Source organism: Thamnophis elegans, chromosome 3 (assembly GCF_009769535.1).
Source record: "Thamnophis elegans isolate rThaEle1 chromosome 3, rThaEle1.pri, whole genome shotgun sequence".
NCBI classification, from domain to species: Eukaryota; Metazoa; Chordata; class Lepidosauria; order Squamata; family Colubridae; genus Thamnophis; species Thamnophis elegans.
The window spans coordinates 48,776,668-48,848,756 of record NC_045543.1 but is presented as its reverse complement, the minus strand read 5'-3'; the positions used below and the strand labels follow the sequence as shown (position 1 = coordinate 48,848,756).

The 72,089-nt window shown below is 39.8% G+C and overlaps 1 protein-coding gene across 3 annotated transcripts; it reads left to right on the top strand.

Annotated features, from left to right (window-relative positions):
* The first annotated feature begins 21,853 nt into the window (after window positions 1–21,853).
* On the top strand, window positions 21,854–50,890 carry PCGF3 (polycomb group ring finger 3). Of its 3 annotated transcripts, XM_032214295.1 has the most exons (10): window positions 21,854–21,918; window positions 27,072–27,189; window positions 35,924–36,020; window positions 36,580–36,635; window positions 37,854–37,964; window positions 39,722–39,810; window positions 43,267–43,404; window positions 48,082–48,162; window positions 48,602–48,645; window positions 49,852–50,890. In XM_032214295.1, exons 2-10 carry the CDS (start codon window positions 27,081–27,083, stop codon window positions 49,925–49,927), a joined length of 801 nt encoding a protein of 266 aa, XP_032070186.1. In that variant the 5' UTR covers window positions 21,854–21,918; window positions 27,072–27,080; the 3' UTR covers window positions 49,928–50,890. The 3 variants fall into 3 exon arrangements, with proteins under 3 accessions (XP_032070186.1, XP_032070189.1, XP_032070188.1); XM_032214298.1 differs by lacking the exon at window positions 43,267–43,404; XM_032214297.1 differs by lacking the exon at window positions 49,852–50,890 and having other exon boundaries at window positions 48,602–48,878.
* Window positions 50,891–72,089: the final 21,199 nt, after the last annotated feature.

Sequence of the window (72,089 nt, the reverse complement as noted above, 5' to 3'; positions counted from 1 at the left end):
CTAAGAGTCTATACAAGTTGTGTGAACTCCATCTGTCTAGACCAGGGCTAAGGGGGAGGAGGCTATGTGAGGCATCCCCTTGAAAGATGGCAGCAGTAGTTATGAAGCAGTTACACTAGGGCTGTACGTAGAACCAGGGTATGTAGTTCCAGATGGCTGGGGTGGGGGGTGGGCTGAGGATTGCTGTTAGACAAGGATACACAAGAGTTAAATATGCTTAAAATACTGCAACTGAATCTTGTCTGCTATAAGTATAACCAAGGCTGCCATCAGAGATTGGTGTCTGCCTGTTTGTCTGTCTGTCTGTCTATTAAACCTATATATCGTCCATTTCTCCAAAGGCGACTAGCCAGCTTACAATCAAGATGTTGGGATTGGAGCCCATTCCTGCTTGTTCGTACCAAATTTGCTGTTGTCTTTACAGCTCTCACCTTGTTGCAGCTTCCTGTTGCTCTGGTTCACGGATGCTTTACTGGTAGTCCTCGACTTACAACAATTCATTTAATGACCATTTGAAGTTACAACAGCACTGGATAAAGTGAGTTATGACCATTTTTCACACAACTGTTGCAGCATCCCCCATGGTCATGTGATTAAATTTCAGACACTTGGCAACCGACTCATATTTATGACAGTAGCAGTCATGGGATCACCTTTTGCAACCTTCTGACAAAGTCAAAGGGGAAGCCATATTCACTTAACAACTGTATTACTAATTTAACAGCCGCAGCGACTTGCTTAACAACTATGGCAAGAAAGGTTAAAAATGAGGCAAGACTCACTTAACTGTCTTAACTTAGCAACACAAATTTTGGGCTCAATTGTGGTCGTAAGCCAGGACTACCAATAGTGTGCATCCTCTCTGAAATTCCTTCCATATCATCAGTGATGTGGAATGAGAATTCCACTTCTGAATGAGAACCACACTAGTAATAAACTTCGCTCCATGTTTTTTCTCCATAGTGAGGGGGGAGGAGTATCCAGAATGGGTTGACCTTATCCTCTCGTGATTGGTTTGAGTCAGATAAGCTCTTTGGGCTCCGCCCCCTGGAAGTGAGCCTGCCCAGTTTTCTGACTCAAATCGATCGTGAGAAGTTGCTCATTCGAGAGCTCCAGGAATTTACTAGGATCTAAAGGAAAATTCATTTGGACCCGTCGAGTTTTGCCTCCCTGCTTCACTCCTCCTGCAGGATTGGGACTGCCACTAGCCCCCCTGGGGCGGCAGGCTGCCCTGGACACTGAGGACATCCGAAGACTCTCAGTGAGGAGCTTGGCCGGGCAGCAGAAGGAAGGGCAAAAGCCTCTAGCAGGCAGCCCTAACCAGGAGGTCGGGCAAAAGCCTCTAGCAGGCAGCCCTAACAGCTGAGGCTTGTAAGAGCTGGAGATTTGACTCACCCCAATCAAGGGAAAGGTTGCACCTCTCCAGACCTCCAGTAATTTACAAAGGATTAAAGAAAATAAACTTGGACCCGGCGAACCCTGCCTCCCTTCATCGCACACAGCCTCCTCCTGCAACGACCGGATTGCCACAAGCCCTCTGGGGCGGCACGCTGCCCTGGCCATTGAGTGAGGTGGAGTCACTCTGTGAGGACCGTTGCCGGGCAAGCAGGAGAACCGGGCACACATGCCTCCTAGAGGCAGCCCTTGATGAGAGGCTTCTCAGGAGCAGAAGCGCTCCTCCGCTCCCCTCAGCCACGAGGGTTTTTAAAAAGGAAAACCTGTGCTGGCAGCTATCACCAGTGGACAAGGTGAGAGCCGGAAAGGCTCTAAAACAGCTGCGGGAGATGAGCGGCAGCCGCATGGCAAGCCTGCAAAGGCAAAAGCCATTTCCATGTGCTCCAGCAAAGAGGAGCCTTTTGAATTTGGAGCCGGGGGCCATCTTGAAGCCACGTGGTCCAAGATGGCGGCCCCCAGCAGCTCAGGAGGCCGGCAGGACAACAACCACCACTTGAGGAGACCTACAAAGGTGAGAGACGATCGCAGAGGCATTAGCCAAGAGCGAGGGAGGCAGCAAAGGGCCAAAAGGAGGCCTATCAAGGAGTTAAAGAGGCAGGTGGTGGATCAACCCCCCCCAAGCCTACTTCCTTGTTGAATCACAAAGGCAGCTGCCACAAGGCTTGCAGGAAGAACCACCCCCCTACCTTTCTGGCTGCCAAGTAACAGGAGAAGGCTTCCTCCATAAGAACATTCTCCTTTAATTAGGAGACAGAGCGGGAGGGGCGAGAGGCTGACCGGCATCCGTAGCAAGCTGTGTTTGTCATGGCTAATTCTTGATTCCCCCTTAAGAAAGCTCTCCTTTAATTAGGAGACAGAGCGGGAGGGGCAAGAGACTGATGGGCATCAGTAGCAAGCTGTGTTGTCGTGGTTAATTCTTGATTCCCCCTTAAGAAAACTCTCCTTTAATTAGGAGACAGAACGGGAGAGGCGAGAGGCTTACTGGCCCCAGTAGCAAAAACTGTGTTTTGTTTTGTTAATCCCAAGCCGGCAGCCCCCTGCAGCCTGGAAAAACGCAGGGGGGGGGAGAATATTCAGCCCAGCTGCTAAAGTGCAGCTCCCAATGGAGCCCCCAATCAGGTTACTGAAGACCTTCCAAGGGTGGGGGTGACTAGGCAAACGGCTAATGCAATACAATACAATACTAGGCAATACAATAGCAGAATGGGAAGGAACCTGCAGGCTTTCTAGCTCAATCCCCTGCCCAGGCAGGATATCCTATACCATCTCAGACAAATGGCTTCCTATGGTTGATTAGGCTGACTCTGTAAACCACCTAGAGAGGGCTGAAAGCCCTATGAAGCGGTATATAAATCTAACTGCTATTGCTATTGTCATTGCCACCCAACAGCTTCTTAAAAACTGTTGGGGCTCTCACAATGTCTGGAGGCAGGCTGTTCCACTGATTAATTGTTCTAACTGTCATGAAATTTCTCCTCAGCTCTAAGTTGCTTCTCTCCTTGTTTAGTTTCCACCCATTGCTTCTTGTTCTGCACTCAAGTGCCTTAGAGGATAGTCAGGCAGCCTCTTCTCTGTGGCAACCCCAGAGATATTGGAACACTGCTATCACGTCTCCCCTAGTCCTTCCTTCCAGTAGACTAGACCTACCCAGTTCCTGCAACCGTTCTTCATAGGCTTTAGTCTCCAGTACCCTGATCCCCTGTTGCCTTCTCTGCACTCTCCTTAAGAGTCTCCACATCTCTTCTACATCATGGGGACCAAACTGAGTGCAGAATTCCAAGTGTGGCCTCCCAAGACCTTAAAAAGTGGGATTAACACTTCATGGGAGCTTGATTCTATTCCTCTGTTTATGATGCCAAAAACTGTGTTGCTCTTCTGGCAGCTGTTGCACACTGCTGACTCACATTAAAGGGGTTGTCCACTAGGACTCCCAAGATCCCCTTCACAGTTACTACTGTGGAGCAAGGTATCCTGTACCTGTGCACTTCACCTTCATTGCCTAAAGGTAGAACCTTACTTCCTTGAATCCCATTTTCCTAGGTAGTGCCCAATGTTCAAGGGTATCAAGATCCTTCTGTAGCTTTAGCCTGTATTCTGAAGTGTTGGCTATTCCGGCCAGCCGGGGGTCATCTGCTAACCTGATAAACCCCCCCCCCCATCAGCCGTTAACAAACAGGGAGCTAACAGTCATTCCGGCTCCTTCTTATGACCGCTTGAGATAACAGCAGTTCTTAAAGAAACAGTACTACTATCATGGCATATATTTTGCTATCCCAAATGTTAGCTTACACACCTAACACCCTCATTCAAATCACTGATGAAGATGTTGAAGAGTACTGGGCTCAACACTGAACCTTGGGAGACTCCCTCCACTCTTCCCTCCATGAAGAGGCAGTTCCATTGAGGAGTACAGGTGGGTGCACCAGTTACCAAGGCACCTGGGGTGACTAGGTCTAACCCACATTCTTCTACTTTATCTAATAGTAGGTTATGGTCTACCTTATCAGGACTTGCTGAAGTCCAAGTTAACTATATCAATGGCATTCCTATGGTCCACTAGGGTTGTCACCGTAATCTAATATGGCCAGTCTGGTATGATGTGTTTTTGACAAACCCATGTGGGCCTTGGGCTCTCGAGACGGTTTTTCTTCCTTTCTGAAGGGGGGGAATCACATCAGCAATTCTATAGTGGTTCTCCAGTACTCCAGGATCTCTGATAGATATAGTTTCAGTTGTTTGGAGAATTTGTCCGCCAGCTCCTTCAGACCCCTGGGTGTAACCCACCCGGTCCTGGGAATTGGACCTTGCCTAAGATAGACAGGCTACCATTTCTTCCCTATCTCATCTTGGGTTCCTAATCTGAATTTGGGATGCTGTTCTTGATAGGTTGGATTGTTTATCCCTTCGGGTAAAGACAGATGCCAAGCACGAGTTAATAGTTCGGCTTACCCCTGCTGCTTGTCACCTTCGGGCCACTTCTCCCAGCAAGGGACCAATCGTTTCCTTAATCTTTCTTGGTTTTATCAGGCGGGAAGATGCCCCCTTTTGTATTTTATTCTATTTCATTATTATTATTGTGGTTGTGGTTCTTGTTGTTATTATTATTAATTTACCTTTGTGGCAGGCCTTTATTGTGAGCCTTAGCTCCCCTCACTCCATCTTTACACACACTCTAGTGGCCGCCCATTAAACTCCGTCTGTGTTTACATTCTGAATATCTCTGCGCTAATCCTAGCCATAGAATCATAGCACCCTTATGGCCGGGGGAAAAAAAAAGAAAAAAAAAAAAAGGGTCAGACAGGCTGGTCCCCATGCCAGAACCCACCACAAACTCAGAATGGGATGCCCGACTATGAGAGATCGCAGAAGCACCTCAGATAGCCTATGAATTTAGACAACATTCGCTGAGGGCAGAACATACAGCAGGGGTGGGTTCATCAGAGCCGGCTGGCTCAACCAGACCAAGGGGCCAACTTGGAGCGGAAGCTGCAGCCAGTTGACCGCTTGGCGGTGGAGCGGAGCATCCTGAGGAAAGACCTCTTCTCCCCCAGGGTGATAAGGACTATCCAGGCCGCCCGCAGGCCCTCCACAGAGCGCATCTATGGCTCCACGTGGCGGGCCTTTGACTCAAGGTACAACTCCCGGGGGTTCAGCCCCATCCAGGCTACGGTGCCTCAGGTTCCGGACTTCCTCCAGGCGGGCCTGGATAGAGGGGTAGCTCCTAACACAATTAGGAGACAGGTCTCAGCCATCTCATCAGTTCTCCTGTGTGGCAGAAATCAGAGCCTGACACACCACCCCATGGTCAGGCAATTCCTTAAGGGGGCCTCCAACCTCAGACCACCTACGGTACACAGGTACCCTTCCTGGGATTTACACAGGGTATTGGACGCTCTAACGGGCGCCCCATTTGAGCCATTACAAACAGTTTCCCTTAAGTTCCTGACCCTGAAGGTGGCTTTCCACAGGATCTCTGTGTCTTCCACCAAGATAGGGTGGTGTTACGGCGGGATCCATCCTTCATTCCCAAGGTGTGCTCCTGCTTCCATCGAGCCCAGGAACTGATTTTGCCCAACTTCTGTCCAGACCCTTCTCACCCATTGGAGAGGAAGTGGCACACTCTGGACGTTAGGAGGGCTCTGAGGATTACCTCAGGAGAACCAGGCCAAACAGGAAATCCGAAGCCCTGTTTGTCTCCTTCCAACCAGGATCCCTGGGTAATAAGGTAACTTCCACCACTATCGGCAGGTGGCTGCGAACCTGCATTGCCACTGCTTACCAATCGCAGGGGTTACAGACACCAAATCATATCACAGCCCACTCCACATGGAGTGCAGCCACATCCACGGCCTGGGCCACACAAGCATCCCTGGCCGAAATCTGCAGGGCAGCCACGTGGGCTTCCCCCTCTCCCTTTGTTAGGAACTATAAGTTGGACTCCTTTGCCTCGGCAGAGGCCTCGTTCGGCCGCAGGGTGTTGCAGGTGGTTCACAGGGCAGGACCCGTGCCTCAACAGGCCTGAGTGGGGGACATATGGCCTCAGGGATCTCCCTCCCTAGGGACGTGCAGGCTTTGGTACGTCCCATTCTGGATACTCCTCCCCCCTCACTATGGAGAAAGGGCGTTGGTACTTACCTGATACGCCTCTTCTCATAGTGGGGGGAGGAGTATCCAGTCCCTCCCTGACTATGCTTGTACAACTAAGTGTTATGTTCATTGTTTATATTGTTATTTAATTATTGATGTTGAAGACAATAAAAGCAAAAAAACTGAATCAAGAGTCTGGAGCGAATGATGCAACGAGTCGGAGAGAGCTCTTCGTCATAAAACTGGGCAGGCTCACTTCCAGGGGGCGGAGCCCAAAGAGCTTATCTGACTCAAACCAATCACGAGAGGATAAGGTCAACCCATTCTGGATACTCCTCCCCCCACTATGAGAAGAGGCGTATCAGGTAAGTACCAACGCCCTTTATCTACTGCATAAGTTCATCTGAAAGGTAATATCTTGATATTGTTTGTGCTATATAGCAATCTTATAAAACTTAGAACTGTGTGCTAGTTTGGCAGTCCTTTAGAAATCCAACAGTCCATTCAGAAGACCTTTGCTCTTTTTTAACATCAGGAATGAGCATGTGAACGACAAGCTTAATGGAAGTAAGGGGAAAATATGGGCATTATTGAGAACCTAGTGCTGTGATGGCGAACCAATGGTACCAGGGGCGGGTTCTGGCAGGCACTACTGCCGGTTTGCTCATGGGCGTGCTGTGAGCACATGTGCAATGCAATAAAAATTGTTCAGCGCATGTGCAGAAGTGAAAAGTAAGATGGTGGTGCCTATGGCGCCGCCCGGAGAATCAGTTCAGAGTGTGGCAGGCCTGGGTCATTGCCGGGTCCGGCGAGCCAGGCCGCCAAACCACTACTTGTTTGGCTGAACCGGTCCGAACCATAGGAACCCACCACTGGATGGCACGCATGCCAGAGGTGGCACACAGAGGCCTCTCTATGGGCATGTGTGCCATCTCCAGCTGCTCTTCTGGTTTCCAGCACGCACATTACTAGCTGGTCTTTGCAGGCTCTAGAATGCTGAAAAATGGCGTGAAAACGCCCCCCAAAAACAGCAAAACGCCCCAAACAGCCTGAAAATGGGCATGCATGCGCCTGCCAGCTGGTTTTCAGGTTTCCAGTCTCAGGTGCACATGAAGACTAGCTGGCCAGTGTGCATGCATGTGCTGGAAACCCGAAGACTACTTGGTCGGTGTGCGCATGTGCATCGGCCAGCTGGTCTTCGGGTTTCTGGCGCTCCGGCACGTGTACATACACACATGTTCTGGTTTGGGCACTCGGTGCCAAAAAGGTTTGCCATCACTGACCTAGTGGAATTCGACATAGCTCCTGTAATGGAATCGAGCAATTTTTACCCACAACATCCATGAACTTAATATTTACTCTCTCTATTCCAGCCATAACTTTATCATTTGTAGAAATAATTGTGTTGACTGCCTGTATTCCATAACCACGTTTCACACGTTGTCCTCCACCACCGTTAGAATTGCAAATATAATTTAGAACCTCTTCAATTAAATGCACAAGTAAAAATATATTCCATATTCCCTTTTCAACACGAGTATGACGCTGCTGGGGGATATTACCTGGAGTCTTGCCTCAAAATGCTTGTACTGCTCATTTCAGCCTTCCTTCTCCATCTGGCCCAAGTCTGTCAGTCTTGGCTCTTTGAATGATGTGCTGAGCAATGGTTTGCTTAGTCATTGCTGAGTTTACAAAACATGCTAATATGTAAAGTATTATTTGTATAACTCAGTAGCCAAGTTCATGTATCCCATAGCATGCCAGAATCAAATAAATCAGTTTATGGCTTAATGAGTTCTGTGAATTCAGGCAGTTTTAGCCATACAGCGATGACAACATATTAATGTGAGTAATAAAATAAAAAGTATTTTGTTGCTGTAGCTCTTTATCGGTTTTCCATGTCTTGTTTGGACAAATACAACTGTAGAGTTATGTCATTCATTAACCACCCAGAAAAGTTTGCACTTGTGAGTACTGCCTGGCTTTGTGGTTTTGTGGGGTCAAGGCCTTTGTCACACTGAAAAAGCTTAACCCTCCTTGGTTACTACTGCCACATATTTGGAGTGTCTGGAATTCACTGCCTGGAATATACAGGTAGTCCTCTGGTTACGTTTTTTTGTTCAGTGACCTTTCAAAGTTATGGCACTGAATAAGGGGGACACGACCAGTCATCAAAGTTCCAGATATTTCAGTGCCTCCGTGGTCAGGAGACCATGATCCAGGCTGTTGGTGCTGGGGTTATGCTTACAATAGTTCAGTAAGCTGTGGTCACATGAGGGTGATTTCTGATGTTCTCTGCCAGGTTTTTACAAGCAAAATTAGTGGGAGGCTGGTAATAAATCAGAAGTTACTTCCACTTGCACTACATTTTTGCCTGCTCTGTAGTGCCTGCTTGTGATCTCTTCTGCCCCTGCAGCACCTGTATACCTGCCTGCAGTAGAGTGTCTGTCCATGCCCATTCTACTATGACACCTGGACACTCACCAATCTGCTTGCCTAGGACTCCTACCTCTCATTCAACTGCCTGCACAGTCCTGAAACTACAGCAGCAACCAGGCTAGGCAATGTGGTCATATGACATTGTGCTTCATGACTCTCAGCAACAGAGATTCCAGTCCCGATTGCTGTCTTAATTTGAAGATTTACCTGCATTTCTATCTTATCCTTTAGAGTGTTTTTTTCAGTGTCGTTTGTGACTTGGAAGCTTCCAGGTGGAACTCCTGTAGTGACACAAAACACAGCTTTATGTGAAAGAAGTGAGTCGTTCATATGTTTTCTCTCTGTATCTTCTTTTTGAGAATTTGAATTTGAACAAACTTATGTAGTTGCTTTTTAAAAGTTTTTTCATACATAGTTTTCAATCTGTTTGTATTTTTACTGTAAGCTGGCCAGAGCCATTTCAGAGCAAGTAGAATATAAATTTGTGAAGTAAAGGAAAAGACATTCCCCCCCCCCTTTTTCTGAAACGAATGTTACATTTCAGTAATTGGACCATGATGCAGCTGGTGGGATCCTGTACTGGCTCTACCATTTCTACATAGCAGAAATGATCTGAGAAGCAGTTTGATCTAGTGATGAAGATGTTGGAGTAGGAAAATTGGGTTTTTGCTTTAGGCCAGGAAACCAGGTTTGGGTGGCTTTGGGCTGGTCATTTTCTCATAGCCCTAAGAAGAAGGCAGTAGTAAACCAGTTCTGAAAACCTTGTCTAGAAAAGCATATAGGGTTGTTCAGGTTGTCACTAGGAATAAAGTCTGACTCAAAGGCAAAAAAAGAAGTCTGCTAATTATTAGTTTCTCAACTCTGTTCAGTTTTATGGAGAAAGTATTCAAATGGCTGCTTTGTGGTATGGAAACCCCTGGTAAACCTTCCTCACTAATTATTCCAGTTGATTTTGCATGATTCATTATAAAATTTTCAGACATTTACCTTTGTCCTTATGGGTTTCTCTGAGCCTTTTTTAATTCAAGGATTTTACCCAGTGAAGTCAAAATCCTATCTTGGTGGCATTGTTTCTATAGAAATCATGATGACATGTATTCAGTATTGTTCCTTGGTTAAAATTTGAAGCGGTACAGGAGAGGGGGAAAGGTTTTGAGCATTTACCATTATAATTTTAACTAAATTTTAAAGGGATTAAATGCTATTTCCAATGTCCTAGAAACTCTTTGGTGAGTTTTGATGGTTCTTTTTTTAAATGATTCAGTTAAGTTCACTTTAGGAAAAAAAAGGAAGAATTTTCTAAAAACCACTCATTTACATAGAAGTGCTGAATGAAAGAATGCTGTTGCACTAAAGATTTTTTTTAAACCCTCTTTACCTGTGATACTGAATGGTTTGGCTTTTACAAAAAGTCATCAAAGAAGAAATATTGCCCGCAGGCATACAGTATTTAGATTACAAAGAAGTGGCATATATCTTTCCTCACCCCTTTTAAATCCAGAAACATATTTGTGGGAGAAGTGACCTATTGGGAAGCTGCTGCTTTTTCTTATAAACACTATTCCCTTGTCTCATTCTACACTTCCTCTTTCTTATCTTGTTTTCATCTTTCACACTTCATTTCTTTCTATAGGCCCTGAACTGTCATTTCTTTCTCATTTTTTAAAAAGATTTCTACTATTCTGTAAATATAAATGTTGAATATTTATTTACTTCCTCAATTTATGTAGCTGTTCATTGTACATAGTTTTAAGTGACTCTAGATGACTTAGATAGTGGCTCAGTGGCTAAGACACTGAGCTTGTCGATCAGAAAGGTTGGCAGTTCGGTGGTTCGAATCCCTAGTGCCGCGTAACGGATTGAGCTCCCGTTACTTGTTTCATTTTCATTTTTTCATTTTCATTTTCATTTATTTGTATGCTGCCCTTTTCCCTGAAAGGGACTCAGGGCGGCTCACAACTCAAAGGGAGGGGAAAAACAAACAAAGTTACAAAAAACATTGTTCCAGCTTTTGCCAACCTAGCAGTTTGAAAGCATGTAAAAATGCAAGTAGAAAAATAGGAACCATCTTTGGTGGGAAGGTAACAGCGTTCCGTGCATCTTCGGGACACTTAAAATAAGCAAACAAAGGTGGATGGTTTGTTTATACTAATTTTTTGGTGCAAATAGTTTCATGAGTTAGTTTTCTGATAGCTGATGGGTTTACTGAGAAATACATAAAATAATATTAAAATGTTGATCCTGTTAGAAATCCTATAATATTCAAGTCTCTTCCTCTACAAGGGAGCTAAATGTTTATCTGTTTCACATTACTTTTGTAATCCACATTTACGACAGCACCTTTTTTAGACTTGCTCACTTCTATTCAGTGATTATGAGTTAGAGGAACAATAATAGAGTTATTCTAAGCTTTTGCAGTTCTTTGAAAATATATCTTTAACTCTGCACTTTCAAGTTTTGAATTGTAGAAATGTTGTGTTGATTATTTCCTAATTGTGGTTTGCAGCTTTCGAGTGTATGCAGGCTTTTCCTTTTCCTTCTTTATTGTGTGTATATGTATGTATGTATGTATGTATGTATGTATGTATATGTATATGTATATGTATATGTATATGTATATGTATATGTATATGTATATGTATATGTATATGTATATGTATATGTATATGTATATGTATATATATGTATGTATATATGTATATATGTATATATATGTATATGTATATATGTATGTATATATATGTGTGTATATATATGTGTGTGTGTATGTATATATATATATGTGTTTGTGTATTTGTATGTATATATATATGTGTGTGTGTGTGTATGTATGTGTGTGTGTGTGTGTGTGTGTGTGTGTATATGTTCTGACCCCCCCCCCTTTGACGGCTCGTTAACAAACGGAGGCAGACAAACTTAAAAGGACTTCTGTCTTTATCAGTTTTCAGTTCAAACTGGCTTCGAGCCCAGAAAGTAACATAAACACAAAACTCCGATAAGAATTCAAACAAAAGCTCTTACAAACGCTGCAGTCTTCCGCAGTCTTCACAGATCAGGTTTACATGAAACACCAAAGCACTTGTCCAAGTGTAACAGGCATAAATCACGATTAGTAATCAAACAATCTTTTACCAAACACGGAACACACAAAGGAACGTTGACTCCAGTGACTGGGGCATGGCAGCATATCTCCTTTTATCTCCAAACCTCCTTCTAACCACTCCCAGCTGCCTAATGAATCTTGATCCCGAAAAGACTCTCAGCAGAACTGCTGAGTCACAACATATATATATATATATATACATACATACATACATACATACATACATATATATATATATATATTAAACCAAACATAAACAAACAAAACATGTAACATAAAAACATCTTCCATTCCGTATAGTGTGTCGATTGATTACAAGGTTTTTGTGCATCCTTTCTGTAGTCATCCCTTAAATTTTATATAAAGTCACATATTGTCAATCAAGTATATTTGTATACATTATTATTATTATTATAGTACTTCATTTGTTTGACTGTCACTATTATTTCTTCATTTTAAACAAGGTATTCTAAATATGGCTTCATTTATATTATAATTCATTATGACTTTTTGAATTTCTAGCATAATTTTTTGCAGTTATTTCCTTTTCTTCTTCATATTGCGCCATTTTTCCAGGTTGTAAACACTGCCACTAGGACATCCAAGGCCTTTTACTAGGTTTCAAATAAATTCACTATAATCTTTCAAGCCAAGGCTTTTTCTTTACTGCAGTCCAGCTACTGATAATATTCCAGAAGAGCACCTGTGTAAACAAACTGTACTCTTCCCACTATTCTTTCAATAAACAAGTTCTGAAGCCTTGAAGCATGAGATATACATCAAATATAAACCCAGGATACAAATAAATCTTTAGAGACCAACAACAAGACATCTTCAAAATAAACCTTTAAAAAGTTTATTTTTTAATCTTTATCTCACAGTTCTTTCATCTTGCTTAAACATTTATTCAATATTTCAAGAACCCCACTCCCCCCCAAGAAAGCACGAGAGAGAAAACAGTGGGCATTCTTTTTATTATCTTACAAAGCAAGATCCCCCATTAGATCCCCATTAATAGTTATTTGTGCTTTCTATGAAGTATAGTCTAGGTCATAGATGAATCTTTTCGGCAGCGAGTGTCGACAAGGAAGTGTGTGCATGCTCTTGGGCCTGCAACCCGGGAAAGGAGCTGCCCAGGGGGCATGCGTGCACTGGAAAATGAATTCTAGTTTCTGGCATGCGCCTGTGCATCTGCCAGCTATTCTTCCAGTTACTAGCATGCATGTGTGCGTGATGATCATCTGGCTGGCACACATGCACACATCGGAAAATGGAAGGACACTTCCTGTTTTCAGCACTTGCAGATGTGCAGGTGCATGCCAGAAACTAGAATTCAATTTCCAGTGCACACATGCCCCTTGGGCAGCTCCTTTCCCGGGCTAACTGATTGTTGTGTGTGCATGCACGCCAGAAACCCAGAGGAGGAACAAGCGATGCCGCACGTGCCAGGCAACATGGCTCCCGAGTGCCCTAGGTTCACCATCACAGGCCTAGGTTATCTATTTAATAAATTTCTCTCCAAACTTGGTATAATCCTAAACCTTGAGCAAAATACCCAGGTTCTATTTACCTTCTCTGCAGCTCAGAAAATCACTTTGGCTTGTTTTTCATTATTTGCTTCAAATATTCCAATATAGCCAACACTTTTCTAACATTGTTATTTTGGGTAAAAACGCACATTGATCTGAATGAATAAATTCTTGCAAAATTATTTTTAGTTTATTAGTTAGAAATTGCTTATAATAATTATTCAGTAGTGGTATAAAACCTGTGGTTTCTTATTAAAGTCAGATCTTGCCCCTCTTTAAATATTAGTGCCATATTGGCCTCTTTCCAGCTGTCCGGCACTTTTCCCCTTGATAAAATTCCTTGCATTTTGTAAAAGTTGTAAAAGTTCATCTTGAAAACATAATAAGAACCTGATGATCCATTTGGTCCAAGCATCTTTCCAGGTTTAATTTTTTTATAGCTTTACACATTTTTCTTATATAGGTCTATTCACAATTGTTTTTGTTCCTCTGTAATCTTCGCTAGATTTTGTTTATTTAGTTTTTCATCTATTTTCTTCAGAGAGATGTCACTTCCTTTCATAATCTATGTGGAAACAAACTCTTTAGTGATTTTTGTACAAAGGTTATTTTTGAAGACATTTGCTTCTCTTCTAAGAAGCTTCTTCAGTTTTTTTCCTCTTGCCAAGTAGATTTATATTATTTCCTATATTTGCAAAAATACATGCATGAAAATAAAAATGGTCTCCATGTTTAGAAGACCAAAGAGCAAACGGGGTGGGGGTGGGTGGGGTAAAGGCCAGAGTAAGAAGCTATGGATTGAAAGCTGCTAGCAGTTACATCAACTGAAAGAAAAGTAAAAAAGAGATGAGGGTATCAAGATTGAATATGAACAGATAAAATTAGCTTGTGTGTGTGTGTGTATCAAAATTTGTTTATAATATATATGTACACAATTAATGTTAAATAGATATTTACTCAGACATGTAATCACAAGCATCTCTTTGTAACATGCAGTGTGGTTGGGGAGAATAGTTAAGTGTTGGAATGTTAGAAGCGTCTGTCTGTCTGTCTTTCTTTATCTATTTATTACTCTTATGTCTGTAACTTAACTGGGTGAAGAGGTATACAAAAGACAACAATTTTTGATCCAGGGTATGTTAAATAATCTAATTTACAGAATATCTCTAAAACCCTGAACCCATGTCTCCTCTGGAATTGGAATTTGGCAAATTATATAAAACATTTTATGACAAAAAATTATCATAAAGCATTTTATGAAGTAATAAAAATGTTATGAAACATTTCCTGTGGTCGATCAACTACTGATGTTTGACTGCGCTATACAGTTCATTCAAGGCAGATCCTTCTCCGAATATTTCCCTGAATTTTTAAAAAGATTTTTTTCTGTGTACGCAACATATTAGAAGCTCTGATATTGTTGAAAGCACTGAGGAATCTGGTGAGAAAATATCTTTAAAACAATGACACAAGGGATCCATCCTTTCCATCCTGGACAGATGGCACACTTCCAAAAAAGCATTTTGTAACTACTCTCCACCATTCTTTGCACTGCATCTTATCTGTTGCTGCTTCTTTTTTTTTACAGCATCTGATAATTAAACACATTTTAAAATAAATTTGATAATGTTTTAAGGTTTCACAAAATTCTTTATTTTGATTACGAATGCTAGCATGACCATCTCTGAAGTGGAAAATACAGTTGAAGCCAGGTGGAGCCTAAGCCTGGTTGGGTATTTAATTGCCTGTAGGTTTGAAAAATAGAACAATAATAGGCTATTTATAGTGGAGCCATTTGTTAAAAGATTATGTAATGTAGAAAAACATTCAGAATTAGTCCTTTTTTCAGGTTATTTACATAGAGGTTTCCAGACAGAATAGATAAAGCAGCATGTGTTTCCAAATTACATCAAATGTCTTGTATGGTTGTATGTAAAAATGTCCCACACCTTATTTTTCAGGACACTCAGTTCTTTAGCAGTACTACATAAAGGTAAAAGTTCCCCTCGCACATATGTGCTAGTTGTTCCCGACTCTAGGGGGCGGTGCTCATCTCTGTTTCAAAGCCAAAGAGCCAGCACTGTCTGAAGTCGTCTCCGTGGTCATGTGGCCCCAGCATGACTAAACACCGAAGGTGCACGGAATGCTGTTACCTTCCCACCAAAGATGGTTCCTATTTTTATACTTGAATTTTTAATGTGCTTTTGAACTGGTAGGTTGACAGATACTGGGACAAGTAACAGGAGCTCACTCTGTTCCATGGCGCTAAGCAGGGGTGGGTTTCAGGCGGTTCGCGGCGGTCCCCGCGAACCGGTTGGTCGGTGAACCCGGAAGTAAGTAACTTCCGGGAACGGCGAAAGGTCTACCCGCCCCCCCCCACGTTTCTTACCCGGTTTTGACGAGTTCTGCGCTTCCACGCATGCGCAGGACGCATACAGCGCCTGCGCGATCCTCCAGGAGCAGCTGGAGCATCGCACAGGCGCTAGTACGCATGCGTGCACTGCACGCGTGCACGAGGACGCTGCCGGCCCCGTTCCAACCGAACCGGTTGGAACGGGGCGAGAAACCCACCCCTGGCGCTAAGGATTCGAACAGGTGAACTGCCGACCTTCTGTTCGACATGCTCAGTGTCTTAGCCACTGAGCCACCGCATCCCTTGGTAGCAGTACTATCCAAGTCTAAAAGATGTGTGATAGCTGGAAACGGGTCTGAAAATGTTTTGTTTAAAAAGAAATTTATCATCTTGTGTGTGCTGACCAGGTGGGGGAGAAATATTGCATGGTGGAATTTCGTGTTCTGATCTTGGGATGGAACTTGGAGCTGCAAAATGCTGCTGGGAGTTTGCATGCAGCTTTCTGACTATATACAAGCATAAATATAAATATATAAATTCACTTCTTGTTGCCTATGTTTTTCTGAAATACTAAAATTCAAGTGTTGCTGCTTAGAGCAGGTATCTCACTGAGGCAGTTGTCCAGAGAGTAAATCTTCCTAACCTATGTTAAAGATAACTATTTTATAATCTGCTGCTTAAAGTATGACACAGAAGCAGAAATGAAAGCAGTGATCATTAACCCACCACCCCATTTCTTAATAGTTTCTTATATGCCAGTTGTCAAGCACCAAAATTTTGATCATGTGACCATGTGGATACTCTAACCATCGGAAGTGTGGAAACCGATCATAAATCTTTTTTTCCCCAGTGCTGTTGTAACTTCAAACAATCAGTAAACAAATGATTTTAAGTTGAGGACTTACTTACAGTAGCCTGGAGTAATAGTGTAATGATATTTTCAGGATAATTTGCAATAGGGCCAAAATTCCTTTGTGTAAAAGTTTGTTTTGTTGACTTGTTTCGAAAAGACTTGTTTCCTTCTTAAAATTTTTCATCCAAGATGGTTTTTATCTATTCAACATTAATCATACAGAATTTTACTTGGACTCGTATCTTGATTTGTCTAATTTAATGTAGTCAACTTTGGTTACTGCATATTGGACTTTTAATCCTCAAGATCTTAAGAGTTTCATTTTATTTTATTTTAGAATTTTAAAATACTGGGCAGACTCAAGGAAATTCTGGCATTTCACTTCTTGCTTTAGGGAGAGAATTGACATTTGAACCCTTACACAAATTAGCTTAAAAATAGTTGCAGCAGTTAATCTCTCTGTAGCACAAGAATTGGCGCCTAAAAGAAATTGGATTGCTGTATTCAAAATACATTGTATGTGTGTCAATTTACATTCAGTTAATATTTATTCCTGGATAAGTATGCAAATGATTGCAAACTCAGAATGTATAATCATTGTATTGTAGGGTAAACTTCATGTATGAAATTTTATTGCTTATTTGTTTGTAACCAGCCCTACCAGAAGAATTTAGAAAAGTTTTCTGTATGCTGTAAAACCACTTTTATGGTATTTTTAGTTAACTGATAATTTTTTAAGGAATTTTGAAACATTTGGTGCACCTTAAGTCATTCTATTATGTCACAAACTCTGCAACAAAGCAAAAGTAGGACATAGTTATGAGCCAAGGAACTTTATACCCGAACCAGAATATCCTGCCATATTATCCTTTAATATTTCAGAACGCCAGAATTTCCATCCCAAGTTGGGAATGAATCTTCTCAAGCTGCCCTTGAGGACTAGCAAGATGGCAATCTCATTAGTTTAATAAAGACTTTTTGAATTGTAAAGATGATCAGATGGGAAGAACAGTACCATGAACGTGACTTTACCATGAACGTGAAATGTATTATTACATTTTGCGCTTCCAGTTCTCATGAATAAACATTTGATTCAAAACAGGATAGGACGCTTGAGAGGATGAGCTCCAAAAGAGTATACTGTACTTGTTAATTTGTACTTCATAGCAGTTGTCTATGCAGATTCACTTCAGTTTTTGCAAAGGCTTTTAAAACTCTTCAAACCTTTAGCTTTATGTGTCACAGAAGCCGCTTTTATTTGCTTGTATACCATAAGTCCATTGTTAAGATCTTGGGGATTGATTTAATTCTGTTTTGGCTGGTAGGCATACTTTTCTTCCATAAATAACTAGGTCCTCTGGAGCTCAGAAATATGTCAAGGCCATCTCTCACAGTGCTTTTTCTCTTATTAAATTCCATCTTGCGTTTTCACCACTGTGTTTCCTTTTTTGTTGTTGTTGCTTGTTGGCTTAGTATATTTCATATTTTGTGCTCATTAATCTTTGGGGAGAACTTTCATACTATGGGCAGAGTGGTGGAATAATTTTGCATTTTAAAAATACTTTGGTAATTTTAGAAAACCAGATTCAGTAGAGATTTTTTGTGATTCGATGCAAAATCAGTTTCTGGCTTATTTATTTAATTATGTCAGATTTATATCACTCCCTTAAGTTTTCTTTTCTGCTTCTCCAGACTATGTGGTGGTACCCTCTATTTTTATTGCACTTTAAGTTTTATAATCCACAGTTAAAATGACCAATAATTTACAGACTCTATGAAGTGTAATCTAAAGCACTTGGAGAGTGTAAAGTGGTTTGCTCCTGTTGTACTTCTTTGGTGTTGAGACCTCTTGAAGAACAGTAATTCAAATTAAGTATCTGTGTAAAGGAAGTACAAGAAGCAAGCTACTTGTTGTATCTCTGATTAAGGAAGCCCTGTCCTAGTGTCAGCTCTCCTATTAAAGCAATTGAACAAGTAATTGAACTAGGTTTTTAGGCTAACGGTTATTCTTATTTTTTCGTTGCCTTACCAGAACCTGCACAGCCAAGAAGTAGGACTAGAGAAAAAAAAGTAGTAAAAGTCACCAGAATAAAATATTAAATTTAAATTTAATTAAACTTTAATCAAGATCACTTAATATGATTATTTAATTATTTTCTTGCTGTGCCATTTTTAAAAGAGATTTTAGTTGCAATTCTGGGAGAAATTCTGTGAATTGTACCAAAAACTGTGGACTCCATATGTTATACAAACATGTATGTTGCAGTGCTTAATCAATTTTAGCTGATCTCAAAAAGTTAAGCAGGTTCAAACTTGGATAGTAAGACCACCAGGACATAGTATGCATTCCAGGTGTAAAAGAAAGCTAACTCTGTTTCTGAATTTATGATAGAGTTTACTTTTCATCTTAACCTGTCACTTTTTTATTTTTATTACTGGCACGCTTTCACAAAAGAGCTTAAATTTGCCAGAGCTGTCTTCATAAAGCTGCTTGTATTATTAAGTGAATTGAACAAGTTGCTGATGAAAGACTTCTCGTAGATTTGCAGAAAGTTTAAATGGGTGGAACAATGTCTCTGAGATATTCAGAAACTGCAATATTTCTAAGAGGAAGTTGATATTGGCACATGAACACTTTTTTTTTACACGCCACAACTTCTCCTTTCAAGGATTTTGGGAGCATTGATCACACCTTAGTAAACTGTAGGAGAGATTGAAGTTGTAGTGTCATGCAGTTCTCTGTCTGTCCATCCAACCATCCATCCATCCACACTCAGAATCTTTGAAAAAAAAAATGCTAAGCCATCTGGAGCCCTTTTTTGTACTTGAATGTTTTCCCCTTAACAATATTTCATTGTTTCTAGTTTTACGATAGTTATACTACTAGAATCAGAATTCTATTAATATGTAGTATAATGCTATATACTATGCTACAGACAAATGACTTTTTACTCATTTGTCCCCAAAATTAGTAAGCCCCATTTTTGAAGTCTCAAAAGATTCCAGTGTTTCCATAGAGTTGTTTTTCAGTTAGCTTTTGGATGACCTGATAAGTTGAACTCTGCCCATCATTTCCATTTTGGATATGGGCTTGTATCTTCTTTCCATTCAAAAAGTAAGAACTGCAGGGTTTGGTCAACAGCTTACTTAGGTTGAGTGACAATATGACTAGGGGAAGTTGAAATCCGTCTTCTTCCCTCCCACTGTGCTTATCCTCTTTGCAGGCAAATGAGGCTAGACTTTTTTACACCACTTAATTAACCAGGCAGTTCTGATCCATTCATTTGGCACCATCTGTTCACTAAAGGATGCTGAGAAGAAGGTGAAGGAAATGGTACATGATTATATAATAATGGGTGTTTTTGAACAAATGATGCTTAATTGGTCATTTGTGATTGTTTAGTCAAAACTTACGCACGCGCACACACACACACACACACACACTATAGTGATGCTTAAAAATTTGTGAACCCTTTTGAAATTTTGAAATTTCTGCATAAATATGACCTAAATGTGATTTGTTCTCTACCCAAGTCCTAAAGCAAAATAAAGAAAACTAAAAAAAGAATCCAAAACATTACATCTATCAATTTTTTTATTGAGAAAAATGTGTGGCAAAAATACATGAACTTTTAACCGCCACTGTCTTGTAGATGGGTTTACGTATGCATGTATTTCTGTGCATGTATGTAACACCCATCAGCAATGTGAACTAAACCAAATGTTTATTAGAGAATCAGCTTACTATCAGAGCGCCTAGGACTCATTTGTTAATAGCTTTTGCAAATAATCTTATTAAGGATTCAGCCAAGTGTGGTAAAATGTTTCCGTACTCTTGAAAAGTGCATTGATGTATATATGCAGATCTATTGTAAGAAACATAAAATCTACAGGTGGTTCTCAATTTACTGTTGTTCATTTAGTGACCATTCAAAGTTACAATAGCACTGACATATGACCGTTTTTCACATTTGCGGCCTTTGAAGCATCTTCATGATTATGTGATCAAAATTCAGATTCTTGTTAACAGGTTCATATTTATGACAGTTATTGTGTCCCAAGATCACATGATCCCCTTTTGCAAACTAGGTTACTAACTCAACAACTGCAGTGATTCACTTAACAATTGTGGCAAGAAAGGTCATGAAATGGGGCAAAACTCACTTAACAAATGCCTTATTTAATAACAAAAATTTTGGGCTCATTTGTGGTAGTAAGTTGAGGAATACCTGTATAAGTAACTGCAGCAGGTGATTTCTTCCCAATAAAATACCTTAACCATTTCAGCAGTGGGCCATAACCAGTCCTAGCTGTATTATCCTTTTATAATAGAAGAATTTTTGAAAATCATTGGTCCCATATTTATAGGTGTTTACTTACATAATGCCAAATGTAAGTCCATGAGTGGTACCTTTTTGTTGGATAATAGATATCCAACTAAAAATATTAAATTAAGTTGTGATTAATATTAATCATCTTGTATATATCCTGTATATCCAGTGACTTTGCTGAAAGGCAGAACTTGGAAGATCTATGAAATCTTGTAGACCTTGAAGATGAATCGTTTCTTTCATTTAAAAAGGATAATAATTCTGAAGGCTATTTGTGTATACTTTGGCCAATTGTGCTCGGTTGTAGTTCATTCTGAAGACTTGGGCTTTATTTTGACAGAATTAAGGAAACATTGAAAAGTCCTCTCAAGATATTTCTTTACATGGTCTTCGATCTTGTTTCTGAAATTTTGGTCAAAAGGCATACTATGTGCACAGGAGCTGGAGAAGTGATAGAATGCACACAGTATTTGCAAAAAACACTTTTCAAAACTGGGATTGAAGCTGTAAGTTAAAGCTGAACTTGTTCAGAAACAGTCTTCTTATCCAGGAAAAAGTGAACAGCCCTTTCTAGGGGCCTCCTATTTATTACTAACTCTCATTATTAGTTAATAGTTTTATTAGCTCTTGAGTACCTCCTTTAGACCATTTTAAGTAATTAAGGTCAAGTGCCATGCTGTTGTTTGCTCATTTTGAGTTAAAGATTGTTTTGCATAGAGCTGAAATTGTGTTTGTCTTTTCCTCGGGAAAACATATGGAATATAAACGTAAGAATACATTTTGGCAGCATAGATAAATTATTTAATTTGATACAAGAAATATATTTAGACCTTTAAATACTGGAATGAACTAGCATTGTATGGATCTTGGGAGATGTTTTACTGAATGCACTATTTTACTTAACAAAATGCACTGGCTTTTTGATATCAAAGTTAGGTCAAAATCTACTTGATTTTAAGCTGACGAAAGTTTAATAGAAAAACATTACTCATCACATATCTGTCACCATGTGGTGGTAGAAAGAATGGCATCAGTTTTATTTAGCAATATTTAATTCATACTAGATTGTAGCCACTGATTTCCAGCAGAAATTAATCATTTTCATGTTAAAAACAAATATTTCTTCATCTATTATTTTTCTATTAATAAATACTGTTGAATTTCCTTCAGTGTATTCTAAGTAGTTACAGTGTTCATTTTCAGATTTGTTTTTCTATCTTTTCAGGTCTCTGGATGGCAGACACTGAAAAGAAATGCTGTTTTAAGAGGTATGCTTAAAGAAAAAAAATATTTTCCCCTCAGTATGTGAAGAATTACATATAAAAGTATCTAAAGGGTGTTCTGAAAAAAAACTCAAAACCTTTTCTCTTTAGGATATGTTTATTTTTGATATATACAAGAAAAATTGCTATGGTTTCTCCTAATATGGCTACAATATTTCTAATGTGAACATCCTGTTTTTCCCCCCAGGCCAGGTATAAGCTGTTTTTATATTGGCTTCAAGTGCTACAGTGTGATAGCTGTGTTGAAACTAAAAAGGAATAATTTCATTGTTTTAATCATAATATTTGATGTGTGAAAGTGTTTCAGTTGGACTAAAACCTATTTAAATGTAAATCACAGGAAATATTTGAATTTTCCCATATCATTTATCCTGCTAATAGGAATTAGGGAATTTTTGTTATTGGCAAGTGCTCTTTCATGCTAGTGATTTTGACATGTTGCATAAAGTTTAACAAGCAAGTTTTTAGTAGTTAGGTTAGTCATCGGAGGAACAATAGTCAAAATAATGTAATCGTTAACAAGGAATACTTGATAAATCTATGGGGAAATTGAAACACTTAATAAATCTATGGGAAAATTGCTTCACTTCCCATGCAGATCAAGTGAAAGGTTCAGCTGCATTCAATGTAGACACACCTCTGAAAGGAGCTTTCTGCAGAAACTGTTGAAAAGGAAGTTCATCTGAGCTACTAGTCACATAAAGTGACTCATAAAGCAATGGGGTATACAGTCAACTCTGTGGGTGGGCATTCAGCTTACAGAACCTTTCAAAATAAAATGCCTGTTCTTTCCTGTAGCTATAATTTGGGAATTAGTGAACCCAACAGACGATCTACCAGTTTAGGATTGGTCACTAATATTTTAGAAATAGTACTTTGATAACTGCATTTACACAAATGTGCAAGCCACACAGATTTATAAAATAATTGCTGCAGTCTCATTTTCATGCTAGCATCATGTAAAATAGCCATCTTTACACAGTTGGTGAAACATGGAAAAGAAGTGAAGTCTTCCACATGATTTAGAAATAAAAGAAAACTATGCAAATCAATACATTGTAGGTACAGTATATATAAACTTGTTTTCTTCAGTTGAGAAATTAGGCCAAGTGCAAGGTTTTAAATATATGTATTGTGTAAGAAGGCAAAAATAAGGAAATGAACAAAATGGTTGTGTTGATTGACTTTCTCTGAAAGCAAGCACTGCAATTTTTTGCTGGTGGGGGAATAACAACAATGACAACAACTATTGCTGATAAATTGATGGCGAGTGAGACCTCGCTGAAACATTGCCAAGACAATCCCAATCTTACACGGGAAAAGACCAACATGTGTGTCTGTGTGTGTGTGTATCCATTAATATCATTAATATCTTGATATAAAATATCAGTCCATATTTGTTTCATAGTTGCATTTTCAGATGCAATGAACTCTTAAATGTAATATTTTCTTGGTGCCATTTTTCAGTGAAAATTGCTTTTCCACTTGCTCAACAGAAGACACAGTTTTTCACAGAAATAGTATTGGAGAGGGTTTAATTTTTAAGATATCAAAGAAGTCAGCAACAGACTAGGATGAGAGCCGAGGTGGCACAGTGGGTAGAGTGCTGTACTGCAGGCCACTTCAGTTGACAGCTATCTGCAGTTCGGCGGTTCAAATCTCACCGACTCAAGGTTGACTCAGCCTTCCATCCTTCCGAGGTGGGTAAAATGAAGACCCAGATTGTGGGGGCGATATGCTGACTCTGTAAACCGCTTAGAGAGGGCTGAAAGTCCTATGAAGCGGTATATAAGTCTAAGTGCTATTGCTATGAGGATTGTAAATTGTAAATTATCTGACAATTGAATTATTAAATATGGTACTCCTGATTGCAGATTGAACCATTACAGTTGCTAGTCCAAACTCAATTCATGCCTTGGTTTTCCTGAAGCAATTGAATTTTCTATTTTCATAGATTAGGTAGGATTAAGTTACATTCTTTGAGGATTAGTTTAACTTGTTCAATTTTTACCTCTGGGCATTGGAATCTCAGATCCATGGTACATTGTTTACTTGATTGTGGATTTTGGAAAATATGTTTCATTGTACTTTGGATTAAGTAGATGACTTGCATCTTTGTTTACTTCTTTGCACAATGGGTAATTAATTGGTACATTAGCTGGTGAGGGAATGATAATGGTTAAATCTTATTATATAAACATTTGGCTGATCCTAGAGAAAAGAAGATAAGCAAATAAAAGAGGTTTTTTTGGTTAGCTATTATATTTATATTCTATCAGTGATATGATAAGCTCACATCACAATTTTGTGTGAATGCCTCAGGCCTTGAGACATGCAGAATTCCTTGAATTTTAACATAAAAATATTTTGCTTGATGTGCGTACATTTTTATTTAAAATAAATTAGCATTTTGAAGAAATCCTCTGAAGGGAGAATGGAAAAGGAATGTAAATTATTTGAAGATTTTGCCTTTTTTCTACTCACTCTTGGTTTTTGGTTCTAGTTACATCTAAATCATTTCATATATGTTTGATAAAAAAGCAAGGGATTATATAAATATATGCAGTGCTTTCCCCAAAGGGGGTGCTAGCAATCTGGTCCTTCTATCCCTTTTCCCAGGTGACCAGCCTCACCTGGCCCAGGCATACCAACACATCTTGGAGAGAATTATGAGCTTTAATTAAAATAATGGCTGTTAAGAAAAAAAAATCAAATTAAACAGCAACTACAGGTAACAACAAGCACTGGTGCAATAAACACACAATAACCCAGCAAGCAAATTAAAATAGTGGTCCTTAAAATAAAATCAAATTAAGCAACAACTATAGATAATGGCAACAAGCATCAATGCAATAGACACACAGCGACATAACAAATACATTAAAACGGGGGCCCTCAAGATAAAATCTGATTAAACAGCACAATAGCATCAAATGCTAAACCTTATGGTGAACAACATTGCTCAAATGAAAAATGTCCCAGTTCCTCTGATGTGGCTCAGTAACGGCCAGCATAAAGGTTGGAGGGTTCAGTTGAAACACGCAAATAGGTCCCAAAGACTGTCCTTTGGCCAAATGGTCCCTCGCTGATCCTGTTGTCTTCCAGACATGTCCTCTGTAAGCCCAATGAGAGGCTTATGGAGTCCACTTCTTCCAGCCAGGGACAATGGCTCAGGAGATCAATTGAACCAAAGTTAGCAATAGCAATAGCACTTAGACTTATATACCACTTCATAGTGCTTTTATAGCCCTCTCTAAGTGGTTTACAGAGTCAGCCTATTTCCCCCAACAATCTGGCTCCTCATTTTACCCACCTTGGAAGAATGGAAGGCTGAGCCAACCTTTTGCCGGTGAGATTTGAACTGCCGAATTGCAGTCAGCTCAAGTAGCCTGCAGTACAGCACTCTAACCACTATGGCATCTCGGCTCTGCAGCTACTATGCAGCTACTCTGGAACCATGCTTTGGATAAGAATGCCACCCCGCTCATGGCAGCTAGGATACAGTCTCCAGGCCGAGATATAACAGTTGCTCTCCCTTGGGGTTGCAATTTTTCTCTCATTCCAAAGGAATCTAGCCCATAGTAGTATTCCATTTTTGGTTTCCTCTCAGTCCTTTTAATACTTTTTTCCCCCCAATCACCTTTTCTGATGCTGCCCCTCCCTTTCTCTCTCTGAGCTGCTGGAATCTGTAGTCCCCTCTCCAGCACTCTAATTTAATTCGCTCTCCTGGGGAACTACCTTTCCCATAAATCTCCCCCAGGGTCCCTCCCTGTCCCAACTCCAGGGGTGAGGCTCCCAACAGCCAGCTAACTAGGGAAAGCTGGCTGCCTGCCACATCTTCTCCTCTGTTAAAGCAGCTCAGAAAAAGATAGGGGTGTGTGGGGGGGAAGAAGCTGCAAGTGTTTTTTAGTGACATAAAATGAAAGAAGGGGAAGAAAAGCTGCTAATTGAGCTGGCTATGTATAATATGAAAAAAACCCACTGGTTTTAGGTATTCTGATCTTAAGGTCATAAACATATTGACTGTCTTAATTGCAATTATATTATAAGACTAAGTTGCAAAAATTTCCAACTTTTCAGCCAAAACGTCTCAGCAATTTTTATTGAAAACATCTTAGTTTGGTGACACCTGCCGTGTAGAAACTCATTGCAGCAGATGGTAAAAATACTTTCCTCCTGTCTTTATTATTTAGTACTCTATTTCATTTCCTCTAGTGCAGTTTTCCCCAGTGAGAAAATAAAAGCAGATGTTTTTATGTTATTTCTGATAGATGTGAATGTTTTTTATAAACATTTATATAGGACTTTCTAAATTACCTTTTTATCCAGAAGAGATCCCAAGATAACTAACAATTTCAAATTTTAAAGCTGTTTATAGATTTTAAAACAACAAACAGTAAAATCACAAGTAGGAAAAGAGATAGCTAAAATCATACAGATCGGTATATTTAAAACTAAAGAAGCAAAGAGTTGCATAGTTAGGATGCAGCATCTGACATTTATTTTTTAATTGTCTACCTGGTGAAGACTTTCCCAAATAATGATTATTTTGCACTTATTTTTCAATTTGTGGAAACTACTTTAAGTTATTGCTGTATAGTTTAAAAGTGGGGAGTTAATGCCTAAACATATTTAAGTAAGAAACTTAGTTTTCCCCGAATGCTCTACAGTTTATCTTATATGTACATTCTTGTAAAAATCAATCATCTGAAAAGATATGTTGACTAGAGTTGGCTTTTTCTTACACTACTAATACGATTCAGAAAACTATAGATTTTTTTTAGGAGCTTAGCATTTTCTGAAAGACTTTCCAGAATATGGTTTACAGATAAAACTAGTGTATTCACCTTATTTGCTGTTTCTGAAAAGTAGGTTGATTTAAAGTTTGTGGTGTGGAATGCCATACATCTTGCAGTGTAACGCCCAGAATAACAGTTGTTGCATTGTCTTTAGCTTTATGATTATACATGATTCTTAAACCACCCGTGTTTTTCCCCAAATAAGTTCTTTTGGAGAAGAAAACTGTTTCGATCATTTTAATTTCTTTCCTGCATTCAAGGCTTATTATGAAGGTCAGATATTTTAAAAGAAGTAGACATTCATATCTCAAATACCTGTCTGTCCTGGTTTTCTTACAGACACCAAAGATGCTGACAAGAAAAATTAAACTTTGGGACATCAATGCCCATATAACCTGCCGCCTTTGCAATGGTTATCTTATCGATGCTACTACTGTAACGGAATGCTTGCATACCTGTGAGTATGATTATTACTGTGTATTGTGAATGAAGATTTACTTTCATATAAAGATAATCATTTGGGATATACTTTCGATTTTTATTTGAAAGGCTAGTGCTTAAGAGATCTCTTAATTTCAAATGATTTATTTATATGTGAATCTCTTTTTAAATGCATGCCTCAACTCTTACCAAGAAATTCAGGGAGCTTTGAATTACAGTAGTTGGCACGATTAGATAGATCTACTTGCTTGCTTACTTACTGAGATGGGTAGAACATGTATCCTATTCATTCACCACTTCTATTCTACCTGTATGGAATAGGAATTGTCTGAATCTTCATTATTTTTAAAATTCCCACACTTGGTTTGCCTAAAAGGTGTCCACTCTCAGCTCTGTTTTGATTCACCTTGCAATAAAGTTAGTGAACCAATAGGGCAACCAATGTGGCCAGTTGTGCAATTCTATTAATACCTGAAAAGGTTTTCCCTTAATTAATCCCATAATATTGGGATGTTGTTGCATAATTCTCTGAGAAGCAAGTAAATGAAGGCTGATTATATAAGGAATGGGGAAGAACAGCTGCTCTTGCAGAAGAAACTTAGGCACCTTATTATCTTTCCAGAGACAAGAACATAGCAGTAAAAATCCTCTGCTCTGAACTTAACTCTCTGTTAAGACCTCTTACTTATTCTTCTAGGAAAGGATGTAAATACGTGACAACATATAATGTTCTGAACTTTTTTTAACTTAAAACAAAAGGCAATGGCTCCTTCATTTACATACCTAGAAATGCTGAAAAGGGAGCTTTTACTAAAGAGCATGATGAAAAGGTTGTGATGCTCTTTTACTGAAAATATATTTCTTAATGGCTGCTGAGAAGGCATCTTGTCCAGAAATAACAAATAAATTGATTTAGTTAAAACAATATCTGTTTTCGTAGACCCAGTTGTGGTTTTGTTTAACAAGATGACGGGATCTAATTTGGGTGCTAGAGTGTCTTACAAAACTGTCCATTTGCAGGATAGCTAATGAGAATTATGTAATGTGTAATTATGGTCAAAAAGCTGAGAGGCTTGCAATAAACCTCTTTAGCTCAGATATAAGTGCACTGCATATAATCACCTACCATGCTGAAGTTCAAATCTTTCTTTGCTTTTTCTAGTTTTTACTTTTTATATTAGGGATTTTAGGAATATGATGGTATATTAAAGATCCTCCTTTTTTGTGAACAGAAAGAATAGATCAAATAAAATGAATCTCATTTTCATAGAACTTTCCATTATTCAGTGCTTCCAAAAACCAATAACTTCCTTCTAATGGTTTCTCTTCTGCCTCCTTGAGTGCACACCTAATTATTTAGAAAATGTATATGTCAGCCCAACTCATTCATGGTGTCTCCAGGTGGCTTATATAAATAAAACCCCAATACAAAAACAATCACAACCCCCAGCAACAGCAATCAAAACAACTACTTGATGTGCTCCATATCACCCTGGGGATTTCTAGGCCTGCTGACAAAACCATGTCTTCAGGGCCTGAACACATTTAACACTTAAGGAGTGTTAACGTGGAGGCCCAATCTTATTTTTGCAGGTATGAGTTTCCTGTTGTGGCCTGCCAGAGGTAGTGAGTAGGTTGTGGAGGAACATGGGCCAGTCCTGGCATCTGGGGAGGGCTCTGTATTGGAGGCAGAGAGGGGATCAGAGCCCTATGCCAGCTATCAGCTGCCTTCAGAGTCAGGCATCAGTGAGACAGACGAACAGTTGGAGCCTATTCCCAGTGTGCGCATGCGCACAGTTGCCAGATGAAGGGAACAGCTAAAGAATGGGTCGAGTTGGGAGTAAGGCCACAGGTGGATGATGAATGGCCCCTCCTAGAGGAAATAAAAGAGGAGCGAAAGGAGAGTGGAGTTTGCAGGACACAATTAGTTGGCTTAATTGGTTCGTGACTCCTTGCCAGGTTTTGCAGATATCGGCCTGGCAGCTCTCCAAGCCAGATAAGGTCTGGGACTGTAAATCCTCCCTTGAAAGGATGTGAATGAGCAGAATTCACAGTAAATTAATAAAAGGGTTTTTTGTCGGGACCAGGAGTTTGCTTCATGCCCTCGGGAAGCCTCGGTCAGAACAGTTCCACAGAGGAAGGAGCTACCATGGAGAAGAGCCTTCTTTATTATCCCAGGATATAGACCTTCTTAGGAAAGGGGATTCTTAGCATTCCCTGCCTACAGTCTCTGGTGGGTTGGGTAGGTGGAACTGGGAAAAGACTGTCCTTCAAATAACCTGCCCCAACTTGTAGGCTTTAAAAGTGATAATCCGCTTCTTGAATTGGACCTGGAAGCAAATCACCAGACAATCGAGCCACTGCAGGAGGGGTGACACATGTGCAAATCTAGAATAAATAATGCAGGTCACTGCATTTTGAGCCAGTTGACACTTCTGAATACTTTTCAAAGGCAACCCCATCTAGAGCTCATTGCAGCAGTCAAGGCAGAGGGTGTCTAGGCCTCTAAGGCATACGTGACCATATTGGTCTGGAAAGGAAGAAGGTGAAAATTCAACATGTAACAGACAACAACAAATGTCACCATTGTAGTGAAAAGGATGAAACAATTGACCATTTGATCAGTGACTAAAGCAATATATCACAAACTTTTTATAAGCAGGGTCATGATCAAGTTGCCAAAATTATTCATTGGAAACTATTAGAGGTTTAGTTTTGAATAGTAAAACCAAGAAGTTAAGAAGGTTTTGGAAAACGAGCAGATTAAGATCTTACGGGACGCTAAGATTCAAACAGATAAGTTTTTCATAACATTTCTTATATAACTCTCGCATGTGCGAGAGAACGGAATGGCGACTAAAAAGCTGGCGAAAAAGCGCTGGGGAATTCCAGGAATTGGCTTTGTTCCGCTCTTTCTGAGGCCTCCGAGATGAGCGACCTTCAGGGGGTCTGTGTGGACCGAAACTTGAAGGGAACCGGCGTCCTTGACCAGCCTTGGATATCAAAAACTCCAGCGCGTCCCGATGTCTTTAGCGGTGAGAATGGCGGCCCTGTAAGGAAAACGGAGGCTTTGAAAACATTTTGCGGCGGTTTGAGCATCTGCAGGGTTTTTCAATCCTCCCCTTCCAGCTGTTACAGTGGGGTGAACTTGGTGAGCCTCTTAAGGTGGTATGGACTGTGCTGGCCAACTACTGCCTGCCTTGCCAGCCTTTAGAAAGGAGGAGATCAAACAGGACTCCTACCCAGAGCAGGCGAATCGGGCTTCTGGCTGAGCCTGCCGTTGCCGTTGCCTTCTCTGGATTTCCACCCCCCTCATATTTGGTTCAGTTCTTCCAACGACGCTGCCTCCTTAAACAATGCTGCTCCTTCCACCAACGCTGCTTTTGCTATCAATGTGGCTTTTTCCATCGTGGCTCTTTCCATCATTATAGCCCCCCCCCCCACAACACTATTCCCTCTACCAACGCTGCCTTCTCCATCAACACTTCCACCAACGCTGTCCCCCCCCATCAATATTGGTCCCTTATCATCTTGGGCTTTAACCATTTGACTGCCCTCAAGCATATTTCTAGGACTTTTGGATTGGTTATCTTGGCTCCAACTGCTGCCAGTATTACCATCTTTCACGGCTTGTGGACTACCAGCATTGACAGCTTTATTACCTCCTATTGCGACCCCTGGACTACCAATGGGGAGAGTGCCTGTTTATTCCATCTAAGCCTCTTTACTATGACGCTGTGGACTGTGGTCGCTTGGAGGTATTTGCGGTATTCCACCTTTATTACCTATGTTAGCTGGCTCCCCCAGTTCATTTTTATGGACCTAGCCTGTTGGACTCCTAGTTTTATATCTTCGTTCCCGGACTATGACAACTATTACGACCATCACCGGCCATTACCATTACCATCTCAGGAACTTTATTTTAGCCACCTGGACTATTGCTCCTCTTATATTAGACTACCAGAGAAAGAGGTTATTCTATCTCCCTTATATCTCGCCGGCCTTGACCGGCCTATTGTGCCTCGTTCCATGTACTTACGTTTCTACATAAGGATCTACTCGCCTAGCTTTAACATCTTTTTAACATCTGCACAATTTCTCTTGTATGTAGTGTGAATGTGTGTGACTGTGAGTGAATGATCCCACCTTTTTAACTTAATGTAATCCCTTTGTTCATATTATATTGTTGTAACTTTTTAAATTTCTTGTGGGGGTTTGAGTGAGCGAGCGCTTGGGTGTGTATGTGAGAATTGGGATTGGAACCGGGTTCCCCCACACTTGAGTGCTGAGTACGTCACAGAGATCCCTCCTTCCGGCCCTATTAGTCCCACTCCAAGCCAGATGGCGTGAGTAATCAGGACCCTGGTCTCAGGCTGCTGTCGCTAAATGCCAGGTCTGTAGTTCACAAGGCTCCCCTCGTCTGGGACCTAATTTTAGACGAGGGGGCAGACCCGGCAGGTATTACTGAAACCTGGCTGGGCCCAGAGGGAGGAGTCCCCCTCACTGAGATGTGCCCAGAGGGTTTTCAGGTGCTTCATCAGCTGCGACTCCAGTGAAGGGGTGGGGGTGTGGCTATTGTTATCTGAGAGTCTCTAGCTCCTCGTAGGATCCCTGCTCCGGAGCTTGTCGGGTGTGAGTCCTTGCTGGTGAAGTTGGATCTCGCGGGTCAAGTGGGCTTGTTGTTAACGTACCTGCCTCCCAACAGCGTTGCAGCAGCCCTCCCCTCACTCCTCGAGTCAGTAGCCGAGCTGGCAATTGAGTTTCCCAGGCTTATGGTTCTGGGGACTTCAATTTGCCTTCGCTCGGCGAGCACTCTGATGGAGCGCAGGAGTTCATGGCTTCCATGATAGCCATGGGCTTGGCCCAAGTAATCCGGGGCCCGACTCACTCGGCGGGTCACATGCTCGACCTCGTATTCCTTTCGGAGCAGTGGAGTTGTGATCTTGGTTTGAGGGGCAGTGAGATCTTACCCTGTCATGGTCGGACCACTACCTACCGAGGCTTGACTTTCGGAGGCCAAACCCCCACTGTAGGGAGGAGGAACCGATTAGGTGGTTCCACCCCAGGCGCCTTATGGACCCTTTGGGCTTTCAGACGGCGCTTGGTGTTGTTCCTGATACCCTCGCCCGCAGTCCGGCGGAGACCCTGGTTGCTGCTTGGAACTCAGCAGTGTCAGAGGCTCTCAATCGGATTGCGCCTTTACGGCCGATCCGAGGCAGTGGATCCAGGAGGGCTCCTTGGTTTACTGAGGAACTCCGGGAGATGGAGCACCAAAAGAGACGCCTAGAGCACCGCTGGAGATCCAGTAAATCCGAGTCAGTCCGGCACTATTAAAATCTTGCATCAGAGTTTACCTTCGGGCAATTAGGACGTCAAAAAGAACACATATTGCCACTCTGATAGCTTCCGCTGAGTCGCACCCAGCCGCCTTGTTTAGGATAACCCATCCCCTCCTGAATAGGAGGGATACGAGTGATCCTTTGCGAGGTAGAGCTGAGGAATACGTCCAATTCCTCGCGGATAAAGTTGCTCGGCTTCGGGTGGACCTGGACTCCAATTGCGCAGAGCCAGCCGAGGCACCAGGGGGGAATCTGGAGCGACATCTCTGGATTGATTTTCAACTTGTTACCCCTGAGGAAGTGGACAAGGCCATGGGAACTGTGAGTGCCTCCACATGTGTGCTGGACCCGTGCCCCTCCTGGCTGGTTGCTAACAGCAGGGAGGTGACACGGGGCTGGATCCAGGCGGGTGTTATCGCCTCCCTTCGGGAGGGGCTCTTTCCCCCCGCTTTAAAGGTGGTGGTGGTGAGACCCCTCCTGAAGAAGCCATCTTTGGATCCAGCTGTTTTAATTATCGTCCAGTCTTCAACCTCCCCTTTGTGGGGAAGTTGTTGAGAAAGTGGTGGCCTCTCAGCTCCGACGGTCCTTGGAGGAAACCGATTATCTAGATCCCTTTCAGTTGGGATTTAGGCCTGGCTACAGCACAGAAACCGCCTTGGTCGCACTGACCGATGATCTCTGGAGAGCCAGGGATGGGGGTCATGCCTCCATCCTAGTGCTCCTTGACCTCTCAGCGGCCTTCGATACCATCGACCATGGTATCCTTCTGCGACGACTGCGGGAGGTGGGGGTGGGAGGCACCGTTCTATGGTGGTTCTCCTCCTACCTCTCGGACAGGTTGCAGTCGGTGTTGGTCGGAGGACAGAGATCGACCCCTAGGCCCCTGAATTATGGAGTGCCGCAGGGTTCGGTCCTGTCCCCCCTCCTGTTTAATATCTACATGAAGCCGCTGGGTGAGATCATTTGACGGCACAGGATAAAATACCATCAGTATGCGGACGATACACAGCTGTATCTGTCTGCCCCGTGCCAACTCAGTGAAGCAGTTGACGTGATGTGTCAGTGCCTCGAGGCTGTTAGGGTCTGGATGGGGGTTACCAAGCTTGCACTCAATCCGGATAAGACCGAGTGGCTGGGGTGTTTCCCTCCCACTAATTGGCCAAGTTTTCCATCTCTCAGGCTGGGGGGTCAAACAGTATGCCCCTCAGACAGGGTTCGCAATTTGGGTGTCCTCCTGGACCCACAGCTGACTTTTGAACACCACTTGTCGGCTGTGACCAGGTTCGCCTGGTGCACCAGTTGCGTCCCTACCTGAACCGGGAGGCCCTCACAACAGTCACTCGTACCCTTGTGACCTCAAGACTGGACTACTGCAATGTGCTCTACATGGGGCAGCCCTTGAAGAGCATTCAGAGACTTCAGCTTGTCCAGAATGCAGCCGCCTATCCTCCGCGAGCTGCACTGACTGCCTATTGGTCTTCGGATACGCTTCAAGGCGCTAGTCGTCACTTATGGTATTGGACCTGGGTATTTGAGAGACCGCCTGCTGCCAATTACCTCCAATAGACCGATTAGATCCCACAGATTAGGCCTCTTCTGAATTCCATCCACTGGCCAATGCCGACTGGCGACCACCCGGAGGAGGGCCTTCTCTGTGGCTGCTCCGACCCTCTGGAACGAGCTCCCCGTGGAGATTCGGACCCTCACCACCCTCCAGGCTTTCCGCAAAGCCCTTAAAACCTGGCTGTTCCGACAGGCCTGGGGCTGATAAGTTCCTGTCCCCGCTCGAATGGTGTGCCTGTTGAGTTGTTTTTAAAATTGTGGTATTGTTTGTCTATGTCTTTTTTTCCCTATTTGTATCCCCTATCCCCCCCCCCTGACTTGGGTTGTGAGCCGCCCTGAGTCCCTTCTGGGAAAAGCGCGGCGTAGAAATATAATAAATTCAATTCAACAGTTATTGAATAGAAGAAAATCTGATTCATTGATGTTGCTATACCAGGTGATGCTGGGATTGAGAAAAAGCAACTGGAAAAAATTACAAAAAATTACCAATTGAGATTGGAGCCCTCAGAGCAATACCTAAACAACTCCCTCAATATCTGAAAATATAGAATTTATTGGACTGGAACAACCTAATTTAACCAAAGACAACCCTGCTTGGAACTACATTCTTAGATGCTACCTTAATAATTCTTAGGTCCTTGGTTGGGATTTGAATTAACTTTCCCCCAATCTTAGACTGTGAAACTACATATAAAAATGATAATGCTTTATTTATTGATTTGATTTATACAATGGCCTCATCTCACATTCATGACTCTGGATGATGCACAATAATGCATGCATACATACATACATACATACATACATACATACATACATACATACGAATGTGCACCTCACCATGCTTTAGATGCTTCTGGATTGAAAGGATTGGCCAGGTATAAGCCACATTTGGGGACGCCCAAATGTGTTAACAACACACGTTCTCCGGGGAGGCTCCGAAGGAGTAGGAATAGGAAGGAGCAGGAGTAGGAATAGGCTCTGTCACATGGCTGTGGCTCCAGGCTTGAGCATAAAACCAGATTTTTATGGTCTTCTGGAAGGCTACTATATATGTGTGTGGATTTACCCTCTTCCATTCAGAGTTTCCCTCTGAAGGAAATACCTTATTCTCTGTTCTGTAAACACTCACAAGTTTGCTCATGTATCTACTAGAATGTGTATCTTCATGTATGAAAAGTAGATGGCACTGTTTAACTGCAGGTTTTAGTCTTTGGTATTGTTACTTTTCAAGAGTTGAAGATACAGTGAAATGTTAATTGAATTGTTACTGAAGAAGTTTCACTTTTGCAACAGCTGTCATTAGCTTCAGAATAAGCTCGGTTGCAGGTATACTGACAACCAACAATCAATTATGCCATGCTGTTGCATATATTTCAGTGTTTAAGTAAGGCTAATGATCTATCACCATAAATATTAAATAATACTCCTTTTCTTTAAAAAAAAAAGGCTGCTTATAGGACAGTAGCTGTCTATTTTGTGTTGAAAATGATCCCACAATGTTTATAAATTGATTACAGTTTTACATATCTCAAATAACAATTGATTTTATTTCTGAAATCTTTATATTGGCAATAATTTGAGATATGCTAAGTTTATTCCAGAAAAGAAAGTACTCCTTTTAAAATGTTCATTATCTTACACTCTTTTGGGCAGTTTCTGTGTTTGTTAAAACTGGGCTTTGAATGCAACCATTTGGTTCTGTATCCACAACTATGAAACAGTGACATTGTTTAACTTTGCTTCCTTGAGCAATACACGTTCAGTTATGTCCAGAGTTTAATATTATTATCAGATAAAAATGTTTCCTTACAATCATTTCATCTGTTTTTTTTTTTTGTAAAACAGTTTGCAGGAGTTGCTTGGTAAAGTATTTGGAGGAAAATAATACCTGCCCCACATGCAGGATAGTAATACACCAGAGTCATCCTCTCCAGTATATTGGGTAAGTATTGTGTTAAAAGAAACACATGCAGAAATCTTCTAGATGTGCCTTCTTAAAACATGAATTGGACAAAAGAGTGTGCCCATGATTGGATTTTTCCATTCTGTTTCAGCAAAATGGAAATGCAAAAAGTGGTATAGGAACCACTTTTTTTCTTTAATATCTCTTTCATTTGTGCCCAGAGGAAGAGGATATTTTTCAGTTATCCTAATGGTGTAAATATAGGTTATAGGCAGTGGTGGGTTTCAAATCCTGTTCCTCATGGACGTGCACAGTGCATGCATGGATCTTAGCACCTGCGCGATGTTCCGCGACGCTCCAGCTGCTCCGCGGAGTATTGCGCAGATGCTGTATGCACCTGTGCTGAAGCGCAGAAGCCTTTAAACACTGGTAAGGAGCTCGGACGGGCAGGTGGGCTCTACGGAGCACCGTACCGGAACGGTATCCGGTGCTCCAGGCTGGCTCCGGTACACAAGTACTGGGGCGTACCTCCAGCAACCCACCACTGGTTATAGGTCTTTGCAGTAACCGTTTTAATTTCTCATTTTTGTCTTGCCAGTCATGACAGAACAATGCAAGATATTGTTTACAAGCTTGTTCCAGGTCTTCAAGAAGGTAAGACAATAGTAAACTGTTTAAAAGGCATCTTATATGTGAATAAATCCCCTCTGTGTGATGTATGGAAGACGATGGTTGCAGGAAGTGATGCAATTTAGTGTTGCTTCACATTACTTGCTTGCTTTGCGAAAGCAAGGACAACCACACACTACATTGGAACCCACAGCAAAAGTTTTAATTTTTTAATGGGATGGCAGAATCCTCAGGATTGGAAAGAAAAAAAATCAAAGGATTTCCCAACCTGAATATGCTCCAGATAGATAGACTTCAGTTCCCAGAATTTCCCAACCAGTATAGCTGGTATTGCTCTAAATTTCTCCATTCTTTGTCCCCATAATATCATAAATGATATAAGATGGTTTACAAGCTCTGAAGAGGAATAAAGAGGCAGGTATCCTCAACATCAATTAGTAAAAAGTTATCTTCAGTAAATGTTTGGTTGTATCCTCATTTTAGTCATATAACTCAAAAAAGTATTTTTCTAAAAAACAGTGGAAGCAATTACAGAAACAGGTTTTACATTTTAAACATTCCTGGCAATTCCCGGGGTATTTTCTAAATCAAATGGAATATTGGCATCTCCCAAATTTCTTCATACTTATAAACATAAAATGAGTATAGAGGTAATTTTGATAGTGTAGAAGCAGTTAAACTGTCCAATTGTATATTTACTTATTTCACTCAGAAAAATATTTTGAATCTATTATAGATGCTCTATAAATATCATGATTAGGATTTTGAAAATTATATTATAAAATAACAGTTGGGGGATCATACTTTGGCAGAAGACTAATGTAAGAAGTTGACTCCCAGTTGTTAGATTCTATTCCCAAAAATGTGGTTGGAGAACATATAGCTCTGATGTATGGCAATAGGAAGGGGAGGTTATTTCTAAAATTCAAAAAAATGAATGCATAAGTAAATTTTATAAAACAAAAATTAGTTTGTTCCCTGGATTCTAATTTTTGCCAAATGTTTTTGAACAAGTAGACAAGTATTGAGTCATCTTAATGTGGGATGTAACACTTGAAAAGTAGTATTGCATTGTATGGGATGTTCTTAAAATCCAGTTGTGTTACGAATTAGCCACAAAAAAAGCATTTGAACATTAGAGGGGGCTCTTGTTACATGTTCTAAACAAGGGAGAGGAATACAATGTTTGCTTGATGAAGTCCACATTCTTAGTTAAAGACACTATTTTAAAATGTTAAACAGCGGAAATGAAAAAGCAGAGGGAATTCTACCACAAATTGGGCATGGAAGTACCAGGTGACATCAAAGGAGAGACGTGCTCAGCCAAGCAGCATTTAGATACTCACCGTAATGGTAAATAGAAATGCATGTGCTTGTTCTTTTCAGAATAATTACTGTGCTTGCCAAAGGAAATTGTTTGCTCTTTGTTTAGTTAGATTAGTTTAATTTAGTACATTTATCACAACCTTGCTAAAGAAATATAAACTGTCAGTTTCTTGTGTAAATTAGTGCTTTGCTGTGAATACTTGACTGGAAAGCTGAAAGTCTACTAATTTTATGACCCATGTGTTTTCACAGCTGGATTTCTCTCCAAGCTTTGGAATAGCCCATTTAGTCTGAGAATTGTTGAACTGGTCCCATTGTGGCTAAATTGTGGGTCTCAGTTTGACCAAAGCATAAGCACTCTTCCAAAATTCTGTGTACTCTGTGTACTAGAATAAAAAAGGTTGAGAACCCGTGTGGTAGGACAGGGTTGGCAACCTTTTCACTATCAGAAACCATTTTGTGATTTCACATATAGTTATGGGCATCAAGAAATGGATAAACAATTGTATAAATGTAAATATTAAGATTCAAAATCCCATGCCACGAAGATGGCTCTTGCGAGATTTGTTAGTTTAAAAAGTTCTGTATGTGTATCAATGGGGCACAGTAGTCTTGCTCAGAAATCACTAGTATATATAGGGCCGCACTGAGTTACAGGAGTAAAATGTTCCTTAAATTGTTAAAATAAGTAATAACCTCAAATAAAAATAATAACAAAGTGAAGAAGGTCTTAAATTTTCAACCCTATTGACTCTGGGATTGGGAAAGGGCTACAAATGGAGTGTTGAGACTTCCTGGCCATAGGTTGCCCTCTGTTGATTCTAGGACAATAATCTTACTTTAAAGTCTTTACAGACTACTGCAAACTGGTTGTTCTTGTCAGTTAAACCGGTCCAAAGCAGCAAGCTTGATGATCAGTAATCAAGTCCTGTGAGCTTGCTGCATTTAATAACATTCTAAAAATGTTTGCCTTTTTATGTGCTTAAGGCTGTTAGGTAAGTCTTGTGACAACTGTTTCTTTTGAGGCCAATTCCTAGGAGAGTTTGTGCTGCAAATTCTGAGGCAGATAACATTGGTAAATGCTAGACTTGGCTCTGCTGGGAAAGTTTTTATTGCTGCACCAGAGTCAGTGACAGAACTGCATTCAGTAATACAACATAGCATCACTGCAAAAGATTGTGCTGCTCTACAAAGACAAAGCACCCAGTTTCGTTGGATACAAGATGGATGGCAAATAAATTTCATAAATATATAAAAATAAATAAATAAATCCAGATTGCCACTTTGTTTCAAATCACAGTGTGGTCATTTTGTAGTGATTTGTCTGTAGCAGCAGTATTTTAATATGTAGTAAAGATGACTTGCTGGCTGTAGAATTCTCCTTTATTTTTACTTTGTTATGAATTGGTTGAGCTGGTTAGGTTACAGCTGAGTGACAGGATTGGACTTTAAAACAATTGTGTTGATTTTTTTGTGCTTTAATGTTGAGCTACACGTATGTCAGATAGTCAACTGTATAAATTGAATAGATAGACTGTAAATTTTTCAGGCCTAAAATAAGTTGCAGCTATATTTTAGGATAGAATTTGCTAAGTGCTATTGCAGCACAATTTATCAAAATATAATCCCGATACTACAGAGATTTGAAGAGATTTGACTTCTGTGTGACCAACAGGCTTCATTTTAAAAAAGCTGTTGATCTTGATTTCATTTTGTTTCATGCAAATATTTCTATCTTTGGAGTCTTCCCATTCATAACAGATCCTCTATGCTTTTGTCATAAGGGGAAACTAAAGCAGATGAGAACACAAACAAAGAAACATCAGAAGAAAAACAGGAAGAAGATAATGATTATCACAGAAGTGATGAACAGGTATTGTTGAAATATAATCTTTGAACTAGCAGTTGTTTTCCTTTTTGGTGGTTTAATTTATACAGCATTTCTCATTGAGGGAATTTCCAGGTGTGTAGAGTTGACTCCCAGAATTCTCCATATATTGTCTGGATAATTGTAAGAGCTGAAGTTCAAACTTTTGGCAGTTGCCCAAATACAGAAATACCTGTTTAAAGTTATACGTTTTTTTTTCTTTACATTTTTTTCTTAAAATACCTTCCACATAACAATGATCCTGTCAAGAAAGTCCATTAATAACTAGGAAGGTTCATTTTTAGAAGAAATGTTTGAAATTGTCACAAATGAAAGCAAGAATGTCTTAGATATCATAATTTTTTAAAAATCCTAAGAATGGCTGGTTGCGATTTCCCAAACGTGACTGAAATCTCTTGCGCCAGTCCTGGAATTTTTACTGGGCAAAAATAAATGAGGGGAGATTTTCATTACTGAAAATAGTCATCCTCTCATAGTTGACCATCTCCCTTTTCACTACTAACTTTGTTTTCATTTACTCACTCAATCTGTTCCTTACAAATTATTCAAAATTATTTGAAAGAAAAAGAACTTGTTTTTCATTTACAATAGGTTGGAGCGATAGGTTGACTTTGGCAGTTAGCCATCATCCTATATGGCTGTTCCCAGCTACTTCAGTAGTTCTAAAAATTACCTACCGTATTTTACAGAGTATAAGAAGCACTTCCCCCCCCCTAAAAGAGAGTGAAAATTTGGGTGCATCTTATACACTGAATGTAGCTCCAACCACCCACTGGCCCCAACTCTTTGGCCTCTGCCTCCTAGCAATTAACCTCCTTGCAGCAAAGGGGAGGGGGTTTGCGGAGGCTGCAATAGGCTATAGCAATCATTGCAGCCTGAAACAGCTGATGATCGTGAGAAATTGAAAGTGAAATTTGCTGTTTTCTCTAAGAGGCAAATTGCTGGGAGCCAGAGGCAGATTTTTTTTCTTGTGCTAATCAGGTTGTTTGCTGCAAGGAGGTAAGTCAATAACTATAAATGCCTATAGAATGTTCAAATTATTAGACTTATTTTTTAAAGACTGCTTTATTATTATTCTAGACAGCTTAACAAAATAAAGAAGCTGTTTAAAATCAATGCTTGATCTGAAGAGGCCCAATGCTATTGTATCTTCTTTTAAATAGCAGAGAATAACTATACTTATGGAAAGCTCATCACTTTAACAGCTTCTGTACAAGTATAGTCTGAAATGTAACACTACAAACAGTGTATATTGTCTGTACTATTTGCTGTTTGTTGCAAGGAGGCGAATTGCTATGAGGCAGTTATTTTTCCTTTGTTTTCCTCCCCAAAAGCTAGGTGCATCTTATACATCGGAGCATCTTATACTCCGAAAAATACAGATCTAATCATTAGATCTAAAAATCTAAGCACTGAAAGGCTAGAACATTGTGCATGAATAAAGTGCTACAGGTAGTCCTAGATGTCACGTTCCGGCATTCACGTTGCATACAAACAGAGATTCAGTTTGTTTGGTGAAAAACTTTTATCTCTATCTAAGAAACTATGTGATAACCAGCACTAAATGACAATGATACAAAGGTAATCAAATCCAAGTCATTTCTAACCAAGTTAACACCATCACCCATATATATATATATATATATATATATATATATATATATATATATATATATATATATATATATATACATACATACATACATACATACATACATACATACATACATACACACACACACACACATACATACATATATATATATATATACACACCATTACCCCACCCACTCTACACAACTCCACCCACATGACACCCACCCACCATCATCAATCACCATGACCCACACCCTCAGCCACACCCCCACTCAGTGTCATCATAGCCTCTTTCCTGGTTAGCTGCAGCCGAGCAAAAGAGTTACATCAGAGTAGGCAGTTACACCCGAGTAGAAGAGCCACATGCAGCTACAGGCTCAATCGACATAAGAGAGGCAACATCAACGTGGCGGGCATGGTGATGGAAAGGTTCCCCCTGGATGGCAGCCTGAGTGCTGACACTAGAATTGCAACAGTTCATTTAGTTGAAATGGCATTGAAAAAAGTGTCTTATGACCGTTTTTCATATTTGCAACCATTTCAGCATCCCCATGGTCATGTGATCAAAATTCAGACACTTGGCAACTGGCTCATATTTATGACGGTTACAGCATCCCTGGGTCATGTAATCATCTTTTGAGGCCTTCAGACCAGCAAAGTCAATGGAGAAGCCAGATTTACTTAACAACCCTGTTACTAACTTCACAACCGCAGTGACTCACTTAACTATTTTGCTTAGCAACAGAAATTTTGGGCTCACTTGTGGTTGTAAGTCGAGGATTACTTGTATTCATTCTACACAACATTTTTCCTTGCTGCATAATTTACGTTGTTTTGAGCTGAAGAATGTCAAGTGACAAACTACTTGTGTTTAACATCTGGGACTAACTGGAAGACCTGGGACTTATCCCTCAGTGTTCTAGTTGAAAAAGCAGAGAGGAACTTACATTGTTTAGTGTGCATATATATTGTTTAGTAAAAGTTGTGCATACACCATTTTATTAATCCCATGAATATTTGGATCTATGCTCATCCTAGAATCTCCAGGTTCTGTAAAGTTTTGTTTCTGTGTGTACACATACACACACACACACACAAAAAAGTTTATGGAACCTGGACATTCTAGGATGAGCATAGATCCAAATGTCCATGGGATTAGTAAAACAGTGTATGCACAACCTAAACCAGCAACTGCACACAGTAAGAAACTGTCTTTACAGTGAAGTAATCCCCCCCCCCCCCCGAAAACAAATGATTTAATTCAGTTTGATAGACAATTGACGCTAATTTCTCCCAAGTGTCATAAAGAAAATGCCTTAGAGCATGTTAAGGTAAAAGTTAAAGGTTCCCCTCGGACATATGTGCTAGTCGTTCCCGACTCTAAGGGGCGGTGCTCATCTCCATTTCAAAGCCGAAGAGCCAGTGCTGTCCGAAGATGTCTTCGTGGTCATGTGGCTGGCATGACTAAACGCTGAAAACACATGGAATGCAGTTACCTTCCCACCAAAGGTGGTCCCTATTTTTCTACTTGCATTTTTACATGCTTTCGAACTGCTAGGTTTAGCAGAAATAGAGCATATTAGAACAGCCCTTTCTAGTACACTCTTTCCCTTTTTGTCCTTAAACTCTTCCAGATTTCAGTTGGAGGACTTTCCCACCACAGAAAACCATTCTTTGTAGCTAGGATTGCCAGATAGGCTCCCTTCTGAATTGAAGCAAACCCACCACTGATTTGTTGTTTCTCCTTGTTACGTAATCTGGGCATCATGCCATTTAGAATGCTCTGCTTCTGCTGCTACGAAATGAGAACTTAAATTGTAACCTGTATTGGCTCTTTTCTTAAAGGTAAGCATCTGCTTGGAATGCAACAGTAGCAAATTGCGTGGATTGAAGAGAAAATGGATTCGTTGTTCTGCACAAGCTACAGTCTTGCATCTAAAGAAGTTCATCGCCAAAAAACTTAATCTTTCTTCATTCAATGAGGTAATCAGTGCTGATAGAGTAAAAACAAAGAGAAACAAAAAGTGTGGCTGATTCCCCCCCGCCCCCAGTAACCGTGTAACTTTTTTTTCTTAAAAAAGTCATGTTAAATCCTTAGAGATGTGTTGATTTTTTCTGAAATAGAATTGCTGTTTCAGTCACTTAACTAATGTATAATAAATGAAGCAGTGCCTTAACAGATATTAAGCTTTTAAAATGTGATTCTGAAGCTCCCAAGTATTCCTTAGTTTGCACTTGAAGCATTAATGTAAATATAACTAGTGAGAAAAATTCATGGGGAGACCTTTAGTGGAGATGAGTTTAAAATTGACAGTGTACTCTCTTTCTGCAGAACAAGCAAGTGTCTTCAGCCATTTATATGAATTCTGAAGGTCACAATAATTTCCTTTAAAAATAAAAAAGTTGCCAGTTTAAACTTTAGGATTTTAAATTACGTATGTATTGTGGATGGATTGTGAAAGAGATGATTTAAAATTTTAGTGCAAATAATTGAAGAATAATCTGTTATGATTAATGTCTGCTAAAATACCATGCATTTATTTAAATAATATCTTGAAAGCCAGTTGTCTAGATTATCTGCTATATTTAATGCAAGGAAAGTGAGTTTCACTCATTTTTCATTAGCATATAAACACATTGGCTTACTTTTAAGGAAAAATCTTGTCTGATTCTTACTTGGCAGTATACTAGGGCTTTTGAATAGGAAATAGCCAGTTTGGTGTGGTGGTTAAATAACCTGGGTAGAAATTGGAAGACCAGAGGTTCTAGTCCCACGTTAGGCAAAAAGCCAGCTGGGTGATTTTGGCCCAGTCATTCTTTCCAAGCTCTAAGAAGAAGAAGGCAATGACAGACTTTGCCAAGAAAACTCTAGGGACCAAGCAATTGCCAGTCAACACTGTCTTTTTTAAAAAACAATTTTTATTTGTTTTTGAACAAGGACAAAAAAACATAAAAATAAAATTAAAAACCCATCTTCCATTACAAATTGCAGAAAGTGTGTCAGTTGGTTACAGTATTTCCATGCATCTCTTCCATAGTCAACCCCTGCTTTTCATATCAAATTGCATATTTTAAATTCACCTTTATTCACGTATATCACAATTATTATATATTATTATATATTATATCTTAATTTGACTATAATTGTTTTTACATTATTTATATATAATATTCAAAATCTAGAATAGGACTATATGATAACATTCTGTTAAATCATCCTAAAATCATCCAATCACAATACATCTTTATAACATATTCTAGATAAAGCTTTTAAACCTCCTCTCATAATCTCCATATATTGTTTCATTTTCATTGCATCAACCTATATCCCTCCAGCAATAGTACAGTCTTATATCTCTTGACATTTGTAGCATTAATGTTCTAGTTACTTTCTTAATAAATTTTGGCAACATGCTGTTCATTTTGTATCTCACAAAAGCTTGAAACCCAACATCTGCTCTTTCCATCAGCTTATCTTTGGTTATCGCTAGTGCTTCTATCAAGATTTCTCTCCTTTTCTTCGTCATTTTTTCTCTCTTTTCTTCTTCTGTGCTTTGAAGTCTGGGGTAGAGTTCCAAGCCATCCATCTCCCCTTTTCATATTCCGCTCTTGCCATTACCAACCACACTCAATTTGTTGTCAGTATCCACAGTTTTCCTATCTCTTTGCTCATTTTTTTCTTCCATCTTTTGAACTCTGTCCTCCACTTTCTTCATTTGGTAAACATCCTCAGTTTCTCCATCAGATTTTTCTGTTTTGTATTCCATATTCTCCAATCTCTTTTCAGTTCTCTCTGTCACAACTAATAGATTTTGAATTTCAAACATAATCATTTGCAATGTTGCAGTTTCTTTTTCCTGCTGGCCATTTTTTCAATTTTGCAGATACTGCCACTATAGGGTTCAAGGCTATTTTAATAAACTTCAAACAGGTTCATTTATTATCTTTCAAGTCCAAACGTTGTCTTTCCTCCAATAGCTAGTGATAGACCTTCCAAAAGGCACCTGTGTAAACAACTTGTGCTCTTCCTACTATCACTGTCAGTAAACAAGCTGAAATAACCTTGAATCTCAAGTGATCAAAGAGAAAGAAGAAAAAACAATGTATCCAGCCTTCAACCTCTTAGTGGCAGTGTAACTGCTTTTCCTCCTGTTGTTACAACCCTCTTTATAACCCTTATTTTCTTCTTTATATTCCAAGCTTAAGAGAGAGAAAAAAACCCTTAATAAACAGAGATCAAAAACCAGTCCAATCAATCAAATCAAGCATTATAAAAAAGGAGAATTTTAATCCATAGGTATAAGCCAAAGTGAAAAAAGAAGAAGAAACAATCCATTCCGTTTTTAAAAATAGGGAGCCCCTGCAAAAGTTCCATCTGTGAAAAAAAATGTAATTAGAATTTGGATAACACACTAAGTTCAATGCAGAGCAATCTCATTGCCTACAGTCTTTTGTCTTCAATCTTACCTTCAATTTTTTTCTTGGGTAGTCTCTTTCTCTAATAATAAAATTTCCTCACCAATTCGACACGCTTTCTCTTTCCACTTTCTTCTTGTTCCAGAGCTGTCCCAACTTCAGCAACTTCATTAGCTATGTTTCTGTCTCTGGAAAAAAAGGCTATTTCTGGATATTTCAGGGACTTTGCATGGTCCCTGAGATCAGCAGTAAGTGCCCTTCTCAATCACTGTCTCTGTGGGGCGGTTTAGGTCCAAATGGACTATCCAGCGGCAGAAATTCAACTGCGATCTCGGAGCATCAAGATCACAAGTCGTGACGTCAGCTCTCTTCTAGGCAATGACAAACTTTGCCAAGAAAACTCTAGGGACCTGTCCAGCCAATTGCCAGTTAACACTGTCTTGAAAGCAGCAAAATGTTTTAATACATTTAATGAAGATCTGTTAATTTACAAGCAGAGATTCTTTATTTCTTTGGAAAATTAATTTGAAGTCAAGAAAATAGCCATTAGTATAATGATTTTGGATTTTATGAAAGTCAGAAAAGTTTTTGCTATTTCATGGCACAATTCAACCTGCATTTGAATTGTAGGTTTGACTAAGAACACACACACACACACACACACATATAGATACACATACATACAGTTTAGTATGATCTGTTGATAAATCTAAGGTTTCCTCTTCTTACTGCTTGCTTCCATTGAACAGGTATATCTCAGTTTCCTCTTTTCCTTACTGTACTTACTGGGCAAGCTCATTTTGATCTGTATCAATATTTCTTGGTCTTGCCGATTTTGAGATGTGTGGACTTCAACTTCTGGAATTAAAATTGAGAAACACTCACATTTGCATGTCTTGAATAAATCCAGTTCATTAGAAATTTCGCCTTTGGTTTCTCTAGTCCATTTCTTATAACTTGTTAATATGTGGTGAGGATGTTCACAAATATGAGGAGGAATTGGGATTGTTTCATTACACAGGGATGCAGTACTACTTTAATAGTTTGAAACATATGAGCAGTAAAAAGGGTTCAAAAGGATTTCCAGGATTTAATATCTAAATTCTTCTCTTATTCACCATTGATCTGATTCAGGGGCAGTGCTTATTTCAGAGAAAATAACTGACTATTCAACCTGGTATACAGTTCTTTTTTTTTCCTTTGTGAACTTAAGACACTGAGAGATTCAAGGCTGGTTTGGTAGTTCTTTGGAGGTGGGAATGAAGTTCTAGTCCCTGTTAAAAGAATCCAGAGAGAAATAAAATAATTTTCCAATACATATTCCAATTAGGAATATGTACTTTTTTTGAGGTATCTGGCAAATTGTGAGAAGAACTTTTGGAGTGTGAGAATTTTAAGTGTAAAATTTAGTATCAGCAACTGATGGAACAGAAGGATAAAATAAATGTACAATCATTTATGTGTCAAGTAGGACATCTGCTCTGTTTTGAGGGCATACATAGGTTATAGCTGAAATAGTTATGTGAGGTTTTTGATCTTCATAATATCAGACGCTGGCTTTCAAATTAAAAGCAGGCAAGAAATTTCACATCCAAAGGGACACTTATTTCTACCATTTTCTGTTTGCTATTGCTTGTAACTTGCCTATTTGGAAATAATTCCCTGGACAGCTAATTAAGTTAGCCTCCACATATCCTACATAGAATCGTATCAGGGACTCGGTTTTTAAACTACCAATTTTATAGAATTCATTTTCTCAGGCCTTCATTTCCAGGTTTTTAAGATGATGATGCTCAGAACTTGCACATGTTCACTTTATTAATTTTATCACTATGGATTTAGTTAATTTCTGTAAGGCCGGAATATCTGGTCTTTTGTAGATTATGGAGCAGATGGTTATCCAGCAGAGTGAAGAGTGAAGTTTATGCCCTGAAATAACTTTGCATCTCCTGTAAGTGCTGAAATTTTTATCTCCCACCCACCCACCAGGCAAATTTAATGATAGAATATGCATATTATTCAGCTTGCAGCTCGTTGGTTACAACTAATACCTTAGTTGAGTTTTACAGCATTGGAAAAGTGTCAAGACACCTGAAGAGTTCTGCGAGGCAATATTTGGCTGGTAGTATCATACCATTTCATGCCATTAAAAAGCAAAACAAAACTTGTCTTAATTGCATCATTATTTGGATCTTGTAAATCAATCTCTTTAGTAAAAATATAAATCTTTTGTTCCTTTATCAGCTGGATATATTATGCAATGAAGAAATTCTGGGCAAGGACCATACTCTCAAATTTGTAGTTGTCACAAGATGGAGATTTAAGGTATGCAGCACTGGTAATCGATTGGTGCTTTTAATATTCTCCCTTTGAAACTCTAAACCTTTACTTTACCATTCATAAAGATATAACTGATATCCTGATTCCTTGTGATCCTTATCTTTCCATGTTCTCAGGTCAGAAATTATCTTACTGTTTTGTTTTAGTTTGTGCAGGAAAATAAAGGGGGGTGGGCTTTGGGACATCTTTGCTTTGGGCAAAGATAGAGATAGTTATCAAAGTCTTCAGACCAGAAATTTTCCCTCCACTTAGGGGTAGCCCTGCAGAACCTGCTGAGGTATTGAGCCTGGGGGTTACTCTGTCTTCTGGCCATCAGTGGTGGGCAATCAGAATCCTAAACAAAGATTAAGCTTAAAGACATGTTCGTTTGTTTATTAATGTTCTGCATCAGAGAGTTTCTCAAGCAATTATGTTTATTTTTCAGAAAGCACCTCTACTGCTACATTACAGACCGAAAATGGACTTGCTGTAAGAACTGTTTTGTCCTTGTGGACAGTTTTTTTTGCAGAGACTATCATCAGGCACCTTCTTAGTGCATCATTACTCAATTCACTCGTGACATAGACCAGCAAAATCCATTCCTGAAAAACAGTAATACTTTCCCACCTCACCATTCTGAATATTTCTCTGAGCGATGCATTAAACTCAACGTTCAGGACAGTAAAAATATTTATACTATTTTCTACAAAAAAAAAAAAAAAGGAAAGTGCAGTTTGAACGGACACTACCAGCATGATGTTTACAGACATTGAAAGCACTTCACAGTTCCCTCTGTGTAGCTCAGTTCTTGGTCATCATCTTGAAAGAGGCAAAATAGGTTAAAATGTAGGGAAGGAGGTAATTTTAAATTTCTTGTCACCAAGCAGCTCTTGGATTGTTTTGCAACTTAGCCTAAACATAGCCCTTCCTTCCTTCCTTCCTTCCTTCCTTCCTTCCTTCCTTCCTTCCTTCCTTCCTTCCTTCCTTCCTTCCTTCCTTCCTTCTCTCACCAAGTGTTCTGTCTCTTAAACCTCACGGGCATCTTATTGATCAGTAAGCCCTTCATAGTATTTAATAATGTAATGGTTGGCAGTGACAACGACATGATACAGTTCTGGATTCTGCTCCTTTGTTCCTCTGGTGATTCATTTGAGGAAGGTATTGGAATGAGTGATTTCCATTTTATTTCAGTTTTCTCAGATTACACAAAATGTTGAGCATTAAGGGGGGAACATCCTTTTTCTGTAATATGTGTGACTTACATAGCTGGGGCAGAAACAGGGGGATTTCCTGTTGTGAAAATGAAATAAGCCTTTAGCAGCCTTAACTACTTGAACTCCAGTATTGTTCTCTTGAACAACACACAATACTAATGCTGGAGCATTCATTCTATGACAAGCATGAGTTCACTGACCTTCCTGCTGGGTTCTAGCTTCTATAAGAAGACTAATTTTGCCTAATTCTCTACTTGAACTATCTTTATGTATTCGGATTTAGTTGGCACTATGGTACTTTTGGGCCTTAACCTATAAATCTATTTATTTTTAAATCCAGCCCCCAAGGGATTGATTTCTCCCTCTAGACTATGTAAGTGCACTTTCTCTTTAAGTAGAGGTGGGAATATTGTGTGAAGGGCAATGTTGTTTTCCCTTTAATATCTTTAAGGTTGGGTTCTTTTTTTGTTTTTTAAAAAAGGTTGCATTCAGTGGTGGTACCGCAAATATGGACCATGCGAAATATATGTTGTTCTTCATCTGGACGGGATATGTAAGACACTTTCATCTGGGAGAACCATGTCATTGATTTTAAATACTCCAGTGTGTTCAAGAATGCATGCGCATACTCCTTGTTGCATGTATATAGGCATGTTTTATGTCTCTCTCTCTCTCTCTCTCTTCCACATGCACATACATATATGCAGAGGCACAAATATTCTTTGCATGAACACAAGTCTGCCTTTCCTCCATTGGGACACCAGTTTGGATGGGATATGACCAGAACAGGGAAGAAGTTGCTGCTGAGAAGGATTACTGAGAGGATATATTTTTTAAATTTCTCAAGATTTTTCTCTGTGATGCAGAAGTTTGCCTTTACTCTGTCTTACTAGCTCTGTTGCTTATAATCCCGCTGCTGATTGAACAGGTCCTTAGGAAGAAGCAGAGGATAGCCCAAAGAGGATGGGTTATATTGGCTGAGTTTGAGAGAGAGATCGCTAGGAAGACAAAACTTGAGTTTCTCCATCCTTTATGGAAGTCACGTCCATTTGGAGGTTTATATTTTGATGGTGAATATTCAGGACTGGTAGCAATTTGTTAAAGTTTGTTTCTTGTTCTTCTGAATATCCTTGCTTTGCAAGCGTGACTCGCAGGAAACTTCCTATAGGGAGCAAGCCTCAGCAAAGAATAAAAAAAAGATACACGACAGGGGTGTAGGTGAGTGGACAAACCTGAATAAGTACAAGGATGGGGCAGGAAACAAAATGCAAATGTGAGGCAATGAAGGGCTCTTTTCATACTGTTCAGTGATTTTTTGGACACCGGTAATGAATCAGGTAACATATATTCAATTAAGCTATTAGATCTCATTTTCTGGAATGAATTGTTCTCACACCATGGAAACCACTTATAATTTCTGTTAGGAGGAGACAAAACACATTCCTTTCATAATGCCGATTATATATATATATATATATATATATATATATATATATATATATATATATATATATATATATATATAATAATATATATATATATATATATATATATATATATATATATATATTTAAAGTCACAACCCCTGGTATGCCCAAATATGGGAGGAAGGTCACACTTCTACTCTCTGTCTTCGGCTCATCACAAGAGACCATCCAGACAGAAACCCAATATTTTTTACTGTTGCCTTTTTGTAAATTTAAATATAACATACATACATACATACATACATACATACATACATACATACATACATACATATATATATATATATATATGTTAAAAGGGTCACTTTTTTTTTTTGTAAAATATCATCTAGCTTCTCCTGTCGGCAGCACATGTTAGGTATGTTAGGAGCCCATCTCTCCCGAGTTGTTTTCCTTCTCTAATTTCATAATGATAAATTAGATGGAAATCAAAAGAAAGGAACAAAGAAGAAACGGGAGGAGGTGGAGAAAGCTACAAGAGCCGGCTTGCACATGAGCAGTGGAAGTGGGAATGGAGGACAAATGGAAAAAAACACTGGGCAACCTTTTGGTAGAGAGCATTCTGTGCATGTCTTGTTGCAAAGAGCTAGAGTTGAAAAAAATGTATAAAAGTACCGTACATCACACCTTAAAAGCAATTTTCCACTCCCCATACGAGATGAACATGAGTGCACTGGCACCCCTTGTAACATTTACACTCATTTAAATTGGGGCGTGTTGCAGGAGAATTTCTACTAGTAAGTGCGGTTGAAAAGGTAATAGTTCTTAACTATATAAAATTTGTAATAATAAGTAAGTGCTTACTAATGATAGATGATTGCTCGCCATTATTCTGGAAAAATATCAGCTGAGATATAAATAAAATGGTTAGGGAATGGAAGAAGACACCTTTATTGAAATTGGGAGGGGGGCTGTAGGAAAATGACAGCCTTTAAAATTCCCCATCTTCTCCTTTTATAGGTGATCAGGTGCTATCTGAAAACATCCTGGCTAACAGTGCTTAGTGAGCCTTAAATCTAGCCAGCCTGTTGAATACCCATTTGATTCCGGCTTTCCCAAACTTTTGCTCTCTAGACATGGCCAGTGGGCTTGATGAGAGTTTTATTTCAACACATTCATTTCGAGAACAACCAGGTTGGGGAGAAGTGTGTGTTAAACTTTTAGAGGGTATAATGACCTTGTGCAACTATTAACTCTACCTCAGAACAGATACACAGCTGAATTGTTCCACCAATGCCATCTTAAAATGAAGAATACAACACACACACGCACCACCCGCACATCCATTGCGTAATTTAAACTGAGGGATTAAATAGTATTAAGGTGCAAACTGTAACCCCGTAATTCTCTTCTGCAGCCGTTTACAGAACCCGCACTGCTAAGTTTCTAGCAAGTTTTGAATCACTTGAATTGATACGGTGCTATATTACTACACTATGTAATCAGGTGCATGAAACAAAAGCCAGCTGTTGACACCCAAGCTGGTTTTATCACTCATAGATGATTATTTTCTAATAGCCTGTCCACAATGATTGTGGCAGAAAATACTTTTTTAAAAAAAGAATTTTTGTTTTCCTTCTAAACAGTTTCTCAGAATATTTCTTCTCCTATGGAAACGGCATCCTTTGGGGATTATTTGTTTCAAAGGCCTGTCTTGTTTTATCAGAAAAACGATGGTTAATACCAGTAGAACAGATTCTTGTTATATCAGCTGTCTCTCTTCTGTGAAGCTTTTAAGGGGCAGGTTGCACAATGATTTGGGTGGGGAAACATTCTGTTGATTTTTCTGGCTTTAGGTTTTCACTTCTAGTGAATGTGGCTTGGAATTGCTCCGCCCACATTAAGTTTGTCTAGATTGATTAAGTGATACATGATTAACTGTGAAGTAATTTCTGTTCTTTGTTTTAATTAACTGCTTACCACTGGTAAACGAAAGCAGTCAAATGGTCTTGTTGCATTATCTTTAGCAACAAAAAGACAGACGAGGCAGGCTGATGGTCTCGCTTGGTATAATTTTCTTTTTAAGATAGAGAAATCAGAATATATAATATTGAATTTTAAATAAGATGGGGGGGTTGAAAAGTTAACTTTATAAAATTATTTATTCTATTTTAAGCTTTCTTTCTTACTTTTTACCATCTAAGTATTTTTTTTAATTATTATTTTTACTTTTTTTTTGGTTTCGATGGTCCAGCTTTATTTATGGGCATATAAAATGAAATTGTGAGATGTTTTTTACAAGCTTCTTCCTTCCTTTTGTGAGGGGCCAAATTAGATTTTGCACTACATGAGGGTCTCTTACCAAAAATGGCACCTGTCTGCCTCTTTTCCATTTGTTGTAAGGTCTGATGTAAACAGCATGGTATCTTAACATTTTGTATTTCTTCCCCATCACTTAGTGGGGAGGAAAGCTCAGAGAAGAACTTCATAACTTAAACCCTGGGTAAGTTTAAAGAGACGTTGTAAAACAGCAGACAAACATAGAGCAGCGATTGGCTACCCTTAGTTGCCACATTTAGTGTAATTTTAGTTTGGCCCCATTTATTTTTTTTTTAAAAAAAGAATAAATGGTATGTTTTTGTATGGACAAAGAGAGCATTACTTTATGCTTTTTGTGCAATAGGTTGGAAACATGCTTCTGTTAGGCATACTTTTTAAATGGTAAATGTAGCATTGACTAACTGCAGTTTGGAGAAAGATTATGTAGGTAGTTTTAAGTTTACATTCAAATGGGATCTCCTTCTCCCTTTTCTTGGGATTCTTAAGAGAGTGATAAATGAGGAGTTGTTTCTGTGTGCAAGAACTACCTGTTGGCAATATTTTAATAGTGATCTGGCAAGACCTCTTCAATGTGAACCAAGGAAACTTGTAGCCTATCAGAAATGTTTCTTGTGTGCCATTGGTATGTCTGGTATTTCTCAGTATGATACCATTGAACTTGGAAATATTTATTTCTTTGCGGTTGTGCAATGCTCTAGACACAATCTCTTATGTTCTGGGAGTAATACAATAATTTTAAATATCAGATTACAAACTATGATGGTGCTATTTTTTTTCTTCAATTGGATTTGAGCTTTTGGAAAGTTTATCTGGCTCCTATTGTTTTCATAATGACTTAATTAATCCTTGGGAAATTTACTGTCTTCTTTTCCAGTGGATGGCAGACTTATTAACATTAAGTTAATGTTAACCTATTTGCAATTATTTGAAACTGAGCTGCAAATGCAATAGGAGAAAGCCAACCAGTTTGTACATCTACACTATGACTCTTTGATAACTTTATATTTTAAATCAGTACAGAAATGCATTTACTGCAGACCAAACTGTATTTTACAGAAAAAATCCTCTTTCTGTATTTCCTCAGGTAATTGCTCTGGTGTTAAACACTTCATGTGATACCTTAACTTAGCATATATTTGTGTGTGTGCTTTGGGATTTAAAATATAAAATGACAAGGCACACAGGCAGACCATTGCATGTCAAAATTGCAAGTGGATATCTTCACCTTGTAGTCAAAATGTGCACAGAAAACACAGCATTTTTCTTCAGAGGTGAACTCTCGGCTTGGAAGCATGCTTTCCTTTTTAAGTGGAACTTATGTCACATAATTCTTGCTCCAAGAATTCCTTTGTAACCCTAAATTCTTCAAGAACCAAGATAGCTAACCCTAAAAATGTCAAGAGGGTGATGTACAGTGGAGGAGTAGGAGTGTGTGTGCTTAACAGTTTTCCCTACCCACCACTTGTCCTGCAACCCAGCAAACAGACATTTTTATCCATGGCTGAAGAGTACAAGGGAGTTTAACAAGGAAAAGCAGTAAAGGAAGCACCATGTGCTTTCTTCCTGTCTTTCTTGCCTGCCCACCATCTGTTTATTACAAAACACACACTCAACATACTGCACTGCAGTAGATATCTGGAAACCCATATCTAGATCTGTTGCTGAATGAATAGCTTTTGCCAAGGGCAGGGGTCTAAAATCGGACGTAGATCCATAAACATTCAATTGAAGAAAAATGTTGGTAAGTCACCCTGTCCCCTATACGTTGTGTGATCAGGCACATGTTCTTGCATGAGGAGTCAACTAGATGTGCTGTGCATACCCATTGTATAACAGGGTCCTTCAAAAAATACCCTATTTTTTTTTTTTTTGAAAAAATGCGATCAGTATAACAACCAGGCAATTTAGGGTTCTAGGACAATAAGCCAGTGCAACCATTTAATCCTTTATCCTTACTATGTGGCATCATAAAGTGACTGAAAATTCTTGCCGTATTGGGGAGAAAAAAAAATCATAGTTTTGGCTTGGTTTCAATTGGACGTTTACATTTTTTTATGCTTTGTGTTGCTGTGTAACTTTTGTACTATTGGTGGCTAGTTTTTGTCTGAATAAGCCTTTCTGGGAATTATTGCTTGTTTTGATTTTTATGATAGTGAAGCTTGTATTCAGTGTTCTGCCAATTAATATTATATGCTTGTAATAAAAGCAAAAAAAAAAGTTGTCTGATCTCTATTTTTCAAGGGTGTGAAACTAACAGATGAATCTCTCTTTGTGTTTGCAAATAACTTTGGAATCCAGGACAATGAACATGCCCTAACGGAAGACCTGAAAGACCAGTTTAGGAATAGCTTGTCATGTAATTGCCAAGAGTTGACGCTGACTTGATAGGACATGATCAATCAATCAATCCCAATGAAAAAGCTGCCTGCTAGGCTAGTAGCCTGTGAATCCATGCCATGGCAGATAGCAGATTTATGTCTCAGTGATCTCTATGGAGAGGTGGTATTCAGCTAGTTCTGACTGTTCTAGCGAACCAGTAGTAGAAATGTTGAGTAGTTCTGAAATACCACCTTTGGCTGGCCACACCCCCTGATCTATTCACTGCTTCCTGAGTCCCAGCTGTTTGGATGGATCTTCTTTTGTTTCCCTACACAGGAGAACAGAGCTGGAAAGCAGGTTAGTGGGGTGGGGTAGGAATTGAACATCCTTCCCACAGGAGTGTGGAGGGAATGGGGCTTTTGCAGTATCCTTCCCCTGGAGTGGGGAGGGAATGGGAATTTTGCAGTATCCATGCCCACACAACCGGTAGTAATTTTTTAAAAATCATATCACTGTGTCTGGTATGATTCTGGTATGATTTTTTGGTCTCTGAAACAAGGTAGAATCTGTTATCTACATGCATTTGGTTGACTAATGCATTTGGTTTATGAAGATTCAAAATTTAGCCTAGCCATAAGGCTTGAAAATTAAAACCAGCCTGTCAGCAGACTTTATGGCTGCGATGACTGCAATGCTGGATTGGAATCCATCCGTCCAACCAACCAACCAACTAACCAACCATTTAATTTATTGGTTCTGTATTGTAGTATTCACCTATTGACAAGTTCTGGAGAATTCATGTGCACAGACGTCTTTTGATTCTAATAAAACAGTTGTCCATCTATGGATTTTGAATGGTTAGATCATGGATTAACTGACTTAGATATGGATAAAAACTAATTATTTTGGTATATGTATACCTTGATTTTGTGATTTTTTTTACATGAAATCACTCCCTCAAAAATCTCCTAAAGACTGCATTGGTTTCAGGAGACTGCATTGTAAAATTCAAGTCACTGGTGATTTTTGATGTCAGAAATGCATACATGAGACATTTTAGAGATATTCCACTTAAAAAAATCATGTATATTTACTAATCTCCATCGATTGATCACCTTTACACTGGACATCTATAGGTAACTATTTTTAAAAAATTACTACAAATGATTGGCTATGTTCCTGTGGTAATCCTTTTGTTTACCTTATTTGCAACATTGTTTAAAAGCTAAGAGACTCCCACCATAAGACATAACATGTTTGATTTCTCCTACATAGTGACTTAGGTTTACAAAATGCAACTCTGTAATCTGCATAAATTACAAAATCTTCACAGAAACATTTTGATTCAAAAAATCTCTTTATTGCTCATGATTGTTAAGAACCTCCAGTGCGTTTCCTGAGTTATTGATACTTACAGATGGAGCTGCTGCATTATAGTTTCATATACAACTGCACCTATTCATTTTATTACTCTTCCACCAGTTGGAACTGGGAGGAGAAAATAAGGCTTTTGGCATTAAAAATACTTCCGGAGCCCAGGTGTGTACAGTTGTGCCCCTAGGTTTATACAACACTTGCTCAATTTGTAAGATGTGGACCATTTAGTAAATATAGGCAGTTACTATGGAATGGAATGGGAGCTAGCCCATTCAATTCATAACCCGAGGATTCATGGGAGTGAATCTTGTACCTTGAACGTGATCACTCCTTCCTTTTGCCCACACATTCGCTAATCGAATGCACAGTTCGTTAAGTGCACATGAGATATTTCAGGGTGGGGAAGGCCATGAGGGGATAGTGATGGAACATGCCACCTGCTTAAGATGTGGGGAGGCCAAGGCCGCCTTGATCCACTGAAATACCTCATGCTCCCCACAATTTCTCCCCCCCCCCAACCTGTTGTGGCATGTCATTTACCATGTAAAGATCTAGCAATCTGCCTCCTCTCCAGCACTCAGCTGTGTGTGCCCCTCTGCAGATCCATTTAGGTAGCACAGGCCTTGCCCAGCATTTTACTGGCCTAAACGGAGTGTTGGAGGGGAGAGGTGGGGGTGCTTCTGAAGCTTCATTTTGGCCAGAAAAATGCAGGACGAATGTTACAGAGCCTCTGTTGATGTTCATAAGGGCAAAAACTCTCATGGTGGTGCAGGTTTCGTAGTGTCAGGACTTGTTTGTAAACACTAGGGGGCACTTAACTTGTAACAGAACGTTCACTAAGGGAATGTCGTAACCCAGGGATTACCTGTAAACACAAGTGATCAGGCAAAACCTTTCCTTACTACAATGTGAATCAAATTATGTTTTTTGGATATCAAAGAACAGCACAATCATTGAACAACCCATATAATAAAGAGTTAATAAATAATAAAAAACAACAATTCTGCCATAGATTGATCAGGAGATGCCAGTTCTTGACCTGTGCAATTCCTGTGTAATTCATATAAAACAGTCTTAGCATCTCTGGAGGTATCTCCTTAGCAGGAAGGATGTTCAATGTTTCCTCCCTCTCCCCCTTCTTGATAACTTCCCCTCTCAAGTGAATGGTGTTTGCACTTTTTCATGGAGTACACTTTCCCCCTTCTTCCCATCCACAAATAAAAAACCCATTTTAACTTTCTAAAGTATGCTTTCAATTGCTTACTTTTTTTAATTTAAAGGGAATTTATACAAGATTATAAAAACTACAGGAACACAAAAGGGAAAGTGAAAAAAGACAGAAAATATAAAAGAAAAAGATAAAAAAGGATATATATATATATATATATATATATATATATATATATATATATATATATATATATATATATATATATCTAAAGAGTGACTTCCAATCTTTCAAACAAATAATTGCCATCTCCAGCTTCACAAACGAAATATGTTCCCTTCTTTCAATAATCTACTCTTTTTAATCAATAGATTCCCAAAATCCCTATTCAGCTTAATCTATTTTCAGCAAAAATTCATACAGGGTTTCCTGTCTTCTATAAAAATATTTACTGCTCCCTCCCTTAATCAGACAAATCAACAAAGCCAATTCTACTATCTCTGCCATCCTCACAGTTCTTTCCTCCATGTAGTCTTTCACCTAAGGTATATTTTTAATTCCTGTCACACAGCATGTACTTTGGAAACTAAATTTATTTCAGTAGCAAGCAAAATGCTGAAGCTGGCATTCTCAACCTCGAGGCAGAAAATTTCCTGTTTACTGTAGTTGTCTAGTGTAATACTAACTTTTTCCCACTGGTGACGCTAAAGGTTTATATTGAAATTCCCATATGTGCTGCACTTCTGTGGCATTTGCTAGATCGACACATGGATTAAAAAGACTTGCACTGAAAAGGCAGATGTATATGCATTTATTTCAGACATTTTCTTAATTCTGTTTTTTTAGATTAGATTTTTAAAATGTACAGGAACATTAGATTTTGGACAGTGAGGGTGAAGGACATGCTTTGTTGTTCTGTGTGTTTACTTTCATCTACAAATCAAGCTATTTCCATTAATCTGAATCACAATTAAATTACTTGAATAATACAGGGATATAATTTAATAACAGTTTGATGTTGCTTTAGTCTAACAATTCTGCGTATTTCCTAAATTGCTGGTAATTGGCATGGGAGGAAAATCCATCACTCTCACAGTTTCTGTTTAATTTATTATAATGCTGTGACACTAAATGAAATTAGTACTTAATGGAAAATTTCAGATTAAAAGGAGGGACAGGTGAGCATTGTTGACTGACAAAAAAGATTCAAACCTTCAAATCCTGGAGAAATACAGCAGTTGGTCAAACTTTAAATAAATGCTGCATTTTTCCTTACTAGAGCAGGACAGGCATATTTTTGTGGTCCAGGATTTAGAATACACAATCACAAAGTAGGAAGAGATTTTAGAATATCTTTTAGTCCAACCCACTGTTCGAACAGGAAACTCTATTACATTCTGGATAAAGGGCTGTCCAATCTCTTCTTTAAAAACCTCCAATGATGGAGCACCCACAACTTTTGAGGAAAACCATTCCACTGATTAATTGTCCTCACGGTCAGGAAGTTTCTCCTTAATTCAAGGTTCGATTTCTCTTTGATAATCTTCCACCTGTTACTTCTTGCTTTGGAGACGTTGAGAGAATATCTGGTCTAACACAGCCAGTTTCATATGGCTTCTCCCCATTTTTACCTGGAGATATGAAGTACTGAATTTGAGACCTTCTACATGCAAAACAGCTTCTTTACCACTAATTATTCGTCCACTTTGTCCAAGAACTCACAGGATTCAGCATCTTCAGTAAAATAATAAGAGGCCCAAAGAAGATCTTCAACTAAGAAAGGATTTTTCAAAATGACCATCAGATCATTAGTATTTCTTATACAATAATTAACATGCTCTGATGCTAAGGAGTTCTACTCCTCCTCTCCACCTGAAATAACTCTGTTCCAACTGCCAGTTGCCTTGTATTAACATGTTCTGATGCTAAGGAGTTAGACATTCTACTCCCCCCTCCCCACCTGAAAATAAGTCTCACATTCCTTTACTGCCACTCCTTCACTCCGGGGCGGTCTTCGGCTTCTTACAGTACTACACATTGGTACCTCACCAATATGTCTATGCCTTCCATCTATGAAACTGCTTCCAGACTCAAGATGTTGGAAGTGATATTTCCTTATGTGTTTCAATCACTGGCCACCATTGTGAACCGAATTCCCCCTGAATAGCCTGATCACAAAGTTTCATCGTGAAGCATAGGTATCCATGTAGTTATTTTTATAAGCATGCACTCATTTCTCAGGTTTCCAATTCCAAGTGGTCAATCTTTCAACTTCAAAAAGGTAGAAGAGTCATTGGACAAATATATTTAGTCTTGCCAACCTTTCTAAGAAAACAAGATGTCTCTCAGCACTGTGTTTTCTTAGTTGTCTTTCTTATTAACTAAAATATTTGGTTTTCTTTTTATTTTGTCATTGCTAATCTTCCTGCAATTGTAAGGAACATAGAGCCTTGACACTAGATAGCCATCATGAGGACCTGTCATTCGGCTGTTCCGTCTTTAATCTGTTGATATTCATTCTAGTGCAGACTTGGGCTTTTTATAGTCCCTGAGTCATATCTGGCCCTTTGGCTGTCCCTGTCTGACTACATGGATTGCTTTTATTTTGAAGGTGATCCCCCCCACAATGTATATATTTGCATGTGCATGCCCACGCACCTTCATAGTTCTATTGGTTTGTCCCTCCACAACTGTCCTAGGTTCTCATGTGACCCCTTGGGAAAATCTATTACTCACCCCAGTTGTAGTGGGTAGAACAATTTCCATCCATTTCTCCTTGTCTGGCCTTCGGGGTCAAGCTATTTTCCAAAGCACATGAAGGCCAGACAAGGAATAATGGATGAAAACTGATCAAGGAGAGATTCAACCTAGAAATAAGCTGAAATTTTCTGACGGTGAGAACAATCAACCAATGGAACAGCTTGCCTTCAGAAGTTGTGGGAGCTTCATCACTGGAAGCTTTCAAGAAGAGATTGGACTTCCATCTGTCCGAATTGGGAGTGGGGTTGGGCTACAAAATGTACAAGGTCCCTTCCAATTCCCTTGTTCTCCGCTCTGCTGCCCTTCCAAAGGGGAAAAACGATAGCTCCCGCCTTGTAGTTGTGTGATTGGTTGTTTCTCTTGTACTTCTCCTTGTATTTGTCCAAGTCCGGGTAATTCAGGAAGTCCCGCCTTTAAAATCTTATGATAAAAGACTCGGGCTTCACAAGCTGAGTTGAGGCGATGTTTCTGATCGTCAAGTGTGACTGTAATACCAAATGGCGCCTCCCATCTGTACTGTATCTGATTATCTCTAAGTTCTTTAGTTAAAAAAGCATAGTCTCTCCTGGCTTTTAACATCTGGAGTGGCACCTCTTTAAAAACGATCAAATCCTGTCCATCAATTCGCAGCCTGTTGTTGTAGAACTCTTGTAGTATCGCGTTTCTGGATTCTTTTGTAGCAAAATATATAACCACATCTCTCGGAAGCTGTCTCTGTTTTGCTGTCCACAAATTATGGCGGTAAATTTTTTGGATCTGCCAATCAAAGTTGAGTCCCAGACCTCCCACCACACGACTGAAAGCCTCAAAAAAGGTCTGCTTCAAATTCTCCTGTTCGTTTTCACGCAATCCCCTAACTCTTATAGCAAACGCAGTCTTTTTATAATTTGTCATAACAAGTTGTCTCTCTGCCTTTTCAACTTCCTGTTGCAACATTTCGATTTTAGATGTCAGATTAAAATTGGCTTGTTCCAAAAGTTCCAATTTATCCTCCATTCCTGCAATATAATCTGTCATCACGGTTATAACTCCGATGGTATCCTCCTTTGTTTGGGCAATCTTAGCATCAAGTTTATCACATAGTTCCGAAATAAATTGCATTGTTTCCTCTCTAAATTCTCTGAGAGTTTCAAAAAGAAATTCTTTCGTTAACAGATCTCCAGTAGGGGGTGTAGAAGGCAAAGACCGTGGCTTTATAGCGATTACTTGGGATGTATTGTTAAGAAAACGTTTAGAATTTTTTGATTTGGGAGCCATTATAAAAGAACAAAAGCGAACAAACAAAGTCTCTGCACACCTTGATTTACAATAAAATACTTTGAGTAAACTTTGGCAATTAGTAAAGAGAAGTCTTCAGGAAAACAGGGCTGATTAAATATATCAACTGCGAAGGCTATAAAATCGCCATTTTGAAAAACAGTTAAACAAAGGAGTTTTTTTGTAAGATTGAAGATGGTATTTTAAATAATAATAAACAAAAAAGTTTTCAGGAATGGTCGCTGCCCGGACCGATTTTAAATAGCTTAGATTTGTTCTGAGGGGTGAGGACGACCTGCCTTGAGCTGAAAAAAAAACAGCTGAGAAGATCTGGCTGGAGTAAAAAAAAAAAAGCTCAGCTTTGTGTTGACAGCGAAGACAAAAGGCTGTGAACTTCAAAGAGATTCTAACGACTGAGCTCCTCCCTGCCCCTTTCTGCCTAAAAGGGGAGATATCTATAGATCTTTAGATATACAGACCAGAACTCTGAGGGGAGCTCCGTTGAGCCCCCGGCGACGACAGCTCCTCCCCCGGAAGTCCCTTCCAATTCCCTTAATCTGTTAAAAACATCATATTTTTTCCTCCACTTTGATCAAATTTATTGCACCTATTTTGTGTTCAGTGCATTTAATTAGCCATCCAAAAAGGGTGTGGAGTGAAATGAAATATGAGACTGGTTCTGAAATGTGCCTTGGCTCATATGTCAAAAATTCAGAAAATGCCTAGTTTGACTCTGCTGGCAGTCCCACCCCAACAAAAAGAAACTGTTCTTGACATATTATTGTTTTTTTAAAAAAAAAAATACAATCCAATCGTGTAGTGATATGTGGCAGCCCTTAGCTATTGGAACACTTATCGTGTAACCCCTAGTCCTTCTTTTATTATATTAGATATACCCAATTTCTGCAACTGTTCTTCAGGTGTTTTAGTCTCCAGTCCCTAATCATCTTTGTTGCTTTTCTCTGCACTCTTTCTAGAGTATCAACATCTTCATTGTATTGTGGCATCCAAAACTGGATGCAGTATTCCAAGTGTGGTCTTACCAAGGCATTATAAAGTGGTACTAACACTTCACATGATTTTGATTCTGTCCCTCTGTTAATACAGCCTAGGACTGTGTTGACTTTTTTGGCAGCTATAGCACTCTCCTGGCTCTGTATAAACTAGTGACTACCAAGCTGGAGTCCACTGGACACACAGGTGTCCAGTGTTTCCAGGAATAACTGGGAGTTTTAAGCATCTGAGGAGCCAAGTTTGAAAAATATTGACCCAATCTGCAAGAAGATCAGCAGAATCATACAAAAGGAATGCATTTTGATTATTTTTAAGGAGTAAAGTTTCTCTTCCCCCCCCCCCTGCCCCTCCGCCAAATTAAAGGTGAAACAAAGAGCATGGAGCCAACTGCTCATATATCCACTCTTAAACTATTCCCCTAATCCTACTCAAAATTTCCACTACCGGTTCTACAGAACCAGTCAGAACTGACTGAATACCACCTCTGGAGTGAGAGCCATAGATTGGAAGACAGGGACGTAAAGGATATTTCAGGCCAGGGAAGGAGGGGAGGTGTGGGAATAGCAACAGCAATAGCATTAGACTTATATACATCACATAGCACTTTACAGAACTCTCTGGGCTGTTTATAGTGTAGAAGCAGAGGTGGGTTCCTACCAGTTCGCACCTATTCAGTAGAACCAGTTCGTCAAATCTACCGAACCGGTTAGAAGAGGTTCCACCAGTGGACCCGGAAAGCAGGCCACACCTACAGAAGAGGTTCCAAATTTTTTTGAAACCCACCATTGGTCCTTGGATAGGATTATTCTACACTATCATGCTCCTATTTATAAAACTCAGTGCCTCTGTGAAAGGTAAGGATGACTACTGAGTTTGTGGTGCAATCAGAACATTGCGTGTGTTGAAGTTGTTTTAACGCAAACCAAAGATGCCTTTTAAAAAACAAGTTTACATCATATTCTTATGCATGCCAGTGCTGTGTGTGAGGTAATTTAAGGTGGTTCTGACAAGTGTGGTTGGCATCTTCATATCTGCTCACATGGGCGGCAAGCCACTCCCATCCGGTCACATGGGCAGCAAGCCACTCCTACAAAGGAGGCCACACCCACAGAGTAGGTTTGAACAATTTTTGAAACCCACCACTGTGTAGAAGCATTATTTCCATACTGCCTCCAACAATCTGAGTCCTTGTTTTACTGCTCTCAGAAGGATGGAAGGCTGAATTAACTTTGAGCCCAGTCAAGGTTGGGAAACATTTCAAAACGGACCCTTCCTTTTTTTCTGAAGAGTAAAAGGAAAGGAGAAATACTTTCAGTCTTGCAAAGTTCTGTTAATGTAGCCTTACAATAAAAAACGGAGGTGGTAGTCCTGTTTATACTTCTTGTCTGGATTATCTTCTGGGGTCCTGATCAGAGGTGGTATTCTATTGGACCGGATAGCCCGAACTGGTAGCGAACACTGTGGGTAGCCCTAGCTACTCACCCCTGCTCTATGGCATCCCATTTAGGTTTTTTTTTTTTCCAAAAATGCATGCACGGAAGGCTGCATGCATGCGCAGAAGGCTGCATGCATGCGCGGAGGTGGCTCGTGCAATCGAAGTGTGCACACACGTGCATGTGTGCTCACATTTGTGAAGGGAAGGTAAGTGAATACCACCTCTGGTCCTGATAGAGGAAGTTGTTTAATTGAAGGAACATGTCAAGTACAAGGGCGTTCAGAAGACTTAGGCAGTTCAAATGAGTATAAAGATTTATTGCAAACTTAAGCTTTCTGCAAGAATCTGGACTACTAACGGCCAAAGGAAATTGTGGGTAGATAAGGGTAGAAGGAATTCATGGTGAGGTGGACTTAGATCACTTGTGGGTGTGAAGGGACTCATTACTTTGACACGTTTGATCCCTCCCTCCAGTTCAGGCTGGTCATCTCCTACAGAACTGTGTACAAGCCAATCATGCAAGACTGACGTGGTCAGGTAGGTAGTATGTGACACCCCAGGGTAGATAAGAGTTGGAAATACTGGTTCCTTCTGTCTTGGAAAGGTCTGGTCCATTTATTCCTAACCTGGTGTTCTTCAGATGTATGAGTTGGTATAATGTGCCTCATATCCAGCCAGGATAAACTGGTCATCCTTATTCCTTATTGCAGATAAAGAAAGTTGTTTGCTAACACAGGTTAGGCTGGTAGTCTTCCAAATACAGAAGATGAATCACAGTGCCTAGTTTGAGCTGCCATTGTGATGCACCAGGGAAAAAAGTAGAGGAGATATAAAAACAGGAGCAAAACAGATTAAATCTCTAACTAAGGTTTATAGACTACGGCAAACCAAATCAATAGTGAGATGAGTCAGAGTTGTATTCATGGCTATTACCTTTTTCAATAGTTGTAATTTTTTTTTGTGGAGCCGATGTAATGAATGAAACCTGATACGCATCAGTATGAGGGATGAGAGAGAGGGTAGTGACTTTGTCTCTGGTCCTATCCATTTTGCTCTGGGGCCTCAACCAGAGGTGGGGTTGCTCCCAGTTCGGGCCCAGTTTGGCCAAACTGGCAGTGGTGATTTGGCCTGGGTCGCACAACCGGCAGCAACCCAGGCCAGCCACGCCCCCAAACCGGTTCCCTGATCTCTTTTGCTGTTGCTGACATGTTTCTTCACAAGTGCAAAACAATTTTCAGTCAATTCAGCATGTGTGAGCAATGTGCGGTGGCCACATGCGCAAAGCATACTGGTAACCAACCGGTACAGGAACTCACCCCTGGCCTCCATCCTTTTGTACTGAATAAGACTGTCTTTGGGGAAACCTCTGCCCATTTCAGGACTTGGGGATGGAATACGTCTGCTTCTGTTGGATTCTCCAGCAAGGGGTAACAAGGGGGCAAGGCTTAACCAGGGGAGCTGGATCTGCCTCACTGTCTCAGGAAGGAAGGAAGGAATGGGGGGAGGGAGGAAGGGAGGGAGGGGGTTGGATCTGGTAGATTAGCACAAGAGTGTCTCTTCTGGGCATGGAATGGGGAAGATGGCAGACAAGAAAAGATGGAAGAGAAAGTCAAGGGGAAAGCAAATGAGAAGACCAAAGGAGAGAAAGTGTTGTCTGTTAAGCCAAGAGAGAAAAGAAACAGCTCTTAATGGGATGAGATTCCCTAGTTATGTCATTCCTAGATAGGGACTTGGAAAGTGCATGGCTTAATGAAGAATGAATGGCCAAATAGCAATAGCAATAGCAGTTAGACTTATATACCGCTTCATAGGGCTTTCAGCCCTCTCTAAGCGGTTTACAGAGTCAGCATATTGCCCCCACAGTCTGGGTCCTCATTTTACCCACCTCGGAAGGATGGAAGGCTGAGTCAACTCTGAGCCGGTGAGATTTGAAACCACCAAACTGCAGCTAACAGTCAGCTGAAGTGGCTATAGTACTGCACTCTAACCACTGCAACCACCTCGGCTCTTGTCCAAAGTGAAATAGTTGGGTTGCTGCCTCTGTTTGGCATGGTGTGACTCATAGATCTCCTGCCCTTTTCCATTTTTGGCACAGCAGTTTGGTGTAATGCTGAAGACACTAGGCTAGTAACCAGGGGACTCTGAGTTCTAGTCCAACTTAGTGCACAAGGCAGCTGAGTAACTTTGGGACAGTCCCTCTCTCTCAGACCTAGGAAAGGGGAATGCCAAACTGCTTCTGAAAAACCTTGCTAAGAAAATTGCAGGAACTACCGGTAGTCCTAATAATTGCCAGGAGACAAAAACTGACTCAAAGTCTCAAAGCTTTTGTATGAATAGTCCAGAGTTACAACCTTTTAGATGAAGATCTAGTCTCGTTTGTTGCTTGTAACAATTTGAGTTTGAGGTGTCCGAGGCTAGGACATAGGATTTTAGGCACCTGGGCCTGCAGTATCTCAACCTAATATTTATAGCTTCTGTTTCTGTTATTCTTACTAGCATCCATCGTGGGGCTATGAAAATGACATGGACATAGCTTGGAACCTTTTATAATACTTATCTTTTAATGTGGATTTTTATATTTTTGTATCTGTTTTTTTAAAATTCTTGTATGCCACCCAAAGTTTCTTTTTGTGAGATAGGCGGCTATACAAAGTTGACCAATAAATGTATAAATGGCTGTGTGTGTGTGTGTGTGTGTGTGTGTGTGTGTGTGTTCCAGCATAACTCTGGAAGACCTTGAGCAATTTCAACCAAATGTGGCACACAGATGACTTATTCTCTGAAAACAAATACTGTGGGGGGTAAGACGCCCCTAACACCCCTCGGGGTGTGTGTTCTGTTACAATACATCCTGTTGTGCCTTCAAATGGCTTCTACTGTATTGCCATAAAATGGCTTCTACTGTACAGTGCAGTGGAGTTGCCATAGTAATGGCTTCACAGTACTCCACAAGGGGGCTCCCTCCGGTAAGGGGGAAAATCCAGCAGTAGAAATTATGTTTGAACATTTTCCCCCTATAAATAAATACCGGACAACGCCGCGTTATCAGCTAGTAAATAATAAGTGCCTTCTCACCAATACTGAGAGGTACATTGCTGGTTGAAGCTGACCAAAAGCAGTGAGCAAGTTGTGTTGAGTAGCCAGGAGTGGATGGGAGTCCTTTGATTTACAAATTACCCAGCTGATTCTTCTTTGATTTGTCCTTTGAAGAATCCCAGATCCTCTGTGCTTCTAGTTATCTAGCTATAAATTCCATTCAAACATCTCATCTTCTGCCTCTCTGACACTGTGCGAGATGGATATATGGTGGTGGTAGGGAAAGGAATGAGGTTTTAGTTTATTATTTACTTCTGTGAGAGAAGAAAAAAAAATGAAGAGCCTCTATCCAGTCCAAAGACATTACATAAAACAAGTCTCGGTGATGAGCTGCATAAAGAAGTTTCTTTTGTTCCTGCTGTATCTGTAATATACCCTGATCAAAGGCCTCTGCCTGGAGTTTTATTTTTTAACCTTTCCTAGGTTAAAGGCTCTAGGCTGACTGTTGATAGGCTTCCAGATGAGCTGAAGGTACATTGAATTATGCTTTAGTCCACATCCTCCTGATCTTGCCTCTTTTCCTCCCTCTTTCATCTTTGATTGCATTGTGCATGTATAAAGAGGAATTGGCCCCAAATGAGATCAACGCCTCATTGCATTTGCCCTCTGCTTTTTTATATCATGGAATGAAGACTGACTCATTTCTTCAGGAAACCCTTCTCTATCAATCAACGCTGTGGCTTCCCCGGGTCTTTTGCCATTTTTTGAAATGAAGAAACACAATGGCTGCAGTTTCAAAGGTCACCCTGCCACATGATTCTCTCTATTCCATAATATATAAATGTAATGTTTTATACCAGGATGGTTTGGCAACTTGACACTTTCCTGATGCTGGATATTGCAATCTCAGTACATCTGAGGGCACCACATGGATCTCTTGGTGATGGAACTGCTATGAAATGATGGAGCAGAATCATCACTCAAGTGCAGGAAAGCAGACAGCTTAATTTGCTGTACAATATGTAGGGAGCTGGAAATCACATAGTCCCTTTTTTTTGTGGTATGCCAAAGTCACAAAGGATGAACAATGACTCCCAAACTGTTAGTGATAGGTCATACTGATAGACAGGGCTGGAGTTTTTCATTCCCATCCATTCTGGCACTTTTGTATATCACAGTTTTTGGTGGCACAGCCGAAGGTTAGGAAAATACATAGATCTGCCCATCCTTACAAGGTTAGTTATTATAAACCTGTATCACTTTCCATTTTTTTTTGTATACAACATTTGCATGGCTGAATTGCAAGGGAATGGGAAGTCAATGTCTTTTTCTGGAATGTGCATTCTTCTCTGCCTCCATTCTTTAAAGTGCCATTTCTAAGTTGGTTGTCAGTGTTGCTTCTTTATTGCTTGGGACTTAAATTGTCTAGAGAAGGATAACTGATATGTCCTGCATCTTGAGGAACCAGAGGAAAAGACATCACATTTAATTTGTAGTGTTCTTTGGGATACTATAATTCCTTGTGTTCTGCTGATGATTTTACTCTACTATCTTGAGAAGGACAATAAAGTAGTCCCTTCCCATAGCCATCCAGTGGTTGGGAAGGCTTCATCGTGGCCTACAGGTGCAACACAAAATTGGCCCCCATTACCCTCATAATTCTACTGTGGAGGAAGTAGGTGGCTCATAGGCCAGGTGGTGTCTCCAGCATTTATATCCCTAGACACCTCCATGCCTTCCTGGAGTGGATAGACCAAGATTTGAAGATTGCTTTTTTGAATAGGCTTATGGTCTCTGAGCATAAACCTTTAAGCTTTCATTTCACTCTAATGACTCTATGATATATGAAAGGTACTTCTGCAACTACCAGGAGCTCTTGACCATAAGGATTTGCCTACTGTTTGATCATGAAGGATTTTAAGGGAGTAGTTTTCACCCAAGAAATGCTTGGTGTCCTTCAGTTTCAAGTTGCTAGCGGTAACGTTCCAGTTACTCTTTAAAAAAAAAGTCAGATTCTAGATTCTGTGGAAAGTAGGAAACTCTTATTTCACTCCATCTATTTCCACATAAGGCTGTTGTACAACTGCTCTCATAATGTGGAATGACATTCTGAGCAAAAATTGCCTTTGAACTGATGATATGAATGAAAAAAAAAGCTTATTAATTGAAAAACTAATGCTAAGTAACTGGAAATGAAGAGACCACGTTTGAGAAATTAATTAACAGCTTTATGCAAGATTACACACAAATGCAGGAAGGCTGTAAATATAGATAATATGAATTAGAAATTAAGCCTAACTAAAGGACTATGAGTGTGAACTATTTAAAAATGTTTAATGCAGGAGTGAAATCAACTTACCTTTGCTTCTGGCTCGCATTTTTCACTACAAGTTCAGGCGAACCACTCCAAACTGATAGCATTTCACCCCTGGTTTAATGCCATTTGGGGGGGGGGGCGTGTTCAATAATTTATTTCTTTAAATAGTGGTTCACCTGTGCTTTTTAGCTGAAATTGCACATGGCATTAAAAGATCTGTGGATACTTCATAACATTCTGACAAACAACTAACTATGGTGGTCTTCCTGTGACCATATCTTATTACAGGTTGAATATGAATTGAAATTACTGGAAAAGTTTAACTGGAGTTTAGTTGACCTCTTTTGTTATGTTTGGTTTTACCAAGGTTAGTTAAACAAGCCATAATGGCCTGACTTATGCATAATGCCAGGCTATCAACCATGATTAATAAAGCCAAATAGCTGAACTCACACATCGTAGTATTTTAATTATTTGTTTGCTTGATTTATATCGCTGCCCACTTGGCAAATGAAACAGGGTGGCTTATTTCACTAATAAAAAATAATGACTCAATTACAAAATACACAATAAAACAAAGCATAATGAATACAATCCAAAACAGGGACACAGAAACACATAAAGTGTTGGGGGTGGGTGGGAAATCATCTAAATAGGTCAGATCTAATGCCGGGTGGGTGGGTGGGGAACAGTGAATGTCCTCTGGAAGGAATGAGGAGCAGGGCCAGCTGAATCTCAAGGATGGACCTTTTCCAGAGCAGCAACAGAGAAGATACCTCTCCTTGGTCCCACCAGAAGATGTTGACTCAACAGCAGGTCCCAGAGCACTTTGAGCCTGTCAGATCTTTTTGAATGGGCAGAAATAATGATTTGCAGATGATCCTACAAGTAGCCTGGCCCTGTGGCATGAAGAGCTTTATAGGTAAGAACTAAATCCTTGCTTTGCACCCAGAGGTTCACTGGTAGCCAGCACAACTTGGGAAGCAGAGATACTACACAAATATAATAAAGTATGTCCATAATTATCAATGATGCTGCATTCTTGACCAGATGAATTTTCCAACTGGTCACCAAGGGCATCCCATGTAGAATACATTGCAGAAATCACCGCACAAAGTGGTTGAGATGTGAGTGACTGTGATCCAGGAGCAGGCACAATTGGTGTGGAAGATGGAGCTGTGCAAGGCTCTTTGAGCTGTAAAATGAGGAAAAATCTCAAATTATACATGGCATCTTGGGCAGTGCAATCCAGACCAAAGAACGAATATCTCTAGTCCTAAGATACCACAACTCACAGTCACTCGGTCTTATAAAATGTGTTTGAGTCTATCCATCAAGACTCCTACAGCCTCTAGACAAGAGTGAACCTCTCATGGGGGCCCTAAAGTTGAGATGTATAGTTGAACATCATTAATGTAAGGATGACATCTAATCAGAGGTGGTATTCAGCCAGTTCTGACCAGTTCTGGTGAACCGGTAGCAGAAATTATGAGTAGTTCGGAGAACCAGCAAATACCACCTCTGGCTGGCCCCGCCCCAATCTCTTTGCTGCTTCCTGAGTCCCAGCTGATCGGAGTCTCAGGCTGGGTCTTCTTTTGTTGCCCTGCACAGGAGAATGGAGCTGGAAAGCAGGTTAGTGGGATGTGGAGGGAATGGGGATTTTACAGTATCCTTTCCCTGGATTGGGGAGGGAATGGAGATTTTACAATATCCTTCTCCTGGAGTGGGGTGGAAATGGAGATTTTGTGGTATCCTTCCCCCAGGAGTGGGGAGGGAATGGGGATTTTGCAGTATTATTCCCCTGCCATGCCCACCTAAAATGGGCTAAAATGTTGGTTATAATATACAAAGGGGGATCAAGGGGGAAATATGTTGTTGGAAGGACAGAAATTTACTTCATGTTGTAGCCTTAAAGAGAATTTTTATAAAATGCTGTATAGCTAGTATTTATCACCAGAGACATTATCTAGAATAATAAAGGAACTGTTTCCTGTACATGGAAAAAGACTAAAATGTTTGGAATCAAATAGATACATTAATTCAGAAGATGTTGAAGTTTAAAGTGCAGTTGAAACCAGGGAATTTTCTTTTGAGACTAATGGGCAGACAAGAAGAAAAAATAATAATGGAACTTTGTTTTTATATATAAAACAACAGCAAACATGTTCAAAATGAAAAGGTTCAACATTACCCACAATGGAGGAAAGGCTGGTGAAGATGATGGAACTTGCAGAGGTGGCTAAATAAGCCTCTTTGATTAGATAAAAAG

What these genes read in the sequence shown, in the direction of transcription:
- PCGF3 (XM_032214295.1), top strand. Translation starts at nt 27,081, where the DNA reads ATGCTGACAAGAAAAATTAAACTTTGGGACATCAATGCCCATATAACC. An exon ending in TTTAGATACTCACCGTAATG is followed by an intron (nt 37,965 to 39,721) that starts GTAAATAGAAAT and finishes TTTTGTCATAAG; the next exon opens with GGGAAACTAAAGCAGATGAG. An exon ending in AGACCGAAAATGGACTTGCT is followed by an intron (nt 48,646 to 49,851) that starts GTAAGAACTGTT and finishes TTTTTAAAAAAG; the next exon opens with GTTGCATTCAGTGGTGGTAC.